General features: G+C 50.5%; 4 protein-coding genes across 5 annotated transcripts; 3 read left to right on the forward strand and 1 right to left on the reverse strand.

Moving 5' to 3' along the window:
* Positions 1-12,555: 12,555 nt before the first annotated feature.
* SLC39A1 (solute carrier family 39 member 1) lies at positions 12,556-19,255 on the reverse strand. The gene is made up of 4 exons (XM_069950580.1): positions 18,851-19,255; positions 17,073-17,283; positions 16,439-16,569; positions 12,556-15,014 (listed from the first exon to the last, which is right to left on the reverse strand). The coding sequence occupies exons 1-4, from the start codon at positions 18,911-18,913 to the stop codon at positions 14,379-14,381; spliced, it is 1,041 nt and encodes a 346-aa protein (XP_069806681.1). The 5' UTR covers positions 18,914-19,255; the 3' UTR covers positions 12,556-14,378.
* Positions 19,256-29,908: 10,653 nt separating this feature from the next.
* Positions 29,909-41,914, forward strand: NDUFS2 (NADH:ubiquinone oxidoreductase core subunit S2). The gene is made up of 14 exons (XM_069950255.1): positions 29,909-30,054; positions 33,235-33,338; positions 33,612-33,802; positions 34,690-34,810; positions 34,913-35,025; positions 37,565-37,639; positions 37,726-37,803; positions 38,105-38,190; positions 38,295-38,414; positions 38,503-38,632; positions 41,254-41,349; positions 41,449-41,532; positions 41,604-41,661; positions 41,755-41,914. Exons 1-14 carry the CDS (start codon positions 29,969-29,971, stop codon positions 41,790-41,792), a joined length of 1,380 nt encoding a protein of 459 aa, XP_069806356.1. The 5' UTR covers positions 29,909-29,968; the 3' UTR covers positions 41,793-41,914.
* Positions 41,915-42,389: 475 nt separating this feature from the next.
* FCER1G (Fc epsilon receptor Ig) lies at positions 42,390-46,402 on the forward strand. 2 transcript variants are annotated; one of them, XM_069949738.1, is made up of 6 exons: positions 42,390-42,582; positions 43,031-43,125; positions 43,256-43,306; positions 43,383-43,451; positions 44,821-44,841; positions 45,863-46,402. In XM_069949738.1, exons 1-6 carry the CDS (start codon positions 42,405-42,407, stop codon positions 45,923-45,925), a joined length of 477 nt encoding a protein of 158 aa, XP_069805839.1. In that variant the 5' UTR covers positions 42,390-42,404; the 3' UTR covers positions 45,926-46,402. The 2 variants fall into 2 exon arrangements, with proteins under 2 accessions (XP_069805839.1, XP_069805840.1); XM_069949739.1 differs by having other exon boundaries at positions 42,492-42,599.
* Positions 46,403-52,004: 5,602 nt separating this feature from the next.
* On the forward strand, positions 52,005-59,941 carry DEDD (death effector domain containing). The gene is made up of 5 exons (XM_069949290.1): positions 52,005-52,157; positions 57,094-57,482; positions 57,763-57,870; positions 57,948-58,094; positions 58,358-59,941. Exons 2-5 carry the CDS (start codon positions 57,158-57,160, stop codon positions 58,732-58,734), a joined length of 957 nt encoding a protein of 318 aa, XP_069805391.1. The 5' UTR covers positions 52,005-52,157; positions 57,094-57,157; the 3' UTR covers positions 58,735-59,941.
* The last annotated feature ends 797 nt before the right edge of the window (positions 59,942-60,738 follow it).

Below are 60,738 nucleotides of genomic sequence, written 5' to 3' on the forward strand. Positions count from 1 at the left end.
ATTCTTGATTTTAATTGTTCTAAGTGTATATGTTTTTTATGGGTGACTTGGGAAATAATTAATAAAAAATGATATATTTTGGTCTATATGGGTTTTTTCTTGGTTGATACATGAGTTTTTTACCCTTGACCAGTGTTTACCGATGTAAGGGAGCCTAATTGTAGGTTTTTGTTTGCTGGAGTGCATATACAGTACAGTAGTAGTACAGGCAGTGCACCACCATCTCCCATCCTGTACTGTATAAGATTGCTGGAGTGCATATACAGTACAGTAGTAGTACAGTCAGTGCACCACCATCTCCCATCCTGTACTGTATAAGACTGCTGGAGAGCATATACAGTACAGTAGTAGTACAGTCAGTGCACCACCATCTCCCATCTTGTAGTGTATAAGATTGCTGGAGTGCATATACAGTACAGTAGTAGTACAGTCAGTGCACCACCATCTCCCATCCTGTACTGTATAAGATTGCTGGAGTGCATATACAGTACAGTAGTAGTACAGTCAGTGCACCACCATCTCCCATCTTGTAGTGTATAAGATTGCTGGAGTGCATACACAGTACAGTAGTAGTACAGTCAGTGCACCACCATCTCCCATCCTGTACTGTGTAAGATTGCTGGAGTGCATATACAGTACAGTAGTAGTACAGTCAGTGCACCACCATCTCCCATCTTGTACTGTATAAGATTGCTGGAGTGCATATACAGTACAGTAGTAGTACAAGTAGTGCACCACCATCTCCCATCCTGTACTGTATAAGACTGCCGGAGTGCATATACAGTACAGTAGTAGTACAGGCAGTGCACCACCATCTCCCATCCTGTACAGTACTGTATAATACTGCTGGAGTGCATATACAGTACAGTAGTAGTACAGTCTGTGCACCACCATCTCCCATCCTGTACTGTATAAGACTGCTGGAGTGCATATACAGTACAGTAGTAGTACAGTCTGTGCACCACCATCTCCCATCCTGTACTGTATATACAGTACAGTAGTAGTACAGGCAGTGCACCACCATCTCCCATCCTGTACTGTATAATACTGCTGGAGTGCATATACAGTACAGTAGTAGTACAGTCTGTGCACCACCATCTCCCATCCTGTACTGTATAAGACTGCTGGAGTGCATATACAGTACAGTAGTAGTACGGGCAGTGCACCACCATCTCCCATCCTGTACTATATAATACTGCTGGAGTGCATATACAGCACAGTAGTAGTACAGTCAGTGCACCACCATCTCCCATCCTGTACTGTATAAGATTGCTGGAGTGCATATACAGTACAGTAGTAGTACAGGCAGTGCACCACCATCTCCCATCCTGTACTGTGTAAGATTGCTGGAGTGCATATACAGTACAGTAGTAGTACGGGCAGTGCACCACCATCTGCCATCCTGTACAGTACTGTATAAGATTGCTGGAGTGCATATACAGTACAGCAGTAGTACAGTCAGTGCACCACCATCTCCCATCCTGTACTGTATAAGACTGCTGGAGTACATATACAAAACAGTAGTAGTACAGTCAGTGCACCACCATCTCCCATCCTGTACTGTATAAGATTGCTGGAGTGCATATACAGTACAGTAGTAGTACAAGTAGTGCACCACCATCTCCCATCCTGTACTGTATAAGACTGCCGGAGTGCATATACAGTACAGTAGTAGTACAGGCAGTGCACCACCATCTCCCATCCTGTACAGTACTGTATAAGACTGCTGGAGTGCATATACAGTACAGTAGTAGTACAGTCTGTGCACCACCATCTCCCATCCTGTACTGTATAAGACTGCCGGAGTGCATATACAGTACAGTAGTAGTACAGGCAGTGCACCACCATCTCCCATCCTGTACAGTACTGTATAAGACTGCTGGAGTGCATATACAGTACAGTAGTAGTACAGGCAGTGCACCACCATCTCCCATCCTGTACAGTACTGTATAAGATTGCTGGAGTGCATATACAGCACAGTAGTAGTACAGTCAGTGCACCACCATCTCCCATCCTGTACTATATAAGATTGCTGGAGTGCATATACAGTACAGTAGTAGTACAGGCAGTGCACCACCATCTCCCATCCTGTACAGTACTGTATAAGACTGCTGGAGTGCATATACAGCACAGTAGTAGTACAGTCAGTGCACCACCATCTCCCATCCTGTACTATATAAGATTGCTGGAGTGCATATACAGTACAGTAGTAGTACAGGCAGTGCACCACCATCTCCCATCCTGTACAGTACTGTATAAGACTGCTGGAGTGCATATACAGTACAGTAGTAGTACAGGCAGTGCACCACCATCTCCCATCCTGTACAGTACTGTATAAGACTGCTGAAGTGCATATACAATACAGTAGTAGTACAGTCAGTGCACCACCATCCTCCATCCTGTACTGTATAAGACTGCCGGAGTGCATATACAGTACAGTAGTAGTACAGTCAGTGCACCACCATCTCCCATCTTGTACTGTATAAGACTGCCGGAGTGCATATACAATACAGTAGTAGTACAGTCTGTGCACCACCATCTCCCATCCTGTACTATATAAGATTGCTGGAGTGCATATACAGTACAGTAGTAGTACAGGCAGTGCACCACCATCTCCCATCTTGTACTGTATAAGACTGCCGGAGTGCATATACAATACAGTAGTAGTACAGTCAGTGCACCACCATCTCCCATCCTGTACAGTACTGTATAAGATTGCTGGAGTGCATATACAGTACAGTAGTAGTACAGTCAGTGCACCACCATCTCCCATCCTGTACTATATAAGATTGCTGGAGTGCATATACAGTACAGTAGTAGTACAGGCAGTGCACCACCATCTCCCATCCTGTACTATATAAGACAGCCGGAGTACATATACAGTACTATACTAGTATATGGGGATTCTGCACATGGGGGTGGTTATATTTTATGGGGACTGCACAGAGGAGTCTACACTATATAGGACATACAGTATATAACTTTTATGTTGGGGCACAGGGGAGCCTTAGGGGAACAGAAAGGCCAACTACTATATAGGGTCACAGGGCACCTAAATACTATGGGGGAGATTTATCAAAGGGTGTAAAATTTAGACTGGTGCAAACTGCCCACAGCAACCAATCACAGCCCAGCTTTCCTTTCAGCACTGCCTAAAGCTAAGCTGTGATTGGTTGCTGTGGGTAGTTTGCACCAGTCTAAATTTTACACCCTTTGATACATCTCCCCCTATATGTTCTGGAGCAGGGAGCCTACACTGTTTCTCTAGTAGATTTTGGAGAAAGGATTTCATGGCGAGGAAAACTAATCAAGATTACCCGGGCTGGATGGAGAGGAAAAAGGAAAAGTGAAAGACTCCGAGAAGACGCCCCCTGTGAGTCACTGGATGTAACTGCACTCTGTTATAGGGTCTGTAGTGGTAGTGATAGCAGTCATGGTGTGCTGGTATTATGTAGTGGCATTATTGGTAGTGGTATTATTTTTTGGTAACAATATACAATGTATGTATTGGGGCACTTGATACTTATTTTTTGCGCCACTAAGGCTGGGTTCACACTGCGTTTTTGCAATCTGTTCAACATATTCGTTTTTAATAGGTTAGTTTTAACAGATAGGAAAACGTAGTCAACACTACTTTCCCTTACGTCCCATTGGCATCACAACATATGGGGTAAATTCGCCCCTGCGAGCCCCTGGGACGAAGGAATATTTAATGAAAAAATAACAATTAAATTTTAATCCCCTCCTCCATGAGGTATAAATAGGCTCCACCTCCCCCTAGACCTCAGTCTTTTTTTACTTCGTTGCTGTTAGCCCTAGGGGACTTTGTCCCTCCTCCGTTTTTATGCTTTGTTAACCTGTTGCATTCAGGTTTTCTCTCCAGGTAATGATTGCTGGGATGCCGCTGGAGCCGGTGTCCAGGTAGTATCCTGATATTTGCTTCTACAGGTCTTAGCTTTTAAATTTTTCTTACCTAAAGCGTCTTGGAACGCACTCTGCGTGTCACCCGAGCGGCTGGCTTTTCTTCCAGTCGCGTTCGACTGTGGAACGCATCGGCGCTGCGTGCGTCTCAGCACTGCGGCATCAGCGTCATGTCACTTCCGGGGGCCGGCAGCGGCGCGCCCTCTCTGCATGCCGGATTAGCTGTGTGTTCAAGGCAGAAGGTAAGCTGTTGCTACCTCTAGGTCTGGCTGTCTTCCTCTGGAAGGATTTTATGTGGCTCATTTGGATCTAATAGAAAACATCTGAGTGCAAAGTGCTGTGATCTCTCTTCTATATACTTAAAAATGTCTGAAATGGAGACCAGTCCTGCTGCCGGCAAAAGACCTTCTAAGGAAGCACTTCATGTGCCGAGTGTGAGACTCCACTACCTGACGGCTATGGATACCGTAGGAGGATCATTTTTTCCAGATATAAAAAATATTTATAATGCCTAAGTACGCTGTCCTTCATGCAGACCTAAACCTATGAGGAGCCTGATGTTCAGGATGTAGTTGTATGGGTCAAGGACTATGTGCAAAAGACTTTAGCGGCTAATGAGAATCGCCGCCCGTGTCCTAAGTTTCAGACCAAATGGAGTATTTCTCTCTCTACTCCCAGCCTTTGAGTATATTACTTTATGGCTGTAGGATTATGGTCATTTTCAGTTTTACTGTGATTGATGAAGTTAACTCATCATCTTCTTCTGAAACCTCTTCTACTTCTGAAGATGAGAAAGAATTATTCAGGGGGTATTTCACAGCTGATAGAATTCACAAGCTCTGCTAAGCTGTGCAAGCTGAAATACACCCTGAGGAAATAGAAGAGGATAGGATTGGTCCTCCTCAAAAAGCCTAGGGCTTTTTCTGTGGGAGAGACTTCATTGTCTATGTTACAGGCGGAATGGAAGAAACCGGAAAAGGCTCCGGGTTTGAGCAAGAGGTTTAAGACCTTATATGTTCTCAAGGAAGAACAATGTAAGGACTGGAATGAGCCTCCAAAGGTGGACCCGGCCATAGCCAAACTGTCAAAATGTACTGTGCTGCCTGCGGAGGACGGATCCAATCTTAAGGATCCGATGGATAGAAGGGTGGAGGTAGCCCTCAAGAGATCATATACGGCAGCGGCAGCCCAAGGGGCAGTCTCCATTTCTTCTTTGAGGTTTCTAGAAGCCTAAGAAGATGGCTGACCAAGGTCCAGGAAAATTTGGAAGGTAGAGCTGGCAGGGACAAGGTCCTTCGCTCCTTAAAAAAAGGTCATTATGGCCATTGACTTCCTCTGCGATGATGCATCTCAGGGAACCAGGTTAGCGTAAAAAAACTAGTACGCTCTCAACCGCTGCAGAAGGGCGCTATGGTTAAAACCCTGGGTTGGAGATGCTAACTCCAAAATTCAGCTCTGTAATATGGAGTTCCAGCCAGGTAGGCTGTTTGGCTCTGAGCTGGATAAATTAATGGAGGAATTGTCTGACAAGGAGGGGAAGTCCCTACCATTGTCCTATAAGAGCGGTGATTCCTTTCGCAGAGCAAAATCTCCTCAGCGAGGCAAAGGGAGATACCAGTACAGAGGTCGAGGAAGAAACTATTCCAGAAGAGGTTCCGGGAAGCAGCAGAATAAGGACACCAGCAAGAAACCAGACTTCTGACGCAGAAGCTGTCCAGTGGGAACACGTCTGAGTTTGTTTCTCCCTGCCTGGGAAGAATTAAGAAAAGATCACTGGGTGTTAAATATTATTCAAAATGGTTATGTCCTTCATTTATCATCTCTTCCTCCTCCAAGATTTCTTCTGTCAAGAAATCTTAAAGGGGTTGTCCGGCGAAAAAAAATTATTCACAGAATAACACACATTACAAAGTTATACAACTTTGTAATGTATGTTATGTCTGTGAATGGCCCCCTTCCCCGTGTCCCACCACCCCCACCCGTGTACCCGGAAGTGTGGTGCGCTATACATTACCTGTCGCGTGCCGACCACGGTCTCCGATCGTCAGCAGTGACGTCTTCTTCGGGAGCTTGGCGGATCTTCCCGAGTGCCGGCCGCCCTCTGCAGCGTCATCCGAAGCTCAGCCGCGATTGGCTGAGCATAACTGTGCTCAGCCAATCGCGGCTGAGCAGCTGATGACGTGGCCGCGTCATCAGCCGCTCAGCCGCGATTGGCTGAGCACAGTTATGCTCAGCCAATCGCGGCTGAGCTTCGGATGACGCTGCAGAGGGTGGCCGGCACTCGGGAAGATCCGCCAAGCTCCCGAAAAAGACGTCACTGCTGACGATCGGAGACCGTGGACGACACGACATGCGGTGAGTATAATGCACCACACTTACGGGTCTAGCGTGGGTGGGGGGAAACACGGGGAAGGGGGCCATTCACAGACATAACATACATTACAAAGTTGTATAACTTTGTAATGTGTGTTATTCTGTGAATAATTTTTTTTCGCCGGACAACCCCTTTAAGCCAGAAAGACACTTAGTCCTAGAGACAGAAATTCTTTACCTCCTTTCCATTGAGGCTCTAGAGGATGTTCCTCTATCTGAGATCGGTCAGGGAGTTTACTACCCAGTGTTACTAGTGCTGAAGCCATCCGGAAATTGGAGGCTTATTATAGATTTGCGATATCTCAACAGGTGCATCGTAAAGAAGACGTTCCACATGGAGAACATAAGATCGGTAAAATCTATCCTCCAGGAGGGAGATTTTATGGTCACCATAGATCTACCGGATGCATATTTTCATGTACCGATTCTGAAGGCTCACAGGAGAGCCTTCGCCATCCAAATCCAGGGGAAGGTAAGACACTTACAATTCAAAGTCCTTCCATCCGGAATACCTCCACACCCTTTGTTTTCACAAAGGTAGTGTCAACATGATGGTTCGCTTCCGTTTATAGGGGATAAAGTTATCCCTTACCTGGACGATTGGTTGATTATGACTGGGAGGTTCACAGCTGTTTGACACGAACATATTGACAATTACAAAAGGGAATGAGTATACATATGGGTTCCCACACACACAACTATAATGAGTTTCACACACATAGCCATACAAGGCCAGCTAATCTATACATATATATACGATACACAGATATAAAGCAGTAATCAATAGATATAGGTAGGTCTGAATATATATATATATATATATATATATATATATATATATATATATACACATGCATCCAAACAAAACATGTATCCAAACTGAAAAGAGACATTACAATTATGTCGCCCTGTTACAGACTCAGACTCAGGATCTTCTGAGAGTTCAGTTGAACTATGTCCAGGACATACTTCAACAATTAGGTTGGCTTATCAACATAGAGAAATCCTCCTCGTCAGGTATCCATAAGAACATAAATGCGCTTTCTAGGGCTCCTTGCCTCAGCTGCGGACGCGGTGCCATGGGCGTTATGGCACATGAGATTTCTTCAGAGAGAAGCACTAACACTATGGAACCGAGGACTGAAGGACTTGGATGCGATGATGTTCTATCGACTCAAACAAGACATTCTCTAATGTGGTGGAGACAAGTTAAACATGGAGTTTTATTTTCAGAACCACACTGGATAACCATCACGACAGATGCTTCAGGAACAGGTTGGGGAGCTCATCTGACAGTCATCACGACTGCAGGATCTTGGAGTCAACAGGAATCCGCTCTGCCCTCCAACGTGAGGGAGCTCAGAGCGATTTACCTAGCTCTTCTTCATTTTTCTCCTTCTATTTTACAGAGAGCAGTCAGAATCCGGATGAACGACATGACCTGTGTGGCGTACCTAAACAGGGAGGTACCAGATCCCCTTCTCTCCTCAGGGAAGTAGAGAAGATTTTTCTGTTGGGCAGAAACCAGAATAACCAGACTCTCTGCGATTCATATCAGGGGTGTCGACAATATATTGGCAGATTGAGTCGAGGCCTGACATTACCGGGGAATGGTCTCTCTCAAGGAGAGTGTTCATTCAGTTAACCCAGAGGTGGGGGCTTCCTCAGAGAGACCTCATGGCATCAGCAAGCAATGCCAAACTGAGGAATTTCTGTTCCCTTTACAGGGCAGACAATCCCACGGTAGTGGACTCAATGACAATACCATGGACATACCAGCTGGCGTATATCTTTCCTCCCATAGCCATGATTCCCAGAGTTTGATGAAGATCAGTTGTCAGTGATAATAATAACTTCCTTCTGGCCGAAGAGGGCATGGTTCACCCTGCCCATGAATATGAGCAGAGGGGAATTTTGGAGATTACCTCTGCATCCGGATCTAATATTCCAGGGTCAACATCTGTGCAGGAATCTTTCCAGCCTCAGCTTGACAGCTCGGAGACTGAGAGGACCGTATTGGACTCTAGTTTTTCTGAGAAGGTATAGTATACCCTTTCTCACGCTCGTAGTTGCACTACAAATAAATCTTATGCACGGATTTGGAAGATTTTCAAGATTGGTGTGTAAGCAGGAGTATTGATGGACTTAAACCTTCTACTCCACAGTCATTGGAGTTTTTACAGGAAGGCTTCTATAAAGGATTAAAACCTAGTTCCATCAAGGTGCAGATAGCAGCCCTCTCTGCACACCTAAACTCACGTTTCTTTCAGATCTTGGAGGTAAAGAATTTTGTTAAGGCTAGACTAGGCCTAACCTGGTAAAGCAGGTAGACCCATGGGACTTATCCTTTGTGTTGAGACGCCTGTGTCTTCCTCCCTTTAAGCCTTGGGAGGAAGTAGACTTCAAGTTAACATTGAAAGTTTCTCTTTTACTAGCCATTACCTCTGCTAAGAGAGTTGGAGAACTTCAAGCCCTTGGCTCCGCACCTCCATACGTGATTTTTTCCCAAGACAAAGTTATCCTTAGGTTCCTTCCAGGATTCCTGCCTATGGTGGCTTCATTTGCCAACATCAACCAGCCAATAGTATTGCCTGTATTTCTCCTACTGGATCATCTAAAGAAGACTTGGATCTTTCTTTATTGGACGTATCCAGAGCTATCAAGATCTATCTACATAGAGTAGGTGATTTTCGTAAAGACGAGAATTTCTTTATCCCTTTTGCAGGAAAGAACAAGGGGAGAAAGGCTTCAAAACCTTCAATATACAGATGGATCTGTGACTCCATTGCCTTATGTTACTCCTCTGCAGATCTGGATCCACCAGAATTTACCAGGGCTCACTCTACTAGAGCTGTGGCCTCCACTTGGGCAGAGCGTGCCGCTGTGCCACTTGAGGACATATGCCAGGCAGCTACCTGGTCGTCTTTGACTACCTTTGTGAGATATTTCAGGCTGGATACTTCTTTCTTGTCAAGAACAACCTTTGCAAGATCTGTTCTTAATGCGGACGTAATAAATAACCCGCCCATTGGGGATAATGCTTGCTAATTCCCCATATGTTGTGATGCCAATGGGACGTAAGGGAAGCTAAAATTATTATGTTAATTTGTTTTCCCGAAGACCCATTGGCATCACAAGACTCCCTCCCTGTGTTTTATGTTTCTTTATAATTAGACTGAGGTCTAGGGGGAGGTGGAGCCTATTTATACCTCATGGAGGAGGGGATTAAAATTTAATTGTTATTTTTTCATTAAATATTCCTTCGTCCCAGGGGCTCGCAGGGGCGAATTTACCCCATATGTTGTGATGCCAATGGGTCTTAGGGAAAAAAAATTAACATAATAATTTTAGCTTTGTGGCCGTTAAAAAAAACGCATCCGCTTAAATCGTTGTTTTTTTTTTTTATAATTGAAGTCAATGGAAAAAAAGGATCCAAACAGATGACACACAGTTGTATCTGTTTTTACGTCCGTATTTTCCATAACGCAAATGCAAAATCGCAGACGTAATTTTTCCATAAAGTTTGCTGCAAAACCAGAAAAAAAAATTTTGTGCAGTGAAATTGAAAAAAAAAAAAGGAATTTGTTTTCATTTTGAGGGGTTTTGTTTTTACACTACTTATTCTATAGTAAAACTGACATGTTATATATGTTCCTCAGGTCAATACGATTACAACGATATGTAATATATATCACTTTTATCTGACTGCTCTTAAAATATTAAAACCTTTTAAGAAAAAAGGAAATGTGTTTACAATTGGTCTATTCCCATCCTTTTTATCCTTTGGTCTATGGGGCTGTGTGATGTGTCATTTTTTGCTCCATGATCTGTTCTTTCTTTCGGTACATTGCTTGCGTATTTGCAACTTTTTGATGACTTTTTATTACACTTTTTCCGGATTTGATGTGACAAAAAATCTGAAATTTTACACTTTGGTGTTTTTTTGCGCTTATGCAGTTAACTATGCGAAATTAGGAATGTGATAGTTTAATAGTTCAGGTGATTACGCATGCGGCGATACCAAATATGTTTGTTTGTTTATTTAGTTTTATTTATAAAATGGGAAAAGGGGGTGATTCTAATTTTTATTAGGGGATTTTTTTAATTAACAAAAACTTTTTTTTTTTTTCATTTTACAGTATACTTTAACTTTTAGTCCCCCTGGGAACTTTTATTATTCCTGCACTGATCTCCCATAGAGATACATATATACTGCACTGATCTCCCATAGAGATACATATATATACTCCACTGATCCCCCTGGGGGACTTTTATTTTTACTGCAGTTATCTTCCATAGAGATACATATACAGTGGTGCCTTGGATTAATAGCATAATCCGTTCCGGGTCCGTGCTTGTAATCCAAATCTACTCTTAAACCAAAGCAAATTTTCCAATAAGAAATCACTGATCTGCAGACAATTGGTTCCACACCCCAAAAATACTGATTTATTATTCTGAATAACATGTAAAACAGATGAAACAAACATTTATAAAACAGCAGAATCTGTGATATTATAAGTTACTGTACAGTAATGGAGAGTATGGGAAACACAAGGGCGGACAGAGACTGCAGGGAGCATGGAGGAATGAGCAGGACAGATGTGGGCACATACATGCAGCACTCACTGTCCGGGGAGAGAGGGGTTACAGCTATGGAGAGATTATCTCCACAGTCCTGTCCCCTGATGTAAGCCCCAGCCTGAATTGGATCTACTATGATTTGGAAGGTGAGGGAGACTTCCTGGGTCAGAGTACAGCGCTGTAGACCCCACTATGCAGACCATGCCCCTCCTCCACTTGCGCTCCCACCCAGCATAGGGAGCTCTTAAACCAAGACAATGCTCTTAAACCAAGTCACAATTTTGAAAAAATGTGAGCTCTTAAACCAAAACGCTCTTAACCCCTTATCGACACAGGGCGTATATTTACGCCCTGTGGTTGCCTCGGGGACCTCAGAGGGGGGCCGCGTGGCGACCCCGCTCTGAACCACCACGGTCCTTGGAGCCGCATGTAGCCCGGGACCGCGGTCCGATCGCCGTGCCCGCTAATCAAGCAATCAGATGTAGCTGTCAAAGAGATATTCCTGGATCCCCAAGTGTTTTAGGAGGAAGAGGAACAAGTGGGTCATAGAGTACCTGATGCTGCTACCACTAGAGGGAGCTCACTGCACAGGGATTTCTATAGCTCCTACTGACTCTGCTGGGTGACCCCATAATCCCCCCTCCCAAGGTCCTGTCCCCAGTATACACCCTACTCCCCCATCCTGTCCCCAGTATACACCCTACTCCCTGGTCCTGTCCCCAGTATACACCCTACTCCCCCGTCCTGCCCCCAGTATAGACCCTACTCCCCCGTCCTGCCCCCAGTATACACCCTACTCCCCCGTCCTGTCCCCAGTATACACCCTACTCCCCCATCTTGTCCCCAGTATACACCCTACTCCCCGGTCCTGCCCCCAGTATACACCCTACTCCCCCGTCCTGTCCCCAGTATACACCCTACTCCCCCATCTTGTCCCCAGTATACACCCTACTCCCCGGTCCTGCCCCCAGTATAGACCCTACTCCCCCGTCCTGCCCCCAGTATACACCCTACTCCCCTGTCCTGCCCCAGTATACACCCTACTCCCCCTTCCTGCCCCCAGTATAGACCCTACTCCCTGGTCCTGTCCCCAGTATACACCCTACTCCCCCGTCCTGCCCCCAGTATACACCCTACTCCCCCGTCCTGTCCCCAGTATACACCCTACTCCCCCATCTTGTCCCCAGTATACACCCTACTCCCCGGTCCTGCCCCCAGTATACACCCTACTCCCCTGTCCTGCCCCAGTATACACCCTACTCCCCCTTCCTGCCCCCAGTATAGACCCTACTCCCCCGTCCTGCCCCCAGTATAGACCCTACTCCCCCGTCCTGTCCCCAGTATAGACCCTACTGCCCCGTCCTGCCCCCAGTATAGACCCTACTCCCCCGTCCTGCCCCCAGTATACACCCTACTCCCCCTTCCTGCCCCCAGTATAGACCCTACTCCCCCGTCCTGCCCCCAGTATAGACCCTACTCCCCCTTCCTGCCCCCAGTATAGACCCTACTCCCCCGTCCTGCCCCCAGTATAGACCCTACTCCCCCTTCCTGCCCCCAGTATAGACCCTACTCCCCCTTCCTGCCCCCAGTATAGACCCCTTACTCTGCTCTTCTCTCCTGTAGATACCATATATGCTCCTTTAGGATTGACAACATGTAATAATTCACCAGACTCCATAGTGTAAAAGTTCTTTATTTCAAGTTTCTCCCGCGTCATCCAACCTATAGAAAAGGTGACGCCATCCAGAAACCACAAGAAAATGGAGTAACATATCAAATATAGGAAAGATCTGTCAGCAGGCACGCGGGGCCCCCAAATATCCAGACCCCACCACCGGTGATCAGCGTCTCAATAAAACCCCATGTACAAATCTATTCAGATCTGCCCAGAGATTATTACAATATATTAATAAAAAGGTGGGGCTTGGTGGAGAGGTGGAGCTAATCATAAGAGGTGGGGCTTGGTGGAGAGGTGGAGCTAATCATAAGAGGTGGGGCTTGGTGGAGAGGTGGAGCTAATCATAAGAGGTGGGGCTTGGTGGAGAGGTGGAGCTAATCATAAGAAGTGGGGCTTGGCGGAGATAATCATAAAAGGTGAGGCTTAGTGAAGAGGTGGAGCTAATCATAAAAGGTGGGGTTAGGTGAAGGGGTGGAGCTAATACTGACAAAATGTTAAGTGTGAAAACTCTATTGGGGGGGGGGGGGGTCTGCCCTTGTTCACACCTGCTAGACAGAAGCATCAGTTCTTACCACTAGGTGGAGTCATACCCCATCTAACTGTACTAAAGTCAAATTGAAACGCTAGGAAAGTGGGTAACAGGAGAGCCCCTTAGTGCCGTGCAGCCCCCATTGATGTTTCCTAACACTGCGGATTATCACTGTAACAGAGGAACTACAGCCAAATAGGAACATTCCCCTTAACCGCTACACAAGCGTCTTGTCCACAGGGGGCAGTATTACATTAAAGGGGCGGAGTCACGAAGCAAAGTAGGTATAATCAGATGTATACCACATATATATAGGTACAGCAAAACAAATCTGCTGGCTTTAGTAAAGAATTACAGGATTACATTATTTTCTGCTGGTGTAGTTCAATTCTTGTCCACATGGGGCAGTATTTCTCTAGTTATTGCAGTGATAATCTTATGCCCAAGGGGTAGAGATAAGCAGACCTGATGCACTCCAGCATGCTCGAGGTTTGCTTGTCTCTAACAAGAGGCTGTATTAATGGCACTATCTAGAATTAGAAAATATGCAAAAACAGCACCACCCATCCTCAGATTGTGCTGTTTCTAGAAGAAAGCGGCAATTACTGCTGGTGTAATACTATTCCTGTCCACAGGGGGTGATGCAACATTAGTTACTGCTGGTGTAGTACTATTCCTGTCCACAGGGGGTGATGCAACATTAGTTACTGCTGGTGTAGTACTGTTCCTGTCCACAGGGGGTGGTGTTTCATTAGTTACTGCTGGTGTAGTACTATTCCTGTCCACAGGGGGTGGTGTTTCATTAGTTACTGCTGGTGTAGTACTATTCCTGTCCACAGGGGGTGGTGTTTCATTAGTTACTGCTGGTGTAGTACTATTCCTGTCCACAGGGGGTGGTGTTTCATTAGTTACTGCTGGTGTAGTACTGTTCCTGTCCACAGGGGGTGGTGTTTCATTAGTTACTGCTGGTGTAGTACTATTCCTGTCCACAGGGGGTGGTGTTTCATTAGTTACTGCTGGTGTAGTACTATTCCTGTCCACAGGGGGTGGTGTATCATTAGTTACTGCTGGTGTAGTACTATTCCTGTCCACAGGGGGGTGGTGTTACATTAGTTACTGCTGGTGGAGTTGTATACCTGTCCACTGGGGGCACTACAAATGCAGTTCTACTACTGTATTGTATTGTATATAGTATTATAACACTTTATGTCCCTACTTGCTGAAGTAGCCAGTATCCCTACTAGGGGATAGGTAGCCAGTGGGCAGGAGGACATAAGCCATAAGGGGGCGCTCTTAAATCTTAATGAATAAGATGGCGGTAATAACTGAGAAGCCGCAGAGGATGACGATGACCTTGACGATACGCTGGTCGCTGGCGGTCAGCTCATGGGGCAGGATCTCTAGGAAGGTGATGTACAGGAAGGTCCCTGTGGCGATGCCCTCCAGGACACTGCGGGTTAGTTGGTGTAAGGGGTCGGAGTTCTCTGTCATCACAATGCCCAGGCCGATGCCCAGCGGAGTCATGAAGGCGAAGAGGAGGAGGCAGGAGAGGATGGCGCGGGGGCGGAGCCGGCCCTGCGCCAGCTTCAGGGTCAGGCTGAAGGAGATGAGGCACTTGTGGATGAGAAGCGCCAGGCAGGTCTCCAGCACCTTCCCGCTCTCTTGCAGGAGTCCCACCGCAAGACCTTCCAAGACCGAGTGTAAGGAAAGAGAGAGCACCAGGACCACGGCCCTTACCGCAGAGTGAGCGTTCACATCCACGTGTACGTGCGGCTGCTCCATATGCGGGATGCGGCTGTCACTGCCCAGGAGGGAGTGCGTCTCCTCTGACCACCCTGACGGCTCCTTGTAACTTAGCACAATCTGCTCCAAGACCAGCACCAGGAAGAAGCCCATGGCCAAGACAAACTCCTGCAGAGGGAACTGAAGCTGAGGGCAGACACAGACAGCGAGGGGTTAAAGCAGGCAATATGGCTCCGCCCACTGCAACACACCACCCCATTTACTCCTGATACCCTACAATCTTATCTATACACTGTGCTGTGCTTCCACCCTGGGCCAGACGGCCACCCCCACCCCTGCCCCCGCCTCTCCGGGCCATACAGCCACCCCTGCCCCCGCCTCTCCGGGCCAGACGGCCACCCCTGCCCCCGCCTCTCCGGGCCAGACGGCCACCCCCACCCCTGCCCCCGCCTCTCCGGGCCAGACAGCCACCCCTGCCCCCGCCTCTCCGGGCCAGACGGCCACCCCCACCCCTGCCCCCGCCTCTCCGGGCCAGACAGCCACCCCTGCCCCCGCCTCTCCGGGCCAGACGGCCACCCCCACCCCTGCCCCCGCCTCTCCGGGCCAGACAGCCACCCCTGCCCCCGCCTCTCCGGGCCAGACGGCCACCCCCACCCCTGCCCCCGCCTCTCCGGGCCAGACAGCCACCCCTGCCCCCGCCTCTCCGGGCCAGACGGCCACCCCCACCCCTGCCCCCGCCTCTCCGGGCCAGACAGCCACCCCTGCCCCCGCCTCTCCGGGCCAGACGGCCACCCCCACCCCTGCCCCCGCCTCTCCGGGCCAGACAGCCACCCCTGCCCCCGCCTCTCCGGGCCAGACGGCCACCCCCACCCCTGCCCCCGCCTCTCCGGGCCAGACAGCCACCCCTGCCCCCGCCTCTCCGGGCCAGACGTCCACCCCCACCCCTGCCCCCGCCTCTCCGGGCCAGACAGCCACACCTGCCCCCGCCTCTCCGGGCCAGACAGCCACACCTGCCCCCGCCTTCCCGGGCCAGACAGCCACCCCTGCCCCCGCCTCTCCGGGCCAGACAGCCACACCTGCCCCCGCCTTCCCGGGCCAGACAGCCACACCTGCCCCCGCCTTCCCGGGCCAGACAGCCACACCTGCCCCCACCTTCCCGGGACAGACAGCCACACCTGCCCCCGCCTTCACGGGACAGACAGCCACACCTGCCCCCGCCTATCCGGACCAGACAGCTACCCCTGCCCTGTCTCCTGTCCCTGCCCCCCAGATAGCCCCTCCTGCCCAGATTGCTCAGCCCAGAAAACCACACCCCCTAACTGCACCCCTGCCAGCCCAGATATCAACCCCAGCACTGCTTCCCAGAGCCTGATAACCAACCCCAACCCGCTCCCTCCGCCTAGGCCACACAGGCGCCTCTGCCCTTCCACCCCACAGATAACTACCCCTGCCCCACCTTCCCACCCCAAATACCCCCCCTTCTCCCCGGGCCAGACGGCAATCCCCACCCAACCCAGACTGCTACAGGTCTCACCTCCCTAGGGCAGACCCCCCATCCCCCATCCCCCTCCTCCCCCCCCCCCCCCCCCCCCACACACACACACACTTACAGATATATTCAGCCTGATGAGGGCGTCGTTGATCCTGGAGAGGTAATCCGGCAGCAGATCCAGCAGGCAGGTAGCAAGGAAAACTCCTCCAGCAAAACAGCTGATCAGACTCATCGCTCTGCGCCGGCCGCCTGCAGCAAAGCATCACCGTTACACCGGGCCGGAGCCCACCCCTCTATAAGGAGCACCATCACTGTTACACCGGGCCGGAGCCCACCCCTCTATAAGGAGCACCATCACCGTTACACCGGGACAAAGCCCACCCCTCTATAAGGAGCACCATCACCGTTACACCGGGCCGGAGCCCACCCCTCTATAAGGAGCACCATCACTGTTACACCGGGCCGGAGCCCACCCCTCTATAAGGAGCACCATCACCGTTACACCGGGACAAAGCCCACCCCTCTATAAGGAGCACCATCACCGTTACACCGGGCCGGAGCCCACCCCTCTATAAGGAGCACCATCACCGTTACACCGGGACAAAGCCCACCCCTCTATAAGGAGCACTATCACCGTTACACCGGGCCGGAGCCCACCCCTCTATAAGGAGCACTATCACTGTTACACCGGGCCGGAGCCCACCCCTCTATAAGGAGCACTGACTAACCTGACAGTATCTGGTAGAACTCACCCAAGACATCTGGGGTCGTCTGCCGCCTGAAGAGGAAGAGGGGGGTCAAGCCACTGATGAGGGTCAGAAGAAGCAGCGTCACCAAACACCCAAGCTTCACCTCTAATCCGGCCACCGAGAGGGAGACGGCCTCCAGGTCCGGGCTCCACACCACACTGGCGGGGTTCACCTCCATGGTGGGGGAGAAGGATGATGTGCTCACCGGAGACCCCTACAGGGCAGAAACACATTACATCCTGCCCACTGCGCCCAAAGAGAGCAGACAGAGGACACGACGGGGTATATAGAAAACAGGGAGAGGTATGAGGCACAGCGGGGAGGTATAATGGAGAGGTATGAGGCACAGCGGGGGAGGTATAATGGAGAGGTATGAGGCACAGCGGGGAGGTGAGAGGTATGAGGCACAGCAGGGAGGTGTAATGGAGAGGTATGAGGCACAGCGGGGGAGGTATAATGGAGAGGTATGAGGCACAGTGGGGAAGTGAGAGGTATGAGGCACAGCGGGGAGGTATAATGGAGAGGTATGAGGCACAGCGCGGAGGTATAATGGAGAGGTATGAGGCACAGCGCGGAGGTGTAATGGAGAGGTATGAGGCACAGCGCGGAGGTATAATGGAGAGGTATGAGGCACAGCGCAGAGGTATAATGGAGAGGTATGAGGCACAGCGCGGAGGTATAATGGAGAGGTATGAGGCACAGCGCGGAGGTATAATGGAGAGGTATGAGGCACAGCGCGGAGGTGTAATGGAGAGGTATGAGGCACAGCGGGGAGGTGTAATGGAGAGGTATGAGGCACAGCGGGGAGGTGAGAGGTATGAGGCACAGCGGGGAGGTGAGAGGTATGAGGCACAGCGGGGAGGTGTGAGGTATGAGGCACAGCGGGGAGGTATGAGGCACAGCGGGGAGGTATAATGGAGAGGTATGAGGCACAGCGGGGAGGTATAATGGAGAGGTATGAGGCACAGCGGGGAGGTATAATGGAGAGGTATGAGGTATGAGGCACAGCGGTGAGGTATGAGGCACAGCGGGGAGGTATAATGGAGAGGTATGAGGCACAGCGGGGAGGTATAATGGAGAGGTATGAGGCACAGCGGGGAGGTATAATGGAGAGGTATGAGGTACAGCGGGGGGTATAATGTAGAGGTATGAGGCACAGCGGGGAGGTATAATGGGGGGTATGAGGCACAGCGGGGAGGTATAATGGAGAGGTATGAGGCACAGCGGGGAGGTATAATGGAGAGGTATGAGGCACAGCGGGGAGGTATAATGGAGAGGTATGAGGCACAGCGGGGAGGTGTGAGGTATGAGGCACAGCGGGGAGGTGTGAGGTATGAGGCACAGCGGGGAGGTGTGAGATGAGACACAGCGGGGAGGTGTGAGGTATGAGGCACAGCGGGGAGGTGTGAGGTATGAGGTACAGCGGGGAGGTGTGAGGTATGAGGCACAGCGGGGAGGTGTGAGGTATGAGGCACAGCGGGGAGGTGTGAGGTATGAGGCACAGCGGGGAGGTGTGAGGTATGAGACACAGCGGGGAGGTGTGAGGTATGAGACACAGCGGGGAGGTGTGAGGTATGAGACACAGCGGGGAGGTGTGAGGTATGAGGCACAGCGGGGAGGTGAGAGGTATGAGGCACAGCGGGGAGGTGAGAGGTATGAGGCACAGCGGGGAGGTGTGAGGCACAGGGGGGAGGTGTGAGGTATGAGACACAACGGGGAGGTGTGAGGTATGAGGCACAGCGGGGAGGTATGATGTATAAGAGCATCTGTAGTTTTCTCACCCTTAAAGGAGAATTCCGGGGTCTGTTAAAAAAAAAACAATCACCAAAAAAACAATAGATCATGTACACCTTTTGTATAGTAACAGTTTGAGCCCAGAATCGCCACTCTCGGACCCCCACATCGCCCGTTCTGACTATAAGCTGGTGTCTCCTCACTTCCTGTCCAAGCTCTGTTACTCTGTCACGCCCACTGTATACGCCCCTCTCCTCCTTGTCCAGCCCACTCAGTCAAACCTTGCTGTTTGTCCCACCCCCTGAATGTTACCTCCCTCCCAGTGCTTAGCCTGTATTCCTGCCACCTGCATCCTCTGTGCCATCACTGCTAGTGTCTGCACACCTAATCTGCAGCTTTGCAAAATGGTAAATTACACTGACAAATCACCACATAGTATACACAGCCCCCCTCTCCTCCCCTTCTAGTCACTGCTCACACTGTCTTCTCAGTGAGCCTGCACAGCCTGTCATGCTTTGTCCCCCCTGCAGCCCCCACCTCATCCCTTCTGATCACAGCACACATGGAGCTCTCAGTGAGCCTGCACTGCCTGTCATGTTCTTTCCCTCCTGCAGCCACATTATCAGCGTTCTGGTAAGAGCAGACACACTGAGCTCTTAGCCTGCCTGCTCCAGCATCTCATGCCCTCTCCTCCCCCCCTGCAGCCCCCACCTCCTCCCGTCCTGATCACAGCTCATACAGAGCTCCCATGCTCTCTCCCACAGCCCCCACCTCCTCCCGATCTGATTACAGCACACACTGAGGTGTTCTCAGTGTGGCTGCTCTAGTCTGCCGTACTTTCTCCCCCTCAGCAGCCCCCACCTCATCCCGTTCTGATTGCTGTACAGAACGGGTTGTAGTCAGTGTCTCTGTACAGGAAGGAGGCATCTCTATGAATATGCATGAGGCAGGGAGGCGTGCCAGGAGCTCAGAGGACGCCTGTACAGTGACGTGGCAAGCCCTACATCACGACCCAAGGTGCAGCAGGGACCCTGCACTCGTCGTGACGTCAGCACAGAATGAGGAAGTAAGCCACTTCCTGCAGCTGGAGACCCAGGGGAAAGTCTGGTAAGGGACTATAATCTGACATGAGTGTACATTAGGAACTTATATAACTTTTTATGTAGGGAGGAAGTGGGGGAAAAAATTTTTCGCCGGACTTCTCCTTTAAGTTCTAGCTCCTAATGTTTCCTCTCCTCCAGCACAGAGGAATGCGCATGCTCCGCCGCCATTCTGCTACACCCGGAAGTGAATGCTTCCTCCTCCATAACGATCGTAGTTACAATTTTCAAGTGGGATGAAGGTCCTTTGATGATGTCATGGTCATGTGACCCGTCTCTTGTGTGGGCGGAGCAGTTTTCAGTTGGCCTTTTTGCTGGGTTTTCCGTTGATAGATGATAAAGTTTTTAGAAAGTGTGACATCATTGGTCACATGCTCCCGATGGTCACATGATACTGTGTTCTATATAACGGACGGAGTCATGCCTGTTGTCGGGAAATGTGCTGATAACCTGTTATCTCTACTCCCACCTGCTGGATACCCTGTGATATTACATCCACATCATAGTAACCTTTTATCTCTACTCCCACCTGCTGGACACTCTGTGATATTACATCCACATCATAGTAATCTTACATCTCTACTGCCACCTGCTGGACACTCTGTGATATTACATCTACATCATAGTAATCTGTTATCTCTACTCCCACCTGCTGGACACTCTGTGATATTACATCCACATCATAGTAACCTGTTATCTCTACTCCCATCTGCTGGACACTCTGTGATATTACATCTACATCATAGTAACCTGTTATCTCTACTCCCACCTGCTGGATACCCTGTGATATTACATCTACATCATAGTAATCTGATATCTCTACTCCCACCTGCTGGACACTCTGTGATATTACATCCACATCATAGTAATCTTATGTCTCTACTCCCACCTGCTGGACACCCTGTGATATTACATCTACATCATAGTAACCTGTTATCTCTACTCCCACCTGCTGGACACTCTGTGATATTACATACACATCATAGTAATCTGATATCTCTACTCCCACCTGCTGGACACTCTGTGATATTACATCCACATCATAGTAACCTGTTATCTCTACTCCCACCTGCTGGACACTCTGTGATATTACATCCATATCATAGTAATCTGTTATCTCTACTCCCACCTGCTGGACACTCTGTGATATTACATACACATCATAGTAATCTTATATCTCTACTCCCACCTGCTGGACACCCTGTGATATTACATCTACATCATAGTAACCTGTTATCTCTACTCCCACCTGCTGGACACTCTGTGGTATTACATCTACATCATAGTAACCTGTTATTTCTACTGCCACCTGCTGGACACTCTGTGATATTACATCCACATCATAGTAACCTGTTATCTCTACTCCCACCTGCTGGACAATATCTAATATTACATCCACATCATAGTAACCTGTTATCTCTACTCCCACCTGCTGGACACTCTGTGATATTACATCCACATCATAGTAACCTGATATCTCTACTCCCACCTGCTGGACACTCTGTGATATTACATCTACATCATAGTAACCTGTTATCTCTACTCCCACATGCTGGACACTCTGTGATATTACATCCACATCATAGTAACCTGTTATCTCTACTCCCACCTGCTGGACAATATCTAATATTACATCCACATCATAGTAACCTGTTATCTCTACTCCCACATGCTGGACACTCTGTGATATTACATCTACATCAGAGTAACCTGATATCTCTACTTTTGTCAGTGTGGTGAGGCCTTGGTTGATATAAACTTGAAATACTGATACACACCTATGGTCTTATACACACCTATGGCCTTACACACACCTATGGCCTTATACACACCTATGGCCTTACACACACCTATGGCCTTATACACACCTATGGCCTTATACACACCTATGGTCTTACACACACCTATGGCCTTATACACACCTATGGCCTTATACACACCTATGGCCTTATGCACATCTACGGCCTTATACACACCTATGGCCTTACACACACCTATGGCCTTATATACACCTATGGCCTTATACACACCTATGGCCTTATACACACCTATGGCCTTATACACACCTATGGCCTTATACACACCTATGGCCTTATATACACCTATGGCCTTATATACACCTATGGCCTTACACACACCTATGGCCTTATACACACCTATGGCCTTATACACACCTATGGCCTTATACACACCTATGGCCTTATATACATCTATGGCCTTATATACATCTATGGCCTTATATACATATATGGCCTTATACACACCTATGGTCTTATATACATCTATGGCCTTACACACACCTATGGCCTTACACACACCTATGGCCTTATACACATCTATGGCCTTATATACATCTATGGCCTTACACACACCTATGGTCTTATACACACCTATGGCCTTATACACACCTATGGCCTTATACACACCTATGGCCGTATACACACCTATGGCCTTACACACACCTATGGCCTTACACACACCTATGGCCTTACACACACCTGTTATCGCACTAATAGCGATTTCTTCCTCTTTGTGCGGTATCCAAATTATATCAAATAATAGTATGAGCGCTCATACAGATTCACACAGACACCAATAGCAATTGGTATCAATGCAAAAGGATTCTGCTTTATTACACAAACAACAGTTCTTATACTAGTTATGACGTACAGGAAAAGGGTGGTTACATCATGGGTTAATACTGGCACAATTGGCTATTTGCCTACTCGGGAGGGTCTTATGCTGATGAGTTCCTAAGTTATGTGACACCCAGACAACTCGCTTCCCCCCTCCCAACTCTTAAGAGAACAAAGACACATTCAAGTATATATATATAATGATTACCATATGGCAGTACGAGCTATACCTGAGTATACATATACATATAGATATTTTTCAGACTATATCTCTCACACACCTATGGCCTTATATACATCTATGGCCTTATATACATCTATGGCCTTACACACACCTATGGTCTTATACACACCTATGGCCTTATATACATCTATGGCCTTACACACACCTATGGCCGTATACACACCTATGGCCTTATACACACCTATGGTCTTATACACACCTATGGTCTTATATACATCTATGGCCTTACACACACCTATGGCCTTACACACACCTATGGCCTTATACACATCTATGGCCTTATATACATCTATGGCCTTACACACACCTATGGTCTTATACACACCTATGGCCTTATACACACCTATGGTCTTACATACACCTATGGCCTTATACACACCTATGGTCTTACATACATCTATGGGCTTACACACACCTATGGCCTTATACACACCTATGGTCTTATATACACCTATGGCCGTATACACACCTATGGCCTTACACACACCTATGGCCTTACACACACCTATGGCCTTACACACACCTGTTATCGCACTAATAGCGATTTCTTCCTCTTTGTGCGGTATCCAAATTATATCAAATAATAGTATGAGCGCTCATACAGATTCACACAGACACCAATAGCAATTGGTATCAATGCAAAAGGATTCTGCTTTATTACACAAACAACAGTTCTTATACTAGTTATGACGTACAGGAAAAGGTGGTTACATCATGGGTTAATACTGGCACAATTGGCTATTTGCCTACTCGGGAGGGTCTTATGCTGATGAGTTCCTAAGTTATGTGACACCCAGACAACTCGCTTCCCCCCTCCCAACTCTTAAGAGAACAAAGACACATTCAAGTATATATATATAATGAATACCATATGGCAGTACGAGCTATACCTGAGTATACATATACATATAGATATTTTTCAGACTATATCTCTCACACACCTATGGCCTTATATACATCTATGGCCTTATATACATCTATGGCCTTACACACACCTATGGTCTTATACACACCTATGGCCTTATATACATCTATGGCCTTACACACACCTATGGCCGTATACACACCTATGGCCTTATACACACCTATGGCCTTATATACATCTATGGCCTTATATACATCTATGGCCTTACACACACCTATGGTCTTATACACACCTATGGTCTTATATACATCTATGGCCTTACACACACCTATGGCCTTATACACACCTATGGCCTTACACACACCTATGGCCTTACACACTCCTATCACCTTATACACACCTATGGCCTTATACACACATATCGCCTTATACACACCTATGGCCATATACACACCTATGGCCTTATACACAAACCTATGGCCGTATACACACCTATGGCCTTTTACACACCTATTACCTTACACACACCTATGGCCTTATACACAAACCTATGGCCTTATGTACATCTATGGCCTTACACACCTATGGCCTTATATACACCTATCGCCTTAAACACACCATGGGTAGTAGTTATAGGTAGTAGTAGATAGTAGTTATAGGAGCACCATGGGTAGTAGTTATAGGAGCACCATGGGTAGTAGTAGATAGCAGTTATAGTAGAGTTATAGGTAGTAGTAGATAGTAGCTATAGGAGCACCATGGGTAGTAGTTATAGGTAGTAGTAGATAGCAGTTATAGTAGAGTTATAGGTAGTAGTAGATAGTAGTTATAGTAGAGTTATAGGTAGTAGTAGATAGTAGTTATAGGAGCACCCATCACATCATGAACAGGAACATCAGGAACAGCATCCATGGGCAGCAGCTACAATAGACGCCCCTCCAGTCTGACCCTAGTGAGGATACAGCAGTGCCGCAGCCGTGCACACGGTGGATGGGGAAGTCGCGTTTCACCTCTTACTAGGTAATAAGAACCTCGCTGATGTTCCCGGTGACCTATGCTTCTTCCTCTGTGACATAAATTATTATCTTCTGTTTAGCAGATTTTTTATACCGCACAATGTCCGTTCTTTATACTGAGATTTCGTCTTATAACTATGTGAATAGAAATGTTTATTGTATTCAGTGTTACATAGCAGCAACTACCATCCAGCCTCCTCCGTACCTTCCATTATTTTACACTGACCGCCATCTTACCTTATGTGGGTGGAGGGGCAGGCACCGGCAGGCTACTACTCACCGACCTCATCTCCATCCACAAAACTCACCGACCTTATCTCCATCCTGACAACTAGCTGACCTCATCTCCATCCCAACAACTCACTAACCTCATCTCCATCCCAACAACTCACTAACCTCATCTCCATCCCAACAACTCACTAACCTCATCTCCATCCCAACAACTCACTAACCTCATCTCCATCCCAACAACTCACTAACCTCATCTCCATCCCAGCAACTCACTAACCTCATCTCCATCCCAGCAACTCACTAACCTCATCTCCATCCCAACAACTCACTAACCTCATCTCCATCCTGACAACTCACTAACCTCATCTCCATCCCAACAACTCACTAACCTCATCTCCATCCTGACAACTTACTAACCTCATCTCCATCCCAACAACTCACTAACCTCATCTCCATCCCAACAACTCACTAACCTCATCTCCATCCCAACAACTCACTAACCTCATCTCCATCCTGACAACTTACTAACCTCATCTCCATCCTGACAACTTACTAACCTCATCTCCATCCCAACAACTCACTAACCTCATCTCCATCCCAACAACTCACTAACCTCATCTCCATCCCAACAACCCACTAACCTCATCTCCATCCCAACAACTCACTAACCTCATCTCCATCCTGACAACTTACTAACCTCATCTCCATCCCAACAACTCACTAACCTCATCTCCATCCCAACAACTCACTAACCTCATCTCCATCCCAACAACTCACTAACCTCATCTCCATCCCAACAACTCACTAACCTCATCTCCATCCCGACAACTCACTAACCTCATCTCCATCCTGACAACTTACTAACCTCATCTCCATCCCGACAACTCACTAACCTCATCTCCATCCCAACAAATCACTAACCTCATCTCCATCCCAACAACTCACTAACCTCATCTCCATCCTGACAACTCACCGACCTCATCTCATCCACACAACTCACCGACCTCATCTCATCCACACAACTCACCGACCTCATCTCCATCCTGACAACTCACCGACCTCATCTCCATCCTGACAACTCACCGATCTCATCTCTATCCTGACAACTCACGAATTTTAAATCCATCCCGACAACTCACTAACCTAATCTCCATGTTGACAACTCACCGACCTCATCTCCATGCGGCATCCCAGGGGAGCTAGGTGGTGTTAGCAGTGGGCTAGATGGTACCACTGGGACACTTGTCACGGTGGCCAGGAGTGGTACGCATCCACCCCAGGATGTACCGACACGTGCTTGATAATAGATTGGTGTAGTGCAGGTGTTTGTGCAAGGAACCAGCAGATACCGAAACAGTTGGAACGTTCCTTGAATCCTTAAAGGCACAGTACAGAATAACAGTCTCCTTCTCTTGAATCAATAAAGGTGCAATACAAATACTTTTCTGACTGGGATCCGTCTAGTTGAGCTGGGTACTAGAGATAGAAAACAGAGTGAATAATAATAATGCTTTTACTGCTATAGCGCACAGATTCCGCAGCACTTTACATAGTTTTTGCCAATTATTGCTCCCTGTCCCCATTAGGGCTCACAATCTAAATTCACCTAACAGTATGTTTTGGGGAGGAAACCAACACAAACACGGAGAGAACATACAAACTCTTTGCAGATGTTGCACCTGGTGGGATTTGAACCCAGGACCCCAGCTAACCACTGAGCCACCGTGCTGTCCACACTGTAACAGTCCCAGCTTCTTGCTGGCTGAAAAGGAGTTACTTTAGAAATCACAGCTTTTTGCTGGCAGGTTACTTAGCGATGCAGTAGAGTTTTCGGCTGTAGATGCACTTATCTAGCTACTTGAACCTGTCTCAGTTTTCAGGTTAGGAAAGAATGGCCGCCCAGGATGGATAGGGTTTTTTTGTTCATCACTGTACCGAAGCCTCACTGCATTATGGCACTAGCCGGACATGGCTAGGATGAAGGTGCTTGTAAGGGAAAGGGGGGACATGATTGAAACCTTTAAGTATGTTAAAGGACTAAATAAGGGTCAGGAGGGGAGTGTTTTTAGTAAAAAAAACTGAGCTCAAGAACAAGAGGACACAGTGACAGGTTACTGGGGGAAAGATCAGAAGCAATGTGAGAAAATATTACTTTACCGAAAGAGTAGTAGATACTTGGAACAAACTTCCAGCAGATATGGTTGGTAAATCTACAAAAAACAGAATGTAAACCTGCCTGGTGTATATATATATCTATCCTGAGATAATAAGGAAATACTAAAAGGGCCGACTAGATGGCAACCAGTGGTCTTCTTCTGCCGACAATCTTCTATGTTTCTAAGAATATAGATAACGTCTCTGGCATAAGCTCCCACAAGTGGGTCCTGGCCTCCAGGCCAGGCACTGGATAAGTACTTCAACTCCAACTAGCCCTTCCTTCAGCCCAGAGCATATACAATATACATACAATATTTAACGACCTACTGTATGTTTGCTCTGAATAGCAGTGGTGCACCCGCTCAGGCACACTGCATTCATCCCGACAACTCACTGACCTCATCTCCATTTTGAAAACTAGCCCACCTCGTCTCCATCCTGACAACTAGCCCACCTCGTCTCCATCCTGACAACTAGCCCACCTTGTCTCCATCCGGACAGCTAGCCCACCTTGTCTCCATCCTGACAACTAGCCCACCTTGTCTCCATCCGGACAACTAGCCCACCTCGTCTCCATCCTGACAACTAGCCCACCTTGTCTCCATCCTGACAACTAGCCCACCTCGTCTCCATCCTGACAACTAGCCCACCTTGTCTCCATCCGGACAACTAGCCCACCTTGTCTCCATCCTGACAACTAGCCCACCTTGTCTCCATCCGGACAACTAGCCCACCTCGTCTCTGCGATGCCCGGGCCCCTAGGGGCCACTCCGCTGATAGGTGTTGTTACTGGCAGGAGGCGGGGCAGCTGCTGAGCAGAGCATTGTCATGGTTTTGGCACGAGGGCAACACAGCTGGAAACCGGGCTCCTGACCATGCGGGAATACTGGGCATGCGATTCCTCGTTGTCCTTAGTCAGGGCACCAATGAACACACCAATGCCAAGGTTCAGAAACAACGGTAGTTGTATATTTATTGTAACGGTGGTAACTAGTAGTAACAGTCTCTCCGGATACAACCGGGTATAAGGCAGACTTGAATAAAGCAGAGTAATGGGTGATGCTGCAATAGGCTGTGATGATAGCGTACTGGATGATGGGAGTAGTAGTGATACTAAGGATAAGATGATGGGCGGAATGGAACTGAGATGAATACTTGCTGTTGATGATTAGAGAAGATGATGAGAGGAAGGACTGAAGAACGCCACCCAGATCTTGAGAATAGATGAGAATCTTGAGGACCTGAGAATAGAACACAGCCAGGAACACTTCTTGTGGAACTGGAGCAGCAGAGCACACGTATCTCTCTCCTGACAGGGGAGAGAGAACACACACAGAACCTGTCCCCCTGATGGTGGAAGACAAGACAGGCAGAGAGGAAGTCACATGGTATCCTCAGCCAAAGCTCAATGGCCATTGGAGTTACCATGGAAGCAGGGGCAGTCATGTGACGTCCAGCCATTGCATCATCACACCATTAGGCATATACAGTGAAATATACATGAGAAGTACCATACTTGAACACTGGGGGGCGACATAATACTATTAGGCACTGATAACTGAATATGCATACAAGAAATGAATGGAAAAGCAGACCTGAATACTGCAAGGGCTGACAAAACACACACAGTTTGCAGTGAACCATAGCTTTCCAGAACAGGACTAGTTATAATAAAAGCGTGAAGGTAGAACAGCAGACCAAAGGGCCAGTTCTGGGACACTGCATCTCCATCTAGAAAACTAGCCCACCTTGTCTTCATCCTGACAACTAGCCCTCCTCACCTCCATCCTGATAACTAGCCCACCTTGCCTTCATCAAGGGTTCTCATGTCACATCCCCACATGTTGCACTTCCGAATCTGTAAGACAGAGTTACAATCCACTCCACCATAAAGTATCATTGCCCCCCCATTTCCCCCTATCCCTCTTTCCCTATGTGTTCTGTCTTATATTTGGTCTTCTGGTTGTCCTTTGACTATTTTCTCTTTCTTCATTTCTTCTTTACCAGTGACGTTTCCCATGGCTGACTGTGCTATTGGATCTTTCTGGCTCTGCAGACTTGTCGGCCCCCCGATCACGCTCTGCTGGTCTCTCTTCCAAGGATTTATGCAGAATTTGTGTCTTTTATGCCAAACATGTATTATCCTGCCACCAAAGAGGGTCTTACCTTGGTTTATACTGGCTCCATTGTTTGTTTCTTTTTTATTTTTTTTATCATTTTATGAAAAACCTAATAAAAATTACATTAAAAAAAATCATTCTTTTTATTGGGGAACAGAAGAGGATGCCGCTACGGGGTCATTTATTGAATCAGATTGTTTTTATTAAACAGTTTTTACCACACACACAAAGCGTGTCTTTTTGTCTACAAACAAACAAAACAGAACCCCCCCCCCCCCGCCCCGAACCAGCTACAGGGTCATTTATACAAATTTAAAGTGTCAAAATCCACTGGCGGAATTATTAGTTTGTTTTTTATCCATTTGTCATCAGTAAGATTTATTAACCAAGTCTGATGGGCAGAAGAATGACGATTACACGCCTTTGGGGATATGATAGAAGACAAACCCGCTATGTCCTTAAAGTGATGTGGCACCTTCACCATTATTCCTTTGTGTATTGGCTTGCCCCTAATACATTGTGGTTACGCCATTTTTATGATCATTGCAAAATAAAAAAAAACTAAAAGTATTTGACTTTTCAGCCCCTGAAATGTCCAAGTAGCAGTAGTGTTACACAACAAGCTCTGACACCATTGCCCTCATCCAAGATGGCTGCCAGCGTCTCTGCTGCGGCGGAAGTGCGTCATCGCGCCGTCTCCTCATCCAACATGGCGGCTCACTAGGTATCATTCCTGAGGGCGGTGAAGCCGGAGCTGTGAGCCGGAAGTTCCCGGCTGTCAGTGTGGTCTGGGAAGATGGCGGCGCTCAGAGCCCTGGGGAGGCTGCGGGCACCTTCAGGAGCCTTGGCCGGACGCTGGCTGAGGGTGGCCCAGCCGGTCAGGTGAGGCGGGCGCGGGGGAGCTGTGCCGGTGCAGCTCCGGCCACAGTGTGGATGCGGCTCTGCGAGTGGCTGCTGCCGGTGACGCCGCTGAGGGCGATGACGGCTGCTCGGGGCTGATCACCTGACTTTCCATGTGTTGTTACCATTCAGGAGTCTCGGAAAGCCGGGTGACCAGCAGTATGGCGGCCGCCGGTGTCTGTGAGGTGGAGGTAATGGCGGCTGTGCCCGGTCATACAGGCCGTTATATCACCGGTGACCGCAGCACTGACCCCCGGGCCCTGTATGGTGATGGTGCCCTGTATGGTGGTGGTGGTGCCCTGTATGGTGGTGGTGGTGCCCTGTATGGTGGTGCCCTGTATGGTGGTGGTGGTGCCCTGTATGGTGGTGGTGGTGCCCTGTATGGTGGTGCCCTGTATGGTGGTGCCCTGTATGGTGGTGCCCTGTATGGTGGTGGTGCCCTGTATGGTGGTGGTGGTGCCCTGTATGGTGGTGCTGCAGCCCTGGGTGCCCTGTATGGTGGTGCTGCCCTGTATGGTGGTGCCCTGTATGGTGGTGGTGGTGCAGCCCTGGGTGCCCTGTATGATGGTGGTGCCCTGTATGGTGGTGGTGCCCTGTATGGTGGTGGTGCCCTGTATGGTGATGGTGGTGCCCTGTATGGTGGTGGTGGTGCCCTGTATGGTGGTGCCCTGTATGGTGGTGCCCTGTATGGTGGTGGTGGTGCCCTGTATGGTGGTGCTGCAGCCCTGGGTGCCCTGTATGGTGGTGCTGCCCTGTATGGTGGTGCCCTGTATGGTGGTGGTGGTGCAGCCCTGGGTGCCCTGTATGATGGTGGTGCCCTGTATGGTGGTGGTGCCCTGTATGGTGGTGGTGGTGCCCTGTATGGTGGTGGTGGTGCCCTGTATGGTGGTGCTGCCCTGTATGGTGGTGGTGCCCTGTATGGTGGTGGTGGTGCAGCCCTGTATGGTGGTGGTGCCCTGTATGGTGGTGGTGGTGCCCTGTATGGTGGTGGTGGTGCAGCCCTGTATGGTGGTGGTGCCCTGTATGGTGCAGCCCTGTATGGTGGTCGTGCCCTGTATGGTGGTGCCCTGTATGGTGGTGCCCTGTATGGTGGTGCCCTGTATGGTGGTGGTGCTGCAGCCCTGGGTGCCCTGTATGATGGTGGTGGTGGTGGTGCAGCCCTGTATGGTGGTGGTGCAGCCCTGTATGGTGGTGGTGGTGCCCTGTATGGTGGTGGTGGTGCAGCCCTGGGTGCCCTGTATGGTGGTGGTGCCCTGTATGGTGGTGGTGCAGCCCTGGGTGCCCTGTATGGTGGTGGTGCCCTGTATGGTGGTGGTGCAGCCCTGTATGATGGTGGTGCCCTGTATGTGGGTGGTGCCCTGTATGGTGGTGGTGCAGCCCTGTATGATGGTGGTGCCCTGTATGTGGGTGGTGCCCTGTATGGTGGTGGTGCAGCCCTGGGTGCCCTGTATGTGGGTGGTGCCCTGTATGGTGGTGGTGCTGCAGCCCTGGGTGCCCTGTATGATGGTGGTGGTGCCCTGTATGGTGGTGGTGCAGCCCTGTATGGTGGTGGTGGTGCAGCCCTGTATGGTGGTGGTGCCCTGTATGGTGCAGCCCTGTATGGTGGTCGTGCCCTGTATGGTGGTGCCCTGTATGGTGGTGCCCTGTATGGTGGTGCCCTGTATGGTGGTGGTGCTGCAGCCCTGGGTGCCCTGTATGATGGTGGTGGTGGTGGTGCAGCCCTGTATGGTGGTGGTGCAGCCCTGTATGGTGGTGGTGGTGCCCTGTATGGTGGTGGTGGTGCAGCCCTGGGTGCCCTGTATGGTGGTGGTGCCCTGTATGGTGGTGGTGCAGCCCTGGGTGCCCTGTATGGTGGTGGTGCCCTGTATGGTGGTGGTGCAGCCCTGTATGATGGTGGTGCCCTGTATGTGGGTGGTGCCCTGTATGGTGGTGGTGCAGCCCTGGGTGCCCTGTATGTGGGTGGTGCCCTGTATGGTGGTGGTGCTGCAGCCCTGGGTGCCCTGTATGATGGTGGTGGTGCCCTGTATGGTGGTGGTGCAGCCCTGTATGATGGTGGTGCCCTGTATGGTGGTGGTGCTGCAGCCCTGGGTGCCCTGTATGGTGGTGGTGGTGCCCTGTATGATGGTGGTGGTGCAGCCCTGGGTGCCCTGTATGATGGTGGTGCCCTGTATGATGGTGGTGGTGGTGGTGCAGCCCTGGGTGCCCTGTATGGTGGTGGTGGTGCAGCCCTGTATGGTGGTGGTGGTGCAGCCCTGGGTGCCCTGTATGTGGGTGGTGGTGGTGGTGGTGCAGCCCTGGGTGCCCTGTATGTGGGTGGTGCCCTGTATGGTGGTGGTGGTGCAGCCCTGGGTGCCCTGTATGTGGGTGGTGGTGGTGGTGGTGCAGCCCTGGGTGCCCTGTATGTGGGTGGTGCCCTGTATGGTGGTGGTGGTGCAGCCCTGGGTGCCCTGTATGTGGGTGGTGGTGGTGGTGCAGCCCTGGGTGCCCTGTATGTGGGTGGTGCCCTGTATGGTGGTGGTGGTGCAGCCCTGGGTGCCCTGTATGATGGTGGTGGTGGTGCAGCCCTGGGTGCCCTGTATGTGGGTGGTGGTGGTGGTGCAGCCCTGGGTGCTCTGTATGATGGTGGTGCCCTGTATGATGGTGGTGGTGCAGCCCTGGGTGCCCTGTATGATGGTGGTGCCCTGTATGATGGTGGTGGTGCAGCCCTGGGTGCCCTGTATGGTGGTGGTGGTGCAGCCCTGTATGGTGGTGGTGGTGCAGCCCTGTATGGTGGTGGTGGTGCAGCCCTGGGTGCCCTGTATGTGGGTGGTGGTGGTGGTGCAGCCCTGGGTGCCCTGTATGATGGTGGTGCCCTGTATGATGGTGGTGGTGCAGCCCTGGGTGCCCTGTATGGTGGTGGTGGTGCAGCCCTGTATGGTGGTGGTGGTGCAGCCCTGGGTGCCCTGTATGTGGGTGGTGGTGGTGTTTTGCAGCTGACATTGCAGCTATTATTGCAGGGATCCTGGTATAGAACAATATTGTGTCACATCATATAACTATTCCGAAGTGTTAGCAGAGTGACAACCAAAATGGCCGCCATTGCCGCCTCCACAGGGGCAGTCACCCAGCTTTACCAGGGCCCTGATAGGTGAATCCACTCATTGTTTATCCTTCTTTTTTCAGAGAGAAGCAATGGCAGCCGGACCTGGAGTACATGGAGCAGTACAAGGGGGCCGTCATGTATCCCACCGCCGCCACCGCCAAATGGCTCCCCGCCCCCTGGCACGGTAAGTGATGCCGGTTACAGTATCCAGTCTAGACCCTCTGACTGACACATTGTAACAACCTGGACAGGAGCCCTCAGCTGTGTGAGCCTCCTGCTTCACTGACAGGAAGCAGAGATCTGGAAAATGGTGAAAAATCGAGTCAGTGTGTCAGCGGTTTTGATGGGATGCAGTACTGTAACTCTGCCTGCAGATGGCACTGTCTCCTCTGGCAGGTCTGGGCGCCTCCACTACTACATATATCTTACAGCTTGCTGTATTCTCCCTCTTCTACAGACAAAGACCCCCCTGTCCACAAGGACGTCGCCAACCTCACCATCAACTTTGGGCCGCAGCACCCTGCCGCTCATGGTGTGCTCCGCCTTGTGATGGAGCTGAGCGGGGAGTCGGTGAGGAAGTGTGACCCCCACGTGGGACTCCTGCACCGAGGCACAGAGAAGCTCATTGAGTATAAGACCTACCTGCAGGTGTGTAGATGTGTGCTGGTCAGCGGATGCTGAGGGGGTCATACTCCTGTCATGTGACCCCCCCCCCCCCCCCCCCCCCCCCCAGAGGTGGCAGCGGATGCTGAGGGGGTTATACTACCGTCATGTGACCCCCCCCCCCCCCCCCCCCCCCAGAGGTGGCAGCGGATGCTGAGGGGGTCATACTCCTGTCATGTGATTCCCCCCCCCCCCCCCCCCCAGAGGTGGCAGCGGATGCTGAGGGGCTCATACTCCCGTCATGTGACACCCCCCCAGAGGTGGCAGCGGATGCTGAGGGGGTTATACTACCGTCATGTGACCCCCCCCCCTCCAGAGGTGGCAGCGGGTGCTGAGGGGGGTCATACTCCTGTCATGTGACACCCCCCCCCCAGAGGTGGCAGCGGGTGCTGAGGGGGTCATACTCCCGTAATGTGACACCCCTCCAGAGGTGGCAGCGGATGCTGAGGGGGTCATACTCCCGTCATGTGACCCCCCCCCCCCCAGAGGTGGCAGCGGGTGCTGAGGGGGTCATACTCCCGTAATGTGACACCCCTCCAGAGGTGGCAGCGGATGCTGAGGGGGTCATACTCCCGTCATGTGATTCTCCCCCCCCCCCCCCCCCCAGAGGTGGCGGTGGATGCTGAGGGGGTCATACTCCTGTCATGTGATTTCCCCCCCCCCCCTCCAGAGGTGGCAGCGGATGCTGAGGGGGTCATACTCCTGTCGTGTGATTTCCCCCCCCCCCCCCCCCCCCCCCCTCCAGAGGTGGCGGCGGATGCTGAGGGGGTCATACTCCTGTCGTGTGATTCCCCCCCCCCCCCTCCAGAGGTGGCGGCGGATGCTGAGGGGGTCATACTCCTGTCACTGACGCCTCTGGCCTTGTCTTTTAGGCTTTGCCCTACTTTGACCGCCTGGACTACGTGTCTATGATGTGCAATGAGCAGTGTTACGCCCTGGCTGTAGAGAAGCTCCTGAACATCCGCCCCCCGCTCAGAGCGCAGTGGATTAGAGGTGAGCGCTCCTTGCTGGCTCCTCCACTTACCCACAATGCTCTGCTCGGGTGATGTGGGGGTCGTGAGGCACATGCATTCTCCTGCCTTTCTGTATTTGCAGTGCTGTTTGCAGAAATCACCCGTCTTCTCAACCACATTATGGCGGTGGGCTGCCACGCCCTGGACATTGGCGCCATGACGCCATTCTTCTGGCTGTTCGAGGAGCGAGAGAAGGTGGGGTTCACCACATTGTACCGAGATGCATGTCTATGTAGGGAGAGTGTAACATCACACACACTCACCCTGACACACACACTATCACACCCTTTCTTTCTCTCACACACACACACACACACACACACACATCATCATCACACCCCCTCTCTCTCACACACACACACACACACCATCACACACACACATCATCACACACACACACACATCATCACACACACACATCATCACACACACACATCATCACACACACACACACACATCATCACACACACATCACACACACACACATCATCACACACATCACACACACACACACATCATCACACACACACACATCATCACACACACACACATCATCACACACACACACATCATCACACACACACACACACACACACACATCATCACACACACACACACACACACATCATCACACACACACACACATCATCACACACACACACACACACACACACACACACACACATCATCACACACACACACACATCATCACACACACACACACATCATCACACACACACACACATCATCACACACACACACATCATCACACACACACACACACACACACACATCATCACACACACACACACACACACATCATCACACACACACACACATCATCACACACACACACACATCATCACACACACACACACATCATCACACACACACACACATCATCACACCCTCTCACACACACACACACACACATCATCACACCCTCTCACACACACACACACATCATCTCACACACACACACACACATCATCACACCCTCTCACACACACACACACACACACACACACATCATCACACCCTCTCACACACACACACACACACACACATCATCACACCCTCACACACACACACACACACACACACACACACACATCATCACACCCTCTCACACACACACACACACACACACATCATCACACCCACACACACACACACATCATCACACCCTCTCACACACACACACACACACACACACATCATCACACCCTCTCACACACACACACACACACATCATCACACCCTCTCACACCCTCACACACACACACACACACACACACACACACAATCACACCCTCTCACACACACACACACATCATCACACCCTCTCACACACACACACATCATCACACCCTCTCACACACACACACACATCATCACACCCTCACACACACACACACATCATCACACCCTCTCACACACACACACACACACACAATCACACCCTCTCACACACACACACACACACATCATCACACCCTCTCACACACACACACACACACACATCATCACACCCTCACACACACACACACACATCATCACACCCTCTCACACACACACACACACATCATCACACCCTCTCACACACACACACACACATCATCACACCCTCTCACACACACACACACACACACATCATCACACACTCTCACACACACACACACACACACATCATCACACCCACACACACACACACACATCATCACACCCTCACACACACACACACATCATCACACCCTCACACATCATCACACCCTCACACACACACACACACACAATCACACCCTCTCACACACACACACACACACACATCATCACACCCTCTCACACACACACACACCATCACACCCTCTCACACACACACACTTCATCACACCCTCTCAAACACACACACACACACACACACATCATCACACCCTCTCACACACACACACTTCATCACACCCTCACACACACACACACACACACACACATCATCACACCCTCTCACACACACACACACACACATCATCACACCCTCTCACACACACACACACACATCATCACACCCTCTCACACACACACACACATCATCACACCCTCTCGCACACACACACATCATCACACCCTCTCGCACACACACACTTCATCACACCCTCTCAAACACACACACACACACACACACATCATCACACCCTCTCACACACACACACACACACACACACACACACACACATCATCACACCCTCTCACACACACACACACATCACACACACACACACACACACATCATCACACCCTCACACACACATCATCACACACACACACACACATCATCACACACACACATCATCACACCCTCTCACACACACACACACATCATCACACCCTCTCACACACACACACACACATCATCACACCCTCTCACACACACACACACACACACACACACACATCATCACACCCTCTCACACACACACACACACATCATCACACCCCCTCTCTCTCTTACACACACACACACATCATCACACCCCATCTCTCTTACACACACACACATCATCACACCCCCCCCTCACACACACACACACACACATCATCACACCCTCTCTCACACACATATCATCACACCCCCCCTCACATACACACACACACACACACACACACACACACACAGTTCCCCTCAGTTAAGACCTCTGCTTGCTGTCAGTGAGGAGAAATCTTTGTTTTCTTGCAGATGTTTGAGTTCTATGAGCGGGTGTCGGGGGCTCGCATGCACGCAGCCTACGTCCGCCCGGGGGGAGTGCACCAGGTGCGGTATCATGCAGAATTTACATGGGGCTGCAGGCTTGTATAGCGTCGGGGCGTGCTGCTGACATGTGGCCCTGTCTCTTCTAGGACATGCCGCTCGGCCTGATGGATGACATCTATGAATTCATCAAGAACTTCTCCCTGCGGCTGGATGAGCTGGAGGAGGTGAGGTGCCAGGGGGCATCACTTCACTGCCCTGGGGGGAGGCGCCAGGTTCCAGCTTGTTGCATGGACTAAATGTAGTACAGTACTTCTCCAGTAGGGGGCGCACACAGTAGTGTCTGCACTGGATGAAGCTCCTAGTCTTGTAGACTGATCCAGCATGGGGGCAGAGTAATTGACTTCCTCATACGTTAACTCTTTGTATGACGTCCTAATATATGTGATTCTCCTGCTCACTAGGGGGCGCTGTCTACAGTAGCTATTAGATCGGTGATAGACCATAATTCTTTCTTGAGTTCTATAGATGCTGACAAATAACCGAATCTGGAAGAACAGGACTGTAGGGATTGGCGTGGTCTCTGCTGAGGACGCCTTGAACTATGGATTCAGGTAACGGCCATTGTTGCTTAGCGCTGACATCGCTGCACCTGTAAGCTGCACTCTGGGACCAGTCATTGTCAGTACGATCCGAGCTCTGACTCTTGTATTCACAGTGGGGTGATGCTCCGAGGGTCCGGAATCCAGTGGGACATCAGGAAATCTCAGCCGTACGACGTCTATGACCAGGTGGAGTTCGATATTCCTATTGGCTCTAATGGGGACACTTATGACAGGTGAGAAGGCGAGGCTCTTTAAATATCACCCCTCCCCCGTACTGTATCTGACATCACAACTGTCTCCCCCCCCACACACACACACCAGGTACCTGTGCCGCGTGGAGGAGATGCGCCAGTCCCTGAGGATCGTCCTCCAGTGTCTGAACAAGATGCCTGAAGGCGAAATCAAGGTGGACGACGCCAAGGTCTCCCCTCCTAAGAGGTCTGAGATGAAGGTATGATGGTGGACTGCAGGGCAGGGATGACAGGGTTAACAGCTACGGAGACGATATGACTGCTGCTCACTTCCCCTGACGCTATATATATGTACAAACACATACACAGAAGTGAGATTCAGGGGAAATTGCTTATCCTTGTGATTCTCGGCTTCCGTCAGTAAGTTTCTATTCTGTATCATCACCACAGCTGAGCTGTAATACCAGCTGGGACCAGGGAGGGCAGTGTGTGTGTGTGTGTGTGTGTAGAGAAATTGTTTTTTTTTTACACTCTTAAACCAAAGCAAATTTCCCCATAAGAAATCACTGATCTGCAGACAATTGGTTCCACACCCCAAATATAATGATTATTTATTCTCAATAACATGTAGAACAAACATTTAGAAAGCGGGAAATGTCATACTGTAATTACTGTAAAGTATAGCAGCATGTGGTATATAATGTATAGTAACTGTATAACCCTGATAACACAGCAGCTGGATATGTGATATATAAGTTACTGTACAGTATAGCAGCATGTGTTGTATAATGTATAGTAACTGTATAACCCTGATAACACAGCAGCTGGTTATGTGATATATAAGTTACTGTACAGTATAGCAATCAGCATGTGGTGTATAATGTATAGTAACTGTATAACCCTGATAACACAGCAGCTGGATATGTGATATATAAGTTACTGTACAGTATAGCAGCATGTGGTATATAATGTATAGTAACTGTATAACCCTGATAACACTGCAGCAGCTGGATATGTGATGTATAAGTTACTGTACAGTATAGCAGCATGTGGTGTATAATGTATAGTAACTGTATAACCCTGATAACACAGCAGCTGGATATGTGATATATAAGTTACTGTACAGTATAGCAATCAGCATGTGGTATATAATGTATAGTAACTGTATAACCCTGATAACACTGCAGCTGGATATGTGATGTATAAGTTACTGTACAGTATAGCAGCATGTGGTATATAATGTATAGTAACTGTATAACCCTGATAACACAGCAGCTGGATATGTGATATATAAGTTACTGTACAGTATATCAGCATGTGGTGTATATAATGTATAGTAACTGTATAACCCTGATAACACTGCAGCTGGATATGTGATATATAAGTTACTGTACAGTATAGCAGCATTGTGGTGTATAATGTATAGTAACTGTATAACCCTGATAACACAGCAGCTGGATATGTGATATATAAGTTACTGTACAGTATAGCAGCATGTGGTATATAATGTATAGTAACTGTATAACACTGATAACACAGCAGCTGGATATGTGATATATAAGTTACTGTACAGTATAGCAATCAGCATGTGGTGTATAATGTATAGTAACTGTATAACCCTGATAACACAGCAGCTGGATATGTGATATATACGTTACTGTCCAGTATAGCAATCAGCATGTGGTGTATAATGTATAGTAACTGTATAACCCTGATAACACAGCAGCTGGATATGTGATATATAAGTTACTGTACAGTATAGCAGCATGTGGTGTATAATGTATAGTAACTGTATAACCCTGATAACACAGCAGCTGGATATGTGATATATAAGTTACTGTACAGTATAGCAGCATGTGGTGTATAATGTATAGTAACTGTATAACCCTGATAACACAGCAGCTGGATATGTGATATATAAGTTACTGTACAGTATAGCAGCATGTGGTGTATAATGTATAGTAACTGTATAACCCTGATAACACAGCAGCTGGATATGTGATATATAAGTTACTGTACAGTATAGCAATCAGCATGTGGTATATAATGTATAGTAACTGTATAACCCTGATAACACAGCAGCTGGATATGTGATATATAAGTTACTGTACAGTATAGCAGCATGTGGTATATAATGTATAGTAACTGTATAACCCTGATAACACTAGATACAGGATGGAACTGCAGATCCCCATAATGCAGTAGCGTAGTACAACAGGCTAGAATAGAGAAGGGCTGCTGTCAGAGTGCTGTGTGGTCACGATCACAATGGGGAAGGGAGGTGTTCAGCATGGACCAATCAGGAAGTGAGAATCACAGAGCTGTGCAGGAGAACAGTGACAGACTTTACTATACAGCAGTGTGTATAGCTGCCGGCACATTATAGCAGCAGTGTGTATGTCTGAGTTGCAAGTGCAGGCAGATTATAGCAGGAATGGAGAGGATGGGAAACACAAGGGGGGACAGAGACTGCAGGGAGTATGAAGGAATGAGCAGGACAGATGGGGGCACATACATGCAGCACTCACTGTCCGGGGAGAGAGGGGTTACAGCTATGAAGAGATTACCTCCACAGTCCTGTCCCCTGATGTAAGCCCCAGCCTGAAGTGGATCTGCTGTGATTTGGAAGGTGAGGGAGACTTCCTGGGTCAGAGTACAGTGCTGTAGACCCCGCTATACAGACCATGCCCCTCCCCCACTCCCCCTCCCACCCAGTACAGGGAGCTCTTACACCAAATCAATGCTCCTACACCAGGTGACAATTTGGAAAAACTGTGAGCTCTTAAACCAAAACGCTCTTAAACCAAGGTACCATATAAAATCTCTGATCCTTGGGGGGGTCTGTGTTCTTATTGTCTTGTTGTTAACCTTTGTCTTCCAGCGCTCCATGGAGTCTCTGATCCATCACTTTAAACTGTACACAGAAGGCTACCAGGTGCCCCCGGGGGCCACCTACACCGCCATCGAGGCCCCCAAGGTATGGAGGGGTGGGGCTGGCACTGAGGAGTACTCAGGGGTATGGAAGTTAGGAGGACTGGTGGTAACACCCCAATGACGCCATCTTGTTTCCTTTCAGGGTGAGTTTGGTGTTTACCTTGTGTCTGATGGGACGAGTCGCCCATACCGTTGTAAGATCAAGGCCCCTGGATTCGCTCACTTGGTAAGTACCGTGCTCCCTAGAGCTGGGGTTGTGGTTTGGCACGTGTCTGATCTCTCCATTTCCTCTTCCAGGCCGGCTTGGACATGATGGCGCAGGGGCACATGCTGGCGGACGTCGTGGCCATCATCGGTGAGTGTTGCTGTAGAGCGCAGGGGTCGTGTTAGGGGTCAGGTCACTTTTTGTCCGCCTTCCTAGATACTGATGCCGCTTCTCCTCATTCAGGAACTCAGGATATCGTCTTTGGAGAAGTCGACCGATAATCACGTCACCCGGATAGTCGCGGTGGCGCCGTCGCCCCTCTCTGATGTCTCCGGTTATTTATCATTGTGCTTGTAAAACTCAACTCTGAAAATAAAAATTCTCTGGTTTCTTAATGGACAAAGTCTGTGTGGTTATCGTTAAAGCGCCAACCCACCGCCAGGTCGTCCCAGAGACCACGGGACGCCAGGAAAGAGAGACGTCTTATCGTTGTATCTGTTCCCGAGAAACTGGGTGACTGCTAATATGGCAGCCGCAGGGGAAGTCACTCGGCTTCTCACTTCTTTACAGCAGTAATATATGGCTACGAAGGGGTTTGTCAGGGACCTGGAAAGCTGGGTGATAATGTGTGTGAGCTGGAATGACACCACAGTTGGTTTATACTCTAATACTCAGCTTCAGATGGTGTGGGGGGGGGGGGGGTCCGCGGATGGGGCCCATGGAGGAGCACAAGCGGCGCCATCAATGTGACGACAATATATATTGTTACTCTGTTACATGTAGCCCCCTCACCTGGGGGGGTAATATCAGTGGATGTGGCGGGGGGCATCTCTGGGCCGGCCGGGGCAGTACATTCTCACACACTGACTCGGACTTGGACTATTTTGAGCAGAATGGGGAACTTCCAATTTCCTTATCGTTTTCTTACTGCAAAACCAAAAAAAAAAACACAAAACCCTCGCATTGAGTTCTGGGCGGAGAGTGACTTCCTATGTCAGGCTGGACACGGGCGCTCAGAGGGATCCGCCTGCAGAGCGTGGACGAGCACAGACCTGACGGCGAGAGCTGACTGTGAGGACTGAGACGAGGTGGGCTGCTGCGGGCGGGGGCTGGGGGGCACAAGGATTCTGGCCCATATGGAGTGTTTTTTTTTTTTTTTTTTTCCTGTAACCTCAGATTTGATATAATTTCAGGTTTTTGTTGTGTTTGGGCATTTGTTACGTCTCTGGGTGCGGACTCCCTCCATAATCCATGGTGGGAGCCATCTAGGGACGACCCGCTCTCTATATATCCTGCTCCCATGATGGCCTTGAGGTCTCGAATTTTTGGTGAGGTTTCAGAATCCATCTTTGTAGAAGGGTCTGTATGGTGGGCGAGATGTCTGCAGCCCCCACATCTGCCCCGGGGAGGATGGATCTTACAGATGCCACTATCTATCACTTCTTCTGGTCTTTCCCTCCATGTCAGGCAGCTTTGGGTAAAGCGCTCAGTGTTTTCAGCATCTTGTCTGGTTCTTCAGCTACAGGAATGCAGGAGCCTGAGATTTGTTACATCCTGGACGGTATCCTCTTCCTCTATGGGATTGTCCTCACCGCTCTCTACTGCCACCTTAAGGTGAGTGCTGATCTGTACACGCAGGAGAGACGTCTATGAGATGTGATGGGGTACAGAGGGACAGTGGGTAATCCTAGAAACCCGTAACATGTGGCAGCCATATTGAACCCCTCCCTCTTCTCTCCCACAGGTGAAGACGTCCAAAGCGAAGAAGGCCAATCCCGGAGCGGGGCTGTATGAGGTGATCATGTGACCTCCTGTAGGGATTCTCTATACCTCTCCTTGTCCTGATTTTAATGATTCCTGTTACTCTGCAGCATCTGAACTGCCCCGAGAAGCAAATCTACAGCGAGATCGGAAAGGGCGAGACTGAGATGGCGGCAAAGGTAAGTCTGATCTCCCCCCCGACTGCCTGCCCTCCCCCACCACTCCTGCCCTCCACCACTATTCCTCCTTATATCAGAAGCGTTGATCCACCTGAGGAGCACCCAGCTTCTAGTCACGGGGGTCTGGCCTGGGTATGGAGTAGTGTTTGCACTTTGTGGGGGTCTTACATCCCTGTATATGGCGATATATAGCAGAAGAATTTGTAGTCAAAGGGGGCGGGGGCGGGGGGGCTGTGCTGCCGATAAATGGAAAGATGAAGCCGCAGAGCTGACACTCTACTGCCCCTGTGCAGCCTCCAGCCGCAGCACTTCCCCCACAGACGAGTGACGTCAGAGCCCCCTCATAGCGAAAGGAGAAACGCTGCTGTCCGTCTCCTGCTGACCACTTCCTGTGCCCCTCCCCCACTGCTTCCTGTATGATGCTGGAGGGTGTTAGCTCTTCTGACCAGAGAGCACAGAAAGCAGCTTTATGTCCGTGTGGGCGAAGGACGAGTGACAGCAAACATGACCATCGTACAGTTCCCTGGGATAATTGCCCATCTCACCCGGGAGCTGCCGGTCCCATCCAGTCCTCACCCTGTACCACCTCATCCTCACCCGAGGGCCGCCGGTCCCATCCAGTTCTCACTCTGTACCACCTCATCCTCACCCGGGGGCCGCCGGTCCCATGCGGTCCTCACCCGGGGGCCGCCGGTCCCATGCGGTCCTCACCCGGGGGCCGCCGGTCCCATGCGGTCCTCACCCGGGGGCCGCCGGTCCCATGCGGTCCTCACCCGGGGGCCGCCGGTCCCATGCGGTCCTCACCCGGGGGCCGCCGGTCCCATGCGGTCCTCACCCGGGGGCCGCCGGTCCCATGCGGTCCTCACCCGGGGGCCGCCGGTCCCATGCGGTCCTCACCCGGGGGCCGCCGGTCCCATGCGGTCCTCACCCGGGGGCCGCCGGTCCCATGCGGTCCTCACCCGGGGGCCGCCGGTCCCATGCGGTCCTCACCCTGCACCTCATCAGAAGTGTAAGGGTATGTCCACTCTACGAAATCCTGGTGGCGGATCACCCGCTGTGGATTCCATGGCTCTCCCTTGCTGGTGGCCGCACGCAGCTCGGCTGCTCCCATAGGCTTCATTCCATTGTTTTGCACAATCCGCCATCCGCCCGAACAATGATCAGGTTCATTCTTCAGGCAGACCATAGAATAAAGCCTATGGGAGCCGCCGAGCTGCGTGATCCGCCAGGATTCCATAGTGTGAACGTACCCTAATAGACATGAGACAGTGGAAGGGAAGGGGGCAGCGACGTCACTCTCAGCCATTGTATCTGCTGCCTCCTGTGTAATCTGCAGCCGCCATTGATTCTGTCCTGTCTTCTCTTCCAGGGAGCTGAAGGGGTATACACTGTAAGTACAGACACGTCTCTCCAAGACTGTATCGCACACAGGATTAGATACACAGCTCAGCGGACACTTACCACTTGTGACCAAATTATATACAGCTCTGCGGACTGTATGACACCAACCGGATTACATACACAGCTCAACGGACGGTATCACACGACCAGATTAGATACAGCAGCTCTGCAGACAATATCACATGAGACAGGATTAGATACATACTTCAACAAACAGTATCATACATGACAGACTTAGATCTGTAGCTCAGCAGATAGTATCACATGATAGGATTGGATACAGTTGCTCAGCAGACGTAATGCGTAAAAGGATTAGCTACAGATATGAGTGTGATACATAATAGGCCTGGATGGTTTAGAACACAGCATCACATGAGGAATAGATACAGGGGAGTAACACATGGTAAGCTTAGATACAGTGGTTTAGCAGGGGAGTAACACATGATTGGCTTAGATACAGTGGTTTAGCAGGGGAGTAAGACTTGGTAAGCTTAGATACAGTGGCTTAGAAGACACTATCACATGTAGAATTAGATACAGTGGTTTAGCAGGGGAGTAAGACTTGGTAAGCTTAGATACAGTGGCTTAGAAGACACTATCACATGTAGAATTAGATACAGTGGTTTAGCAGGAGAGTAAACACACATGATAAGCTTGCAAATAGTATGACATGTAGGGTTAGATACAGGGGTTTAGTAGAGGAGTACCACACGATAGGCTTAGATACAGTAGTTGAGGACACAGTATCACATGTAGGATTAGATACAGTGGTTTAGCACGAGAGTAACACACAATAGGATTAGATAGTGGTTTAGAACACAGTATCACACGTAGGATTAGATACAGATGCTTAGTAGGGGAGTACCACATGATAAGCTTAGATACAGTGTACTGTCAGACAGTATCACGCATTGTAGGATTAGACACATTTAATCAGCGGCCCCCTGTGGCTGCTCATGCTGGGAGTTGTAGTCCTTTGACTAATGATGGATTCTTGTTGTGTATTTCAGGGTCTTGGACCAACAGAGAAGGCGACATATGAGACGCTGAACCGCCAGGAGAAGGTGAACTGAGCGCGGCTGTGATGACATCAGATGCCCCGCCTCCTTGTACATAGCAGATAATAAGGCCCCTCCCCTGTGTCCGCTGTTGCCCTGCTCCCCGTCCTCACCCTCCTGCCCCCACTCCATCCTTCCTGACATCTTTGTGGCTGAGCTGGGGGTCATTTACTTTGTAGCTTGTCAGAGGGATTGTACTGGTCTTTGTAAATAAAGTGGATTGAAAAATGGCTTGTCCACAGCAGCCAATCAGCATTCAGCTTCCATTTTCTTGCTTGTAATGCAAAAGTGACATCTGGATTCTGATTGGTTGCTGTGTGTACTACAGAGCAGCTTATACAGCTCGTGTTTCACTAAACTTTATAATGAATAGTGGACGACCCCTTTCTAATGTATCAGTAATAGTAAGACTTTTGATACTTTTTGTGGTAGCCGCCATCTTTCCCCATGTGGACGTTTGTATCTTTTGTTCTATTAAATAGTTAAACCTTTCAGCAGTGTCTGCATTTATTGGTTACAGACCAACTGAACTACTGCTCCCAGCATGCAGCACAGGTGGTTATCCTGGAGGCGATCCTAGATGCTACATCAGTCTCCAACCGGAGATGACAGGCCGCTGAGGCATGCTGGGAGTTGTAGTCTCTGTGAATGTATGTATACTGGATAGGTGGCATGATGGAAGCTGTATTCCCTGTGAATGTATGTATGTATGTATGTGGCATGCTGGGAGTCGTAGTCCCTGTGAATGTGTATATATACTGTATAGGTGACATGCTGGGTGTTGTAGTGCCTCTGTATGTATACTGGATAGGTGGCATGCTGGGAGCTGTAGTCCCTATGAATGTGTATATATACTATATAGGTGACATGGTGGGTGTTGTAGTGCCTCTGTATGTATACTGGATAGGTGACATGCTGGGAGCTGTAGTCCCTATGAATGTGTGTATATTTACTGTATAGGTGACATGCTGGGTGTTGTAGTGCCTCTGTATGTATACTGGATAGATGGCATGCTGGGAGCTGTAGTCCCTATGAATGTCTATATATACACTGTATAGGTGACATGCTGGGTGTTGTAGTGCCTCTGTATGTATACTGGATAGGTGGCATGCTGGGAGCTGTAGTCCCTGTGAATGTGTATATATACTATATAGGTGACATGCAGGGTGTTGTCTCTGTGAATGTATGTATACTGGATATGTGACATGCTGGGAGTGGTAGTCCCTGTGAATGTATGTATACTGGATTCACACCATACAGTCATGTCCAGGAAACTCTCCTTCCTGTCTGAGGTTTTGTAGCTGTGGGCACAGTCTTGGCTTCCTTAAAGGGACACTCCACCCGGTGTGTAGTGGGGGGGCTGGGCCGCAGTGCGTGGAGGTAGGACGCCCCCATCAGGCACACCCTGATATATAACTTGTGTAAGTGTCGCTTTTTAGTTATAATATCAGGGTTGCTAGATGTTGCTGATCATCTTATGAGCACTTTGATGGGTAAGCCGCCGCCTGCATCAGAACTAGGGCAGCGACCCCCATAATAGATTAGAAGGTCTGCCGGGCACAGGAGCTGTCCATCATCTGGGCGTCTGGAGCTGCCGCCAAAGCGTCTGTTCCTGAGGGCGGCCAAGATGGTGTGAGCAGAGCCGTAAAGTCACAGTCCAGGATTTCCTGGAACTTCCCATAGAAATGAGGCTGTGGTGCCCCATGTACCCTCGTCACTGCTGCCTTCTCCCTGGCACCAAGGAGCGATGCTGGTACACTGCTCTGGAGGACTCTTCCTCTTTTGCCTGGCACCAAGGAGCGATGCTGGTACACTGCTCTGGAGGAATCTTCCTCTTTTGCCTGGCACCAGGGGGCGATGTTGGCACGCTGCTCTGGAGGACTCTTCCTCTTTTGCCTGGCACCAGGGGGCGATGTTGGCATGCTGCTCTGGAGGACTCTTCCTCTTTTGCCTGGCACCAGGGGGCAATGTTGGCACGCTGCTCTGGAGGACTCTACCTCTTTTGCCTGGCACCAGGGGGCGATGTTGGCACGCTGCTCTGGAGGACTTTCTCTTTTGCCTGGCACCAGGGGGCAATGTTGGCACGCTGCTCTGGAGGACTCTTCCTCTTTTGCCTGGCACCAGGGGGCAATGTTGGCACGCTGCTCTGGATGACTCTTTCTCTTTTGCCTGGCACCAGGGGGCGATGTTGGCACGCTGCTCTGGAGGACTCTTCCTCTTTTGCCTGGCACCAGGGGGCGATGTTGGCACGCTGCTCTGGAGGACTCTTCCTCTTTTGCCTGGCACCAGGGGACAATGTTGGCACGCTGCTCTGGAGGACTCTTCCTCTTTTGCCTGGCACCAGGGGGCAATGTTGGCACGCTGCTCTGGAGGACTCTTCCTCTTTTGCCTGGCACCAGGGGGCGATGTTGGCACGCTGCTCTGGAGGACTCTTCCTCTTTTGCCTGGCACCAGGGGACGATGTTGGCACGCTGCTCTGGAGGACTCTTCCTCTTTTGCCTGGCACCAGGGGACGATGTTGGCACGCTGCTCTGGAGGACTCTTCCTCTTTTGCCTGGAGGGGACTTTCCAGGATGACGACTCAGCATATCAAATTCTCAAGAAATATAAGAATTTTAGCGAGTGAGTCACATGACCCCATCAAAGAGACTACCCAACACCCCCAAAGTACTGTCAGGTGGCAGAACGTTTCTCTTTATTAGGCCCCTGCAGTGTGAATAGCGCCTAGAAGGAAGGCTGGTGTATTAAGTGCAGATGATGGGGCAATACTACAAGTCCCAGCATGTCAGACATGTCCACCAAGCAATACACAGGAACAGCTGCAGAGCATTGCATCTGAGGCAACAAGGGTTAATATCAGAGAGAGAGAATTCTCATCCTCCTCCCTGCTCAGAGGAAGTGGTCAGTACAGGAAGAGCGCAGAGAGGCGAGAGGTGCTGCTGACCGCCCTGCAGAACGTTGCATCCTCCACACCAGATACCCAGTAATATATTCTGCAGATTATTACACAGCTGATCCCTCTACAGGTCTGTCCTCTATGCTGCCAGGCCATGATGGGAGTTGTAGTTGTGTTTGGGATGGGTGCTGTATGATAAGGCTCTGCCATTCTGTGCAGCCACTGCTGACACCTAGTGGCCAATCTTGTAACAATCCTTTGCTTTGACCCTGCAGTCTCTCCGCTAGGTGGCATATTGTTTAATCAGTGTGACACATGGGGGAGATGAGGGGACAGTAATCAGTGTGACACAGGGGAGATGAGGGGACAGTAATCAGTGTGACACACGGGAGATGAGGGGACAGTAATCAGTGTGACACACAGGGGAGATGAGGGGACAGTAATCAGTGTGACACAGGGGAGATGAGGGGACAGTAATCAGTGTGACACACGGGAGATGAGGGGACAGTAATCAGTGTGACACACGGGAGATGAAGGGACAGTAATCAGTGTGACACAGGGGGGATGAGGGGACAGTAATCAGTGACACGGGAGATTAAGGGGACAGTTATCGGTGTGACACGCGGAGATGAGGGGACAGTAATCAGTGTGACACAGGGAGATGAGGGGACAGTAATCAGTGTGACACAGGGGGATGAGGGGACAGTAATCAGTGTGACACAGATTGGGGGAGATGAGGGGACAGTAATCAGTGTGACACTGGGGAGGTGAGGGGACAGTAATCAGTGTGACACTGGGGAGGTGAGGGGACAGTATTCAGTGTGACACACAGGAGAAATGAGGGGACAGTAATCATTATGACACAGGGAGATGAGGGGACAGTAATCAGTGTGAAACGGGAGACGAGGGGACAGTAATCAGTGTGAAACGGGAGATGAGGGGACAGTAATCAGTGTGACACACAGGGGAGATAAGGGGACAATAATCAGTGTGACACATGGGGGAGATGAGGGGACAGTAATCAGTGTGACACAGGGGAGATGAGGGGACAGTAGTCAGTGTGACACAGGGGAGATGAGAGGACAGTAATCAGTGTGACACACGGGAGATGAGGGGACAGTAATCAGTGTGACACACAGGGGGAGATGAGGGGACAGTAATCAGTATGACACAGGGGGGATGAGGGGACAGTAATCAGTGTGACACGGGAGATTAAGGGGACAGTTATCGGTGTGACACGCGGAGATGAGGGGACAATCAGTGTGACACAGATTGGGGGAGATGAGGGGACAGTAATCAGTGTGACACTGGGGAGGTGAGGGGACAGTATTCAGTGTGACACACAGGAGAAATGAGGGGACAGTAATCAGTGTGACACACAGGGTGAGATGAGGGGACAGTAATCAGTGTGACACAGGGAGATGAGGGGGACAGTAATCAGTGTGACACACAAAGATGAGGGGACAATAATCAGTGTGGAACGGGAGACGAGGGGACAATAATCAGTGTGAAATGGGAGATGAGGGGACAGTAATCAGTGTGACACTGGGGACATGAGGGGACAGTAATCAGTGTGACACAGGGGGACATGAGGGGACAGTAATCAGTGTGACACAGATTAGGGGAGAAGAGGGGACAGTAATCAGTATGACACACAGGGAGAAGAGGGGACAGTAATCAGTGTGACACACAGGGAGAAGAGGGGACAGTAATCAGTGTGACACACAGGGAGAAGAGGGGACAGTAATCAGTGTGACACACAGGGAGAAGAGGGGACAGTAATCAGTGTGTCACACAGGGAGAAGAGGGGACAGTAATCAGTGTGACACACAGGGAGAAGAGGGGACAGTAATCAGTGTGACACACAGGGAGAAGAGGGGACAGTAATCAGTGTGACACACAGGGAGAAGAGGGGACAGTAATCAGTGTGACACACAGGGAGAAGAGGGGACAGTAATCAGTGTGACACACAGGGAGAAGAGGGGACAGTAATCAGTGTGACACACAGGGAGAAGAGGGGACAGTAATCAGTGTGACACAAAGGGAGAAGAGGGGACAGTAATCAGTGTGTCACACAGGGAGAAGAGGGGACAGTAATCAGTGTGACACACAGGGAGAAGAGGGGACAGTAATCAGTGTGACACACAGGGGGAGATGAGGGGACAGTAATCAGTGTGACACACGGGGAGATGAGGGGACAGTAATCAGTGTGACACAGGGAGATGAGGGGACAGTAATCAGTGTGACAGGGGGAGATGAGGGGACAGTAATCAGTGTGACAGGGGAGATGAGGGGACAGTAATCAGTGTGACACACAGGGGGAGATGAGGGGACAGTAATCAGTGTGACACACAGGGGAGATGAGACAGTAATCAGTGTGACACACAGGGGGAGATGAGGGGACAGTAATCAGTGTGACACAGGGAGATGAGGGGACAGTAATCAGTGTGATACACAGGGGAGATGAGGGGACAGTAATCAGTGTGATACACAGGGGAGATGAGGGGACAGTAATCAGTGTGACACAGGGAGATGAGGGGACAGTAATCAGTGTGACACACAGGGGGAGATGAGGGGACAGTAATCAGTGTGACACACAGGGGGAGATGAGGGGACAGTAATCAGTGTGACACAGGGAGATGAGGGAACAGTAATCAGTGTGACACAGGGGGAGATGAGACAGTAATCAGTGTGACACACAGGGGAGATGAGGGGACAGTAATCAGTGTGACACACAGGGGAGATGAGGGGACAGTAATCAGTGTGACACCGAGATTGGGGGACACTAGTGACTACCACTGCAGGGGAGCTAAGCGGACAGTTATTAGTATGACACGAGTAGCTGGAGGGGCAGTAAGTAATGTAATACACGGGGGATGAGCTTGTTACTATAGGTGTTAGGTTGTCTCGAAGTACAGGGAGGGCAGAGGTTACTACGGAAGCCCGGTGTGGACATACAGCTGTCAGTCAGGAAAATCTCAGGCTTTCCATTAAATACAATGTTCTGATTCCCCTAATACAGTGCCAGGTTGCCCACTTCCAAGATGGCTGCTCGTCCATGCAGACGGATGGCAGTGAAGCCGCACACTCACTCCCTGTACGTGCCTTTACGTCGCCCTGAGTTAAGATGTCTTCCCGTTTGCCATTGTCCACTATGGGACTGAAGCCGAGCTACGGAACGTAGAGAAGACCAATCCCGGTCTGAGCTCCGCCTCTTCCAACGGCAGTGGTGCCCGGATGTTCCCGTCTCCCTGAGCTGCTGGAGAAGCTGACGGCTCGGTAATGGCCGCTCCGTCCTGAGGGCGCAGAGAGGCGGCGGCGCTCGGTGTCATTGCGTGTCAGCGCCGGCGGGTAAGAGACAGCGGCCGTGACCGGGCCTGGCTCTCCTCCTGGGGCCTGTATTGTACAGAGATCCCGGGTACCCCGTGTGTGTCCTGACATAGCCAGCCGGCACCAGGCCTCCCGGTAACCAGCCATAAGTACCCAGCATGCTCTGCGCCCAACATGTGTCCAATGTATCCAAGGCCTGGCAAGCGCTCCATGTCCCCAACACCCTCATATCCCTGTCCCCCCATACACCCTCATACCCCTGTCCCCCCATACACCCTCATACCCATGTCCCCCCATATACCCTCATACCCATGTCCCCCCATACACCCCCATACACCCTCATACCCCTGTCCCCCCATACACCCTCATACCCCTGTCCCCCATACACCCTCATACCCCTGTCCCCCCATACACCCTCATACCCCTGTCCCCCCATACACCCTCATACACCTGTCCCCCCATACACCCTCATACCCATGTCCCCCCATACACCCTCATACCCCTGTCCCCCCATACACCCTCATACCCCATACACCCTCATACCCCTGTCCCCCCATACACCCTCATACCCCTGTCCCCCCATACACCCTCATACACCCTCATACACCTGTCCCCCCATACACCCTCATACCCATGTCCCCCCATACACCCTCATACCCATGTCCCCCCATACACCCTCATACCCATGTCCCCCCATACACCCTCATACCCATGTCCCCCCATACACCCTCATACCCATGTCCCCCCATACACCCTCATACCCATGTCCCCAACACCCTCATACCCCTGTCCCCTCATATACCCTCATACCCCTGTCCCCCCATACACCCTCATACCCCTGTCCCCCCATACACCCTCATACCCCTGTCCCCCCATACACCCTCATACCCATGTCCCCCCATACACCCTCATACCCCTGTCCCCCCATACACCCTCATACCCCTGTCCCCCCATACACCCTCATACACCCTCATACACCTGTCCCCCCATACACCCTCATACCCATGTCCCCCCATACACCCTCATACCCATGTCCCCCCATACACCCTCATACCCATGTCCCCCCATACACCCTCATACCCATGTCCCCCCATACACCCTCATACCCATGTCCCCAACACCCTCATACCCCTGTCCCCTCATATACCCTCATACCCCTGTCCCCCCATACACCCTCATACCCCTGTCCCCCCATACACCCTCATACCCCTGTCCCCCCATACACCCTCATACTCATGTCCCCCCATACACCCTCATACCCCTGTCCCCCCATACACCCTCATACACCTGTCCCTCCATATACCCTCATACCCCTGTCCCCCCCATACACCCTCATACCCATGTCCCCAACACCCTCATACCCCTGTCCCTCCATATACTCTCATACCCCTGTCCCCCCCATACACCCTCATACCCATGTCCCCAACACCCTCATACCCCTGTCCCCCCATATACCCTCATACACCTGTCCCCCCATATACCCTCATACCCCTGTCCCCCCATATACCCTCATACACCCTCATACCCATGTCCCCTCATACACCCTCATACCCATGTCCCCCCATACACCCTCATACCCCTGTCCCCCCATACACCCTCATACCCCTGTCCCCCCATACACCCTCATACCCCTGTCCCCCCATATACCCTCATACCCCTGTCCCCCCATACACCCTCATACCCATGTCCCCCCATACACCCTCATACCCCTGTCCCCCCATACACCCTCATACTCATGTCCCCCCATACACCCTCATACCCCTGTCCCCCCATACACCCTCATACACTTGTCCCTCCATATACCCTCATACCCCTGTCCCCCCATACACCCTCATACCCATGTCCCCAACACCCTCATACCCCTGTCCCTCCATATACCCTCATACCCCTGTCCCCCCCCATACACCCTCATACCCATGTCCCCAACACCCTCATACCCCTGTCCCCCCATATACCCTCATACACCTGTCCCCCCATATACCCTCATACCCCTGTCCCCCCATATACCCTCATACACCCTCATACCCATGTCCCCTCATACACCCTCATACCCCTGTCCCCCCATACACCCTCATACCCCTGTCCCCCCATATACCCTCATACACCTGTCCCCCCATACACCCTCATACCCCTGTCCCCCCATATACCCTCATACCCCTGTCCCCCCATATACCCTCATACACCCTCATACCCATGTCCCCCCATACACCCTCATACCCCTGTCCCCCCATACACCCTCATACCCCTGTCCCCCCATACACCCTCATACCCCTGTCCCCCCATACACCCTCATACCCCTGTCCCCCCATACACCCTCATACCCCTGTCCCCCCATACACCCTCATACCCCTGTCCCCCCATACACCCTCATACCCCTGTCCCCCCATACACCCTCATACACCCTCATACCCATGTCCCCCCATACACCCTCATACACCCTCATACCCCTGTCCCTCCATACACCCTCATACCCCTGTCCCCCCATACACCCTCATACCCCTGTCCCCCCATATACCCTCATACACCTGTTCCCCCATACACCCTCATACCCCTGTCCCCCCATACACCCTCATACCCCTGTCCCCCCATATACCTTCATACCCCTGTCCCCCATACACCCTCATACCCCTGTCCCCCCATACACCCTCATACCCCTGTCCCCCCATACACCCTCATACACCTGTCCCCCCATACACCCTCATACACCCTCATACCCATGTCCCCCCATACACCCTCATACCCCTGTCCCTCCATACACCCTCATACCCCTGTCCCCCCATACACCCTCATACCCATGTCCCCCCATATACCCTCATACCCATGTCCCCCCATACACCCTCATACCCCTGTCCCCCCATACACCCTCATACACCCTCATACCCCTGTCCCCCCATACACCCTCATACACCTGTTCCCCCATACACCCTCATACCCCTGTCCCTCCATACACCCTCATACCCCTGTCCCTCCATACACCCTCATACCCATGTCCCCCCATACACCCTCATACCCCTGTCCCTCCATACACCCTCATACCCCTGTCCCCCCATATACCCTCATACCCATGTCCCTCCATACACCCTCATACCCCTGTCACCTCATATACCCTCATACCCCTGTCCCCCCATACACCCTCATACCCCTGTCCCCCCCATACACCCTCATACCCCTGTCCCCCCATACACCCTCATACCCATGTCCCCCCATACACCCTCATACCCCTGTCCCTCCATACACCCTCATACCCCTGTCCCCCCCATACACCCTCATACCCCTGTCCCCCCCATACACCCTCATACCCCTGTCCCCCCCATACACCCTCATACCCTCATACACCCTCATACCCCTGTCCCCCCATATACCCTCATACACCCTCATACCCCTGTCCCCCCATACACCCTCATACCCCTGTCCCCCCATACACCCTCATACCCCTGTCCCCCCATACACCCTCATACCCCTGTCCCCCCATACACCCTCATACCCCTGTCCCCCCATACACCCTCATACCCCTGTCCCCCCATACACCCTCATACCCCTGTCCCCCCATACACCCTCATACCCTCATACCCCTGTCCCCCCATATACCTTTTATACCTCTGTCCCCCCATATACCCTCATACCCCTGCCCCCGTCTGTACCCCCTATACCCCTGCCCACCGCCATGTCTGTACCCCCTATACCCCTGCCCTCCGCCATGTCTGTACCCTCTGTACCCCTGCCCTCCGCCATGTCTGTACCCCTGCCCTGTACCAGATGCCCCAACCCACACTTAAAACCTCATTGCTGCCCTCTTTTTCCTGCTTGCTGCCAGTGTCACCTCTCACAGCTGAGGATTTGTTACAGTAGTATCCCAGGCCGGACCAGACGCCCTGTAACCTCTGCTGGGAGATGTGTGAGGCCTTTTCAGAAAGGAATTATCCTGGAGAAATAAAACATGGCCGATTGGTTCCCGAAACAGCGCCACCCCAGGATGTGTGTGATATTACAACTCTGCTTCCTTCATGGCATAGTAACTGAGCTGCGGTACCACACACAACCCGGGACTAGGGTGGCGCTGTTTCTGGAAGAAAGTAGCTGTGTTGTCTGTACCTGGATAATCTCTGGCCCTCTTACCGCCCTGCGGGATGATCTGCTCTCGGTTCAGGACCCCTTATTACTGTCTGCTCTGGTACTGATCATTGGTGTTACATTGTGGCTCCCCCTAGGGGTGGGGGATGATAATTCGCGAGTCTCTGTATACCATGCTGACATCACCAGTTATCATCGCAGCTTCACCCCCACAGGATGAGCGTGACCCAGGGACAAAGCAGCACAGAGGATGTCAGGAGAGGAGGGTGCTGATCTTATAGGGGAGGTACCAGCAGCACAGAGGATGTCAGGAGAGGAAGGGGCTGATCTTATAGGGGGGGTCACAGCAGCACAGAGGATGTCAGGAGAGGAAGGGGCTGATCTTATAGGGGGGGTCACAGCAGCACAGAGGATGTCAGGAGAGGAAGGGGCTAATCTTATAGGGGAGGTCACAGCAGCACAGAGGATGTCAGGAGAGGAAGGGGCTGATCTTATAGGGGAGGGGGTCCCAGCAGCACAGAGGATGTCAGGAGAGGAGTATTCTGATCTTATAGGGGAGGTACCAGCAGCACAGAGGATGTCAGGAGAGGAGGGGGCTGATCCTATAGGAGAGGTCACAGCAGCACAGAGGATGTCAGGAGAGGAGGGTGCTCATTTGGTGGTCACAGACTGGCAGTTGCACAGTAGGAGGAGTGGGGGCGCTGTTGCATTATTTTCAATAGAAGGGTCTTTCTGGCAGCAGTGGTTAGAGGCGGTATTACAAGTGTACCATGTGACCACCAGGGCTGATGTTACTGTTGGGTGTATGATGTCAGGCCATTATATCAGGCTGTATATAGGTTATGGATGTTTGGTGTGTTCTGATGGTCTCTTCTCCCCCATACAGAGGACGTTTCCCGGTGTTGGAGGTGGACGGAGGAGAAGAGCGGCCAGCCGGAGGCGTTCCAGCCATGGCCCACCTGAAGCGGGGCTGGGAGGAGGCATGGACGGAGGAGGAGTGGGACCGGGAGCATGGACTGTACAGCCTGCACCGGATGTTTGACATTGTGGGCACCCACCTGACGCATCGGGACGTGCGGGTCCTCTCCTTCCTCTTTGTGGATGTTATTGACGACTATGAGAGGGGCATGATCCGCAGCGGCCGGGACTTCCTGCTCGCTCTGGAGAGGCAGGGCCGCTGTGATGAGACAAACTTTCGTCAGGTGCTGCAGCTATTGAGGATCATCACCCGGCACGACCTGCTGCCATATGTAACGCTGAAGAGGAGGAAGGCCGGTGAGTTCCTAAGATGAAGGCTCCCCCCTTTTTTTTATAGTGGTGCATTCCTTTTTATTTCTCTGTTTTTAAAGTGGGTTGGTCCATTTCTGAGATGGGGGCGGTTTCTCATTTCTGAAATGGACCACTTCATAGGTTGATGAATCATGTAATGAATGCGGGGAGCTGCTCAGCTTGTAGTACCCCAGTCTGCCACCAGGTGGTCCTGTACCCTGGAGCCCCCCAGATGTGGTCACACTGCATGGTAATAGAACCATTTGTCCCCCTCATGTCCTTTCAGTCTGCCCGGATCTAGTAGATAAATACCTCGAGGAGACCTCCATTCACTACGTCACGCCGCGAACGCACAGCAGCGCAGAGCCAGGCGTGGAACAGCCGCACCCAGCAGGTAAGATGGCGCTGTCATCGTCTGGGGTGTAGCGGTTCATACTCGCATTATATGACCCTCTCTATCACCTCCCACAGCAACACCGCACCATCCTATGGTCTGCTCCTCCCCCTCTGGACCCCAGATCTGCACAAAGAGGCCTGGCCGGGGGCGACCACCCCTCTGCAGTCAGAGGAAGAGGAGAAAATCCATCACGCCAGACCCCAAGGAGAAACAGACGTGCGGTAAGTGATGGCACCAGAGCTGCATTCACAGTTCTGCTCTCACAATAATGTGATGTAGTGTAGAGGGGTCCGAGTGTCCCCAGTGATCAGCAGGAGGAGCGGGGAGAGCTGTGCCATGTGCTTCTGTCCCTCCCCGAGTGTGAACTTCTCCCAGCTTGTTGGTTCTGATTGGTTGGGATTTCTGACACCTCACACTTCATTGATGACACAGCACCTTGTGATTGGTTGACTTGTATTGACTCCTCCCTCTGTGTCCTCCCCAGACATCCGGCTGCGGGTCCGAGCAGAGTACTGCCAGCATGAGACAGCGCTCCAGGGAAACGTCTTCTCTAACAAGCAGGACCCTCTAGAGCGACAATTTGAGCGTTTCAACCAGGCAAACACCATCTTAAAATCCAGAGACCTTGGCTCCATAATCTGCGACATTAAGTTCTCCGAGCTCACGTACTTGGACGCCTTCTGGCGCGACTACATCAACGGCTCGCTGCTGGAGGCGCTAAAGGGCGTCTTCATCACGGACTCGCTAAAGCAGGCGGTCGGCCACGAGGCCATCAAACTACTGGTCAACGTGGACGAGGAAGACTATGAAATCGGCCGCCAGAAACTGCTACGAAACTTAATAGTGCAGAGTGCACTGTGACCCCAGCAGGAGACTGACCCCCTTCAGGTTGACCTGGAGCCGCTTAGCAAACATGGCGGCCGATCGTCTTGGATTCCCTCTATTATTATGTTTTTTTTTTTTCTTCTTTTGATATATAATTAAAACTGATGGAGAAAACGGAGCTGTGAGGTAAGCACTGTGTGGGGTGAGGAGTGGCGCCATCATGCTGTTCATACCGCGCCTATATTATAGCAGTATATATATATTTATGTACATATATAGATATATATATAGGACGGACACCACGTCCCCATAAATGACTATAGACGCCCCCTCCCCCAACAACACTCAGATTCCCGGCAAATTGTCTCATTTATCGCTTTTTATTTTTTTTCATGGGGACAAAATGAAAGTAATGCCCGGCTGGAGGGGGAGGGGTCCGGCGTGGCCGTCGCTAGCCACCATTTTTTTTTTTTTCTATTTAGGTAAAGTTTTTTCCAGCATATTTTGTAGCAAAGCGCGGCCTTAATAACCTGTAACCATAATCACCTCGTATTTAACTCTGTGTTACCCGCTCCCCGCACCCGGGAGAGGAGAATCATGTGTTTCTGATCTGTCGTCTTTGGGTGTAATGGCGGGATAGCGGCCGGCCGCGCACAACACAACCTCTTCCCCTCCAGTTCTGAATAATGGGCTCTAGATTGGATTCGATGCAAAAAAAAAAAAAAAAAGTTCAATTTTTTTTTTTGTTTTTATGAGGAAAAGTTTACATTGTTCGTGTCTTCACCTGTGTTGTGACTTTAAATGTTCTATCGTGTTTACCTGACGCAAAGCGGACGAGGAAGAAGGAGGCTGCCATTTCTGTTTCGAGTCCCCCCTCCCCCTTTTTGAAACTTTGGGCACTTATATTGGCAGCAAATGAGACTGTGGGGTGCGGCACAGACCCCGATGATAACCCTGTGCCCCCCCGCCCCGGGACGTCCATGAAGATCTGATTGTACCGTGTGATGATGAGCGCACAATAAACGTTACCTAGAAATGGCGCCTGTGTCCTGTGCTGTCCTCAGTGTTACGTCTAATGTCTGCTTATAGCAACGAAAATTGTTCTTCAGATAAATAATCGCCGTACGACGGACAAAGAAACAGCGAAAATTAAATTTTTTCTTATTTTGCAAACATCTGATTTTTGGTCTGAAAAACGTAAAATAAACCATCATGGGGGCAAAACCTGATCCCCCAAAACCTACACAGCCGTGTCCTCATTCTATCCTACAAGCAATTCTCTTATACTACTTATATTCTTGTATATAGGGATCAGTATTATAGTAGTTATATGCACAAGCAGGTAGATGTGTTGGCACTATCAATAACCCGTGATATTCTGAAGTTATTTATGTGTTCAGGTTGAATGACCTTGCGTAATAGGAAGCGTTGTAGTCTTTGTTAACTGAGTAACTCAGTGAAATTTCTGCATCATAGTGGTGCTCAGCATAAATGAGAAAGTAAAAACCAGCGGCACTCACCGGGTTAATGCAGTGATGGTGATTTATTGATAAGATGTCATCATGCAGGCGACTTTAGGGCAGGGGGAGACGGGTCCAAGGGTGCTGTGCACCGTGGCTACAGCCGTTTCGCGGGCTAACTTTCCCGCTTCATCTGGCCTCAAGATGCCAGATGAAGCGGGAAAGTTAGCCCGGGAAACGGCTGTAGCCACGGTGCACAGCACCCTTGGACCTGTCTCTCCCTGCCCTGAAGTCGCCTGCATGATGACATCTTATCAATAAATCACCATCACTGCATTAACCCGGTGAGTGCCGCTGGTTTTTACTTTCTCAATGGCTTGTGCTGATTATAGTAGTTATATTCCTGTATATAGGGGGCAGTGTTATAGTAGTTATATCCCTGTGTATAGGAGCAGTATTATAGTAGTTATATCCCTGTATATAGGGAGCAGTATTATAGTAGTATATTCTTGTATATAGGAGCAGTATTATAGTAGTTATATTCCTGTATATAGGGGGCAGTATTATAGTAGTTATATTC

Source organism: Dendropsophus ebraccatus, chromosome 13 (genome assembly GCF_027789765.1).
Source record: "Dendropsophus ebraccatus isolate aDenEbr1 chromosome 13, aDenEbr1.pat, whole genome shotgun sequence".
In the NCBI taxonomy this organism is placed as follows: Eukaryota; Metazoa; Chordata; class Amphibia; order Anura; family Hylidae; genus Dendropsophus; species Dendropsophus ebraccatus.

What these genes read in the sequence shown, in the direction of transcription:
- DEDD (XM_069949290.1), top strand. Translation starts at nt 57,158, where the DNA reads ATGGCCCACCTGAAGCGGGGCTGGGAGGAGGCATGGACGGAGGAGGAG. An exon ending in GCTGAAGAGGAGGAAGGCCG is followed by an intron (nt 57,483 to 57,762) that starts GTGAGTTCCTAA and finishes ATGTCCTTTCAG; the next exon opens with TCTGCCCGGATCTAGTAGAT. An exon ending in CAAGGAGAAACAGACGTGCG is followed by an intron (nt 58,095 to 58,357) that starts GTAAGTGATGGC and finishes TGTCCTCCCCAG; the next exon opens with ACATCCGGCTGCGGGTCCGA.
- NDUFS2 (XM_069950255.1), top strand. Translation starts at nt 29,969, where the DNA reads ATGGCGGCGCTCAGAGCCCTGGGGAGGCTGCGGGCACCTTCAGGAGCC. An exon ending in GGCTGGATGAGCTGGAGGAG is followed by an intron (nt 37,804 to 38,104) that starts GTGAGGTGCCAG and finishes TGAGTTCTATAG; the next exon opens with ATGCTGACAAATAACCGAAT. An exon ending in GGACGTCGTGGCCATCATCG is followed by an intron (nt 41,662 to 41,754) that starts GTGAGTGTTGCT and finishes CTCCTCATTCAG; the next exon opens with GAACTCAGGATATCGTCTTT.
- SLC39A1 (XM_069950580.1), bottom strand. Translation starts at nt 18,913, where the DNA reads ATGATCTATTGTTTTTTTGGTGATTGTTTTTTTTTTAACAGACCCCGG. An exon ending in GACGACCCCAGATGTCTTGG is followed by an intron (nt 16,570 to 17,072) that starts GTGAGTTCTACC and finishes GCTTTGCTGCAG; the next exon opens with GCGGCCGGCGCAGAGCGATG. An exon ending in TCATCAGGCTGAATATATCT is followed by an intron (nt 15,015 to 16,438) that starts GTAAGTGTGTGT and finishes GTCTGCCCTCAG; the next exon opens with CTTCAGTTCCCTCTGCAGGA.
- FCER1G (XM_069949738.1), top strand. Translation starts at nt 42,405, where the DNA reads ATGGGGAACTTCCAATTTCCTTATCGTTTTCTTACTGCAAAACCAAAA. An exon ending in AGACTGAGATGGCGGCAAAG is followed by an intron (nt 43,452 to 44,820) that starts GTAAGTCTGATC and finishes CTTCTCTTCCAG; the next exon opens with GGAGCTGAAGGGGTATACAC. An exon ending in GAGCTGAAGGGGTATACACT is followed by an intron (nt 44,842 to 45,862) that starts GTAAGTACAGAC and finishes TGTGTATTTCAG; the next exon opens with GGTCTTGGACCAACAGAGAA.